Source organism: Silurus meridionalis, chromosome 26 (genome assembly GCF_014805685.1).
Source record: "Silurus meridionalis isolate SWU-2019-XX chromosome 26, ASM1480568v1, whole genome shotgun sequence".
Lineage (NCBI taxonomy): Eukaryota > Metazoa > Chordata > Actinopteri > Siluriformes > Siluridae > Silurus > Silurus meridionalis.
In genome coordinates, this window is record NC_060909.1 from 5,348,990 (window position 1) to 5,421,078 (window position 72,089).

Here is a 72,089-nt window from a genome sequence, read left to right on the forward strand (position 1 = left end):
GTGAATGCGCTTGTGTTTGCTCTAGAACTATTCCACAGCTTCTATACACACCACAGCCAAGCATCTAACAGTCTGTCACATGGGGAATTTATAAATGGAAAGATTGTTCTCGTACTGTACACTCCGTGGTGGATTTGTGATTGTATGCATTCTTTATTATTTCTTTCGGAATTTATGGAGGTAGAACAATGAAGCAGTCCTGCCACTGTCCAGTGGACATGAAGTTGAAGTTGAAGCCATTTCATTAATATATATCAAATAAAGCACAAATGACATCAATAGCATTTTATGTGTTTCAAGGTCTCAGACTGAATCTTTATTCACACACACACCCACCCACACACAAAACAACCGCACCACCACCACCACCCCCCATGGGACTGCTCTATTGCTTTTGGTTTATCACTGTCCAGTGTGCAGTTGGCCACAGTAATTAGAAAAGCTTGGACATACATTTGCAGTGTTCTGCTTAGGGTCGGATCACCAATAACAGCATTTATTGTTTTCTAATCAGGGGCCCTTCGGCCGCTCCGATCACTCTGTAAATAATGGAGATGTCAATACTCTCAGGCCCGTGACTCACCCGAACCACCGCACCCGCTTGCCATAAAAGACCCTCATTAATCACTCTGTACGTTTGAAAAGAGTTAAAACTGTCACTCTTTGAAAACCCGCTCTGCTGACCCCTTCACCGTTTGCCAACCATGCTCAACCAGCCCAACCTGCACACACACACACACACACACACACACACACACACACACACTCTCTCTCTTTCCTCATCAACGGTCAAGCAGTCCAAATCTTCTTGTGTAACAAGGGCACTCAATTGATTAGCACATTCACAGCCCAGGACTGGCCCAGGAATTACTCGACTAATTTTGCACTCAGCTATTTGCCAAAGCCCAAACAACCTCATCATGCATGAGCTCGAGACCAAAGCAGGCTAAACCCTGTGACCTAACGACACACTCGGTCTAATTTATCACTTGCAAACAGACATGGTTATTTCTCAAAGCCAGATCGTGTTTCGTGGATTTGATGATGCCGTTTATCAGACATTGGCAGGTGATTGGGGAAGTGTTAATCATTTGGCAAGAGACTATTTGGCGCAAGAAGACATTTGTTACTAAACAGTACTTACAGATTTACCCTGTTAGTGGTTAACCCCACATATGTTCAATGTGTGATACATTTGGAATTGAGAAATGGAAAGAAGACACTTTGGGCTTTACTTTTTATCATTCAGAGCTGATAATGCTCAAAAAGATAATAAGTTATAGATACTGAAGTGATTTTTTTTTTTTTATCACAATGAGATATTTTTATGTCATATGAAATCAGTCCTGATACAGATATCTGATCCTTTTTTTTTTTTTTTTACAAATACAACAATGTAATGATCCCAATTTAATACAAAAAAATCACACTTTTGGTAGAACTCACTTTTGGTAAGGTCCATTAGGATATGAAAAGGTGAAAAGACAAGGGCCTTGAAATGTAACTGCAATTAATTGTTATTTGATAGCGCATCATCAACTAATAAATATATCCATTAACATACAATATACTGAGTTATATAAATTAGCATGGCTCGGTATTATTGGTTGAAGCTGAAAAAGAACAGCTCTGCAATATATCAGGGATAGACATCACAGTATACTGTGTAAAATGAGTTGTTTAAAAAAGCAGTGGGAACAGGTATGTTAAAACTCATTGAAAACATGTTTGGAAGAGGCTCAAAAACTGCCACTGCTAAACAAGACTCCTAAATCTCAGTGATGGGGTGCATGTTCTTCGGCCATATTTCTGTCATGGCAAATGTAGGGCGATGTCGGCTATGTTCTGCTGCTGTCCCAACGGTGGGCTCACTGCCGAGGCCGCTTTACTGCCTAATGCCTCAGATCCTGCCCTATGACTTATAGTGTGTCTGGGCATTTTAATGCTGCTGCTAACCCTCCAAAAATGTTCCCCTTAATTAGGCTCTGCACCACATGAAAGTCACTTTGTTTCTGTACAGGAAGTGATTTAATATTTTCCCTTGTCAAACTTTTTCTTCCTACTTCTGCCTGGTCCTAATGAGATTTAGAGCTTTATACGTATAAACTGTTGTTTAGATTGGTTTCCCTCCATTTGGCTAAGCTTTGAAAGAGTAGGTAGAGAAAAAAAAAGATGACGGACTCTGTCGGCGACCTCTCTGTACGTCTAACGTAAGGCCTGTAATTAGTTATTTCTCCACATCATGAAACTATTAGCTATCTGCCTATGGGACATCAGCAGCTTTACGCATCGAGACGTCCACCATCATCTTGCTCTCAGGGATTTGTACAACGTGGCTGCTTTTTGTCAAATCGTAATTCCATTTGATATAAAATGGCATAAATTACTGACGTAAACCAGGGCAGCTTTATTTTCAAGAAATGTTGTTATGAGAGCTTTTTGAATGAGGACTACCTTCTAGGTTTTTCAATAAAAATTGAAATACAGCGGGCAGGCATGCTTAATGGTGGCTGAAAGCAAATGGAAGTCATGCTATCGTGTTCCTCAAGGCGATTTCACTACTGTGGTGCTTTAACTCTTACAAATAAACCATTATTGTCATTTATTTTTCAGCATAAATCTGGAAGAAAAGCACGGACTTGGGCTACATTTCATCTTAAATAAATAACAGATTGGAATTAACAGACATGAAATTAAAAAATACACAAAATTCTCTATTAGCAGCTTAGTTCAGTAGTCAGACTGCTGGTCTGAGAGTGCTCTAGAATGCTTGCACCTTAAAAAAATCCCACAATGCACCACAAAAACCAGGAAGCATTGACGCTCATTACATTCCCTAACTTGAGACAATGATATATAAAACCTTATATAAAACATATAAAACCTATAAAAAAAACTTTATAAGCCTCTTATTTAAAAAGAATTGGTGGAGGAACTCTGATCAAATTTTGTCTATTAAAACATTAGTTGTATTATTATTGTCATCACTCTCATTTAATTGCTAACATTGTGATTTTTAACTTTATTTCACATAAAATTTGCTTTGTCTTATGAAGAGTTTTAAGTGTTTCATACATTATTTTAATATCCACAAGCTACTCTGCGATTCAGCTTGCAATACTATGACAGAAACCTGTCCGATTAAGCTAAAAAAATGATATTAAATACATATAAAATGCAAATATTTTATATGGTTCGTTTTTTAACATTGACTGATGAAGAAAATTAGAACTTCTTCAGTCATGCTGTCAAAATCAACATAATCGTCACCAATACTGAACTAAGGTTTCGTACCAATTCCTGAAATTGTGTACCCAATATACTGATTCATGATGATTCATAAACTAGGGTCCATGTTATTAGCAGGCTGACATTAACAAATAATCATTTCTGTACAAAATTCTAAACTAATCTTTAATTTTCAATTTATGTTTTTTCCAGTTATAATTTTTTTCAGTTATTTACAAAATATCCCGAAAAAACATTTGCCAAATACGAAATGTGGTCCAATTGTCTGTTAAACTGTGAAAGTAAACTGTGAATCACCCTCAACATACTGTATGCAATTAATTCAATAAGTTAGAAAATTCCCTATTATTTCTTTTCTTTTCTTTTCTTTTTTTTTAATAAAAGAAAGAATCAACCTAGAGCCCAACACCGAAGTGTTTTCCTCACCTCTGTGTTTTATGAGTTGAATTAAGTGTTAGGTTTAGTAAATAAGCAGGCCTTTCAATTATCACTTTGCTTAATGAAACATTTATCTCGTTCATTGATAAAGATCTCACCTATCCCATCTCTTTCTCTCTCCCACTCTGTCCTGTTGTGGCAGCAACAACATGCTTTCTCAAACGCTGCCACGCATACCAATAAAACACATGCGCCCGCTCCATGCTGATGTCTAATAGCGTCAGGAAGGCGAAAAAACAAGCCATTTCCTCTCCCCTCACCAACTCCCCCCCAACCCGCCATCCCGCCCCTCCCCATCGCCCTGGAGATGAACACACAAATGGTGACGGCTGAAGCAGAAAACCATTTCTCAAGTTAAATGCCATGTGGCTATGTAGTACGCCATTCGCTTCAAAATGAAGCGCCACTCACCCCATTGCTGTCAAACAACAAAGAGGCCATGAGAATGTGGGGTCATCGAGCGTAGCCAATGTTGCAAAACCCGGGTTTGCAGTTCTGGGCTATGCTCTTAAATCGTCCAAGCATGCTTACAACACAATTATCATGAGAAGATCATAGTGTGGTAACAGCAGTGCGTCTTTATTTACAGTGTGTAGCATCTGGGTGCTATCGAACGTTCGCTGGGTTTGTCTTTGTGTACTGTAGTTAAACATGATATAATAGTATGTAATGCTCCTGAATGATGGCCAGTTTGGATTTGTGATTAACGGCATTCCCGTATAACCTTTGCACGTAATGAAAGCTTACCTCAGAACATCCGGCACTCTCGTCTCTTTAACTAAGCACCCTTCACCTCTGTAGGGGTGTTTTGGTGACCCTGTTCCAGCTCGGCTTCGGCTGGATCGATGGAGGCTTTCAGTCAGCCTTGCCATCCATTCCCTCTCGTTAATGACAGCCATAATTCACACGACTGGGAAATATATATATAAATATTCCACCTCCGAGCTGTGACCTTTCTGTCTCCTGGCTGACACCTTCCAGAGGAAAAGGTGTCAATTAATGACATTTAGAAATTTCATATTACTTTCAATAACTCTCCGATTTTTAAAGGGGTGGGCCGGCCACTCGTTGGGGGCAGAACAACTTTCATGAGGTAAGATGGGAGCCATTAATGTCACCCTCTGCTGTGCAATCATTTCAGACTCAGGTCGGTCTTAAATCTTACTGATCTTCTTGATTGCCATGGGGCGATTAATTCCTCATCACATTTTTTCAGAATTTACATCATAATGTCCATTAGGTTAACATTTATTTGAGTTTGTAAAAAAGCCAGTGACATAAGGAATAATGGAAAGCCTCTACTGGACCAAAAAAATCTATAAAGAGTTCCATACAACCAAAATTAAATGGAATATTACAAAGATAACTATCATTTTTTCAATGCAAATACAATTGGTAAAAAGTTTTCCCCTAATATATGTATATACAACTTTGTAAGACCATGTTCCTCTATGAGCTTGACCATATAAGCTGTAGTAGTGCTCAGGTTTTAACCTGTCCCTTCTGTGACAGGCATGCTTGGTCTGAATTGCCAGAGCTGCATCCCAAAGGATCTCAAAACATGGTGCAATCTTGCACGGATCAGCTGCACATTACCGTGCCATCATCTTGTTCACATGCGGGAGCGGTGACACAAAGCCTGGTGATACTCTCTCAAAGCCCCCACCTCTTGTTCCCTCCTCTCTCCCCTTGCTCTCTCTGTCAATCTCTCCTCTCCCTGCTGCTCTTTCCATTCCACTCAAATGCTAGATCTGTTCCGTATCAGTGCCACTGGGCCTGCGGTTGAATATCAGACCCATTCAAATCAGGGGGTAAATAGCTAGTGGGTGACATAACCTTTCTTGTAGAGCCCGCCTGCACCGTATACAAATAATTGAAGCCCTTGACCCTGTCTCGCCGCATACAGCTGTAAGTACAAACCTGACATTTTGATACCGCTCCTGGGCCCTTTTCGCCCATTTGTTATTTTTCTATTTCAATAATCCATGACGGGCAGTGGGAAAAAGAGAGGGAAGACGGAGGGGAAAAGCGTGAATGATTAAGACTGTCAAGCTCAAATAATGTCTTTCAATAGCAGGCTATAAATCTGTTTTTTTTTTTGGTGGCATTTCAAAACCTGACGCATGATGCGTGTGTGCTTAGTTTCCGCTCGAATGTCTCGTATTTTTTATTTTTATATTATATCATATCACCGAACACTTATCTATGTACCAACTCGCAGAAAAATAAATAAATAAGTGAACAAATAAATAAATAAAAACAAATAAATAAGTAAATAAATCAGTGAAATCTCTTCCTGATATAGCTTCGGGCTGCTTTTTGAGAGTTTATAACAATGTGGCGATTACACACCGTGATAGGTGATTTCGAACATTAGGAGATTGAAAAGTCAATGCGTCCTATTTCTAGAATGTGCTGTGGTGAGCACATACTAACAGAGGGGGTCATTTGAGACTGACAGCTATCGATGGTTCTTGCTCGTCTAAGGAGCTGCAGAGAACCGTTAACATGTCCTGAGGAAGGATGCACTTGTTTCTTCGCCATTGACTGGTTTCGGTTCAGTCGATGGTTATCACTTACTATATTCACCCATTATAATATCAGGCCTAAGCGCCTTTCTCTCCTCTTCCTATTTGCCAGTCCTTCGTCTTCAGCGTTCGTGTTTTAATCATTGGCCCATGTTGGCTCACTGTCGCATCCTGGAATTTATACCCTATCAGCTGCATTTGCATACTGCCTAATATGGACATTTCCAATCGAGGGTGTCACTGATATCCTGCATGTTTCATGGCTATTATACTGCACAATACACAGATAAGAGAAATGAAGTTAATTCCTGACCTTAAGCCTCGCTCAATTCGACTTCAAATCATTTTTAATTTCATTCTGATCTGCATTATAGCCCTGATGCGGCTGGTGTTAATCACTTATATATCTGTGCATAATGCTCGGGGTAACGAAGACCTCTTTCGTGCAAATGTATATTATTTAGAATAAATATGGACGTTGTTTCCCTGCTTCAAATCTATTCCATTTCCATCATAACTTTTCAGAGAAGTGTGGGAATTTGTGGTTCGCAGATTGTTAGCATATTTCATGACTACCCCGGGCAATAACATCCTTCGTTTTTTTTTTTTTTTTCACCTCCCATGCTTCCTCTCCATCTTTAATTCTGCCCTGTTGTGATAAACAGCTGCCATCAGTGTGAAATATTAATGGCACGGGGCGATTCTGGGTGTTGAGGAGCGTCGTTCATTTGCCTTTTAATCTACTGGCAGAAAAATGAAAACGGCTCTCTCGCCCACTCTCTTAGCGTCAAAGACCTCCCAAAGTCATTCACTTTCTCATTGACAGCTGTACTATAGGGCATCTTAGAGAAGATGGACTCACGTGTCGATCCTGGTTAGCAAGGCTGAGAGGCTAAACACTTCTCAAAAGCAGGCAGAAACAAGGCTCTAGACGTTCTTATGAAACACAAACACAAATTTAACCTTTTAGCTTCTCCGGCATCCCCCAGAAAACAAAACGAATGCCATTTCGAAGGTCTCTGAGTGTTTGTTCGGGAAAAGTTTTGCACTGTTTTGACTGGCAGTAATAAATGTAAATTGTAGAGTCTGGAATGTTCTCCTCATGCTAATTGTCTCATGCTTTTTTGTGCTCTTTGTCTCGAATGAGTCGTCGAGTTGAGAGAGAATACATATGCGGCTGCTGAAAGCGGAAGATCCATGATTAATGCCATTGCATTTATAATTCTGCTTAATAACATTACTATAATTATTACATTAATCATCACACACCATTGACAGCATTAATGTTTCTCCAAATGTGATCATGCTCACGCAGATATTAAAGTGCAACGATATTTTATTCAAAGCCACCGATAAAGATGTCTCACTCTCTCTAGATACCTGTCCGGGAGAAGAGAAAAAAGAGAGATTTATAACTCTGTTTAAACCCAAAAGAAAATAGTTAAGACTCTCTCTGTCTTTCTGTCTACACCATAATAAGGGTATCTAATTAATATTTATGGTATAATTGCCTTTTTCTTTTTTTTGCCTCGAAAAGGAATAACAAGGCCAAAATACTGTTGTTGGTAATTAAGACAAATGCATTAATTATTAAAGATGCAAACATGTCAAGCAAGCATAACTAATTATTTGAGCGTGTTAACAGTTGTTTAATGTTAGCAGCCGATGAATTATTTAGTGCATGCATGCCATATTTGCGCTGTTTGAAATGAGAAGCGATAAGGGGGGCGAGAAAAGTTACGATCTCGAAAGCGAAAATGAGCCGAGCCACTTTTACACATGGCACGGACTTCACCTATAAATACATATTTCTTTTTTTCTGAGTTCGTAAATGTGTATTTGTTTAGCACGTTCATCGCTAGCACATGCGATGCCTTTGCTTTGTCGCACGCCTGCCGGAGAGCTGTGAGACGGCAGGGGTAAACAAAAGTGACAGCAAACAATTTATTTTGTTACGTCTTAATTGTCACCTGATGCGCTCACAATCTGGAGCCCTGTCGGAAAAAAAAAGGACAAAAAAGTGGATCAGCTTTCCAACGTGTGAGAGGGAAGACTGGGGTGCGGGCACAGAGATCAGATATATATTATGCTTTAGTTTCCAGCTTATTGGACATCAGATAAAATGTGTGCGGGTTTCTAAGAAGTCCGGACCTTGTGCATGGCATTTCAACTACTCCGGGGTTTTCAGACTGCTTGCTTGAATAGTTATAGGCTATTCGATAGGTGTTTTTCTTAGATAGGTCTCATAGATTGACAAGAAACAGAAGAGGCAAAAAAAAAAAAACCTTTTTGAATCACAGACACTCAAAGGCTTTATTTTCAAGAATGAGGTACATCTTAATGTTTTCTTAGCTACTCACTATTACAACTGACTGCTACATTATCATTGTATATTTATTCAGATGATTTGAATCAAATCAACCTACATTAGAGACTGAATCCAGTATACACGTGCAGCTGAGCAGGTGAGGGTTAACTAGCAGCCGTATGCAACCAAAGGCTAAAAACATTAGCCTTCAAAATGTATGGAGTAAGATGCTCTTCCTTCATACAATATGCATTGCACATTAGATATACTTTAGACATTTCGCATTACATTTTCCACTACAACTGATGAATTATGCTAAGATGATTTAATAAGAAATGTACGCAAATGATGGGATTGGTTCTGTTTGGATATCACATGTACACTATATGGACAAAAAATAAGATTTGTGTGCACTTTCTGAACATCCCATTCAACAATTAGGCCTTATGTGCTGTTATAATAAACTCTTTTTGGCAGATGTTCCTCTATATTCTGAAGATTTGTGTTCAATCAGCCACAGGGGCCTGGTGAAATCCATCCTGAAGATGTTCAATAGGGTTTAGTTTAGAGCTCTATACCAGGCCACTCAAGATCTTTCTTTTCCAACCACGTACACCATATCGTCATTAAGCTCACTTTGTGAAAATGGGAATTGCCATTCTAGAACAGGTTTGGGTGTCAAAGTTCAAGTGAAGGAGGACATTTTATTCTACCACATACAAAGACATTATATATAATTGTATGCCTGGAACTGGAAAAGTCAGTTGTCGCAATACTTTGTCCATATAGTGTATGAAGTTAATAGAAAAACTCAAATCCAACCCACAAACTTTATTAGAGAAATGTTCATACAATGTGTAAAGTAATGTTTATAGATTATCTTTCAGTCCTATTTTTTTTTTTTTGCCACACAAAAACATATAAGGCAAAATAAAATACTACGACCACACCCACTAATATTATTAATAATAATAATAATAATAATAATAATAATAATAGCAAAAAACTACACATATGCATTAATATAATTTTTCAGTAAACAAAATTTCCTTTTCACTTATTTCAAAGGCTGTATATGACTTGCAAGTTCAGCACATCTCAGCTTTTTTGTGGGTTTAAGGCATCAGAAAAACAAAATATTCCCATCAAAATGTATCCCTGCGAAAATATTTAAGCCGCTCCATCTACAAACGGAGGTGCAACAACATTTGTTCTCCTAAACACTCTCATTGGATTGGGGGAAATGCCTATTAGCTCATAGCCTTATCTAAAATGGTTATGGAGACGGCCACAACACAAATGGAACACGTCGGACACAATGGCTTAAGCTCTTGAATCCATCTCTATAAAGCGTAATCTTCTAAGATTAGGGGGAAATTGGAAGAGAATGTGATGCAAGTTTCTGCAACACAGTCCATATGCAGCTTTAAGTACATTTGCTGCCTGGAATCAATGTTTCCAATGACCCATTGATTAGGCAGCAGAGAAGTGATCTCATTGTGTCTGTACTCAACAATCCTTGATCTGGTCTTGCTCAGTTCAATAGCCTATAGGTTAATGATCTTACACACACACACACACACACACACACACACACACACCCTGACACTGCAAACAAGTTTTGGGAAATGCCGCACACACCTTGGATAATCAATTGTAGTTCGGAGAGTGAACAAAACTTTCGAAATTAGAGGAAATCTTCGAGATGTGACTAAAGTTCTGGACAGTGCCGGATTCGTGCTGATACAACTGGAATATCCGAAATGAAAGTGTAGGAATTATGGGAAAAAAAGAAGGAGATGGAAAGCATTATAGATAAAGGTCACAGGAAATTAGTAATAAAAGGCTCTATCCGGGTGAAAAGCTGCCTTGAGATACTATGTGACTTACTGTAGGAAAAGTTTTGACACTCAAAAACTAGTATTTACAGCTCATCAGCGTTTCCTTTAAACGGTTTGAAAATCATCTACACCTTGATATTACTCTGTTTTTATCATATCATAATTCTGAGACAATTAGAATGTACAATATTGAACTGCAGCCAAACAAAACCATATTATTATGTACAATCAAATGCTGATTGGTTTTATATAGTTCTGCTCAGCACTTTCCTATTAAGCTTTGAATCTCATTAAATAACTAATAAATGGTAATGAACTCAGATGAGAAGATATTTTGCTACTATAACTACAATATAATCATATATGGCTTTCAGTATTTTTTGTTCTCCAAATATATCCGCTAAGAGCTAAATTACAAGACATTTTTTTTATATGAACTTGTTCCTTAACAAGGTATTTTACTTTTTATTTTCATTTCATTAAACAATAATAAAATACATTAAACCATATAAGCTTCTGAATGACCTTATGAGTCGACAAGCTGACCTTCAGTCCCCGGTTACACTGGAATCTTAATTAAGCACATTGCCTAGCGCTTGTTAATGTCAGTAATATGTTTTATTAATGCAATATGATGTTTGCTTTCTGCTGCACTAAGTACTTTCTAATATGCCAGAATGTTTATACATTGTAAAACCCAGCAGGTTCAGCAGACCTTTACTGTACATGTTTTATGCATTTACTTTTTATTAATCTCATAAAGAATATGTAGAACATATAAAAAAGTAAAAGGAGTATATACTTTGTGGATATTGTTTAGACATGGTCTTGAATGATGAGGACTAGCAGTTAAAACTTAATAAAACCAAGCTTTCGTGTCTCTCTTTTTTTATACATACAATGTATTCCCTCACCGTCCATTTTAATAGGAACATGTATACTTGCACATTCAAGCAGTTATTTAATTTTTCAATCCTCCATCTATAAATAGAACTGGACATTGCTTAGACATTGTTACATATGTTACATCCATCAATTGGTCATCTTGAATGATGATTGAGTTTTTGTGTCCGTTTTTGAAACGCCATCTAATCAATGAATCGTGCAGACTCGGGTCAGGTGCAGTTTTCAAACACAAAATGTGATTTCTGTGACAACCTCTGATTGTGGTAGGAGGTTGTTGGTACCGGATGAAAAACTATTGAGTAAGTTGTAGCTCTGTGTAGACTCAAATAGGTCTCCTGGTGGTCTAGTCGTTAGGAAGCGGTGCTCTTACCGCTGCGGCCCGGGTTCGATTCCCGGTCAGGAAACCGACCCCGGCCACTCTTAGTGCCGGTCCCAAGCCCGGATAAATGGGGAGGGTAGCGTTAGGAAGGGCATCCAGGGTAAAAACATGTGCCAAATCAAACATGCGGATGATCTGCTGTGGTGACCCCTAATTGGAAAAGCTGAAAGAAAGTTTATAAGTTATAACTTAAATAATCACTCTAAACAAGTGTGATTGGCAGAAAAGCATCTCAGAATCCAAAACACATCCAAATTTCAGGTGGGTGCACAAAAAAAAAAAAAAAAACAATCAGAAGACCACATCAGGTTCCACTGCTGTCAGATATGAACCAGAATATGAGGCTATCATGGGCACAGACTCACCCAAACTGGACAGGTGAAGACTGAAATAAGGACAGGTGATTTTTTTTCTAGTTTTTTTCTTTTTTTTTTTTACTGTCGACTGCCTATCTGGTGTGTGTGTGTGTGTTTGTGTGTATAGTGTATGCCAGGGTCTTACCAATTCACACAGAAACTGTAGACCTGCTATCCCACATTGCTCCAACACCAAAACCTTTGATAAATTAATTAAAACCAAAGATTTACACAAGAAAAAAGTGTACATGACTCATTATCAACAAAATGCCAGACAGAACCTCACAGTACTGAAGCCAAAAATGCTAGAATCACTTTTCCTAAAGGTTCAGCGTAGGTTATTTGTAGGGCCTGTAAGAAGCCTTTATAAATTCAAAGATCCCCTCTAGGACAATTGCATGTCTCCGTAAATGGACAACCTTTTGAATCATAGCTTGAACTTTGTTTTTTATTTTCTAGAAGTGTTGTGACTCTAACAGTGCAGAAACACAATACATGCCCTTTGCTGCAGTTGGATGAATTATGTTGATTTTCTTCTTGGCATTCACTGTTTCATCCTGATGGTGAAGATATATTAACAACAAGGCAGGAGTTTCAGGAAAGGTCTTCCATCCAAACTTCACTAGTACACCATTGTATACCACCATGAAACTGCAGGTGAACCCAAAGAACATTCACATGAAGACAAATACACTTCAACACATTTCTGCCCTATACACTATACATTTCAACCACCCAGACAACCTTTTCCCTCAAACCCCAAACTTCAGTATCTTGAGAGCAGCTTATGAGAGATTTCAAAACGGCCTGCAGGTTGTGTATGTACTGTATAGGAAAGTGTGTAGGTGTGAGAGTTAACTCCCCCTCCTCCCTCTGTCTCTCTGGGTATGATTAATGGGCTGATCCTAGCCTGGAGGGAGTTGACAGTTGCTTTCATTTTCTTATATATATTTTTCCCCTCCTTGCCAAGGTCATGGGGGAGTAGGGCCTCTCCAAGCACCCCTCACCACCACCACCACCTTCTCTAACCAGCACCAACACAACACTCATCTCACCCCTGCCCCCACCACCACCAACCCCCCACCCTGGTTCTTCACTGCCTCCCCCTCTCTTACTCTTCTGATAGTCCCATGAATCATCCCGTCTTCCCATCGAACCTCCTGACACCTCCTTCCCAACTCTCCCGCCCTGACTTCCGCCATCCTTCTTCATTCCTGCTAACAATTTGGTAATGAAATATTGATTTTTAGTTAGATTCAAATAGATGTTATTAAGTTTGCATTGATAAATCGCACCCCATTCCGACATTGTAAGCGCCACAGCCAAAAGAGGAGGACACAAGACTGGACAACACCTGGGGACTTGCTGACTGCGATAAGGGTGGAAGGATTTGGAGCTAGGGAACAGTGTTGGCAAAGACAGAAGCCTACATCACTCCATGTACCAATCAGCATTAGTGATAAGTCGTTCATGAACGATTAGTTCATTTTAAACAAACCGTTAATGTGACTCCGTAAAACGAGTAGTCTCAATGAGTGATTCGGTCATTTTCTACTAAATGCGCACAGCAAAGCATCACAAAATTCCCATAAGTTATGTACAGGAAACAGAATTGAGTAGTTTACCTCTCAACTCTTTTAGTCTGTGTGGTTCATTCTTTTTTCACATATTTAGTGCATTACTTGGGATACAGAATTGAGTAGTTCATCTCGAGTCCTCTGGTCTGAGACATTAGTTCTTTTGTCATGTGACTCACATAGACATAATGCAGTTATATGTCCATATATTAATTATTTAACTGTAGTCAATTATAATAGTCAATATGCCTTATTGAAAATTTCACCTTTTATTTTTTTTTTTCTGATCAAATGAATGAAATGAACTAAATGGCAAAAAAGATTAGTTTATTTTGGTGAACGAGATTCAAAGTACCACTAAAATGATTCGATCTTCCCACCACTAATTACCATCATAGGCTAAAATGTATGCTACATAAAGGCGACACAACAAACAGAATTCTGCATGGTTGAAAGTACAACAATGGTCACCATATACATTTTATGGTTGCACAATATGAGGCTAATACCTTTTGCTACCTATAATAGTTACCTATTAACAATATAATTGCAGGAGTTGACAGAACTTTCGTCATTCTAACTATGATTTACAAGATTTTAGTTTGGCCTATAGGTGCCGTTAGTTCACTTCCATGGTTAGAAAGCCAGATAATTAAACCAGCAACAAATCCCACTTTGTGGAAATGAGGTCCAGATGTCATGTATTTTTGACTCCTTTTTGTACAAAATACAATTTTCTATATATATATATATATATATATATATATATATATATATATATATATATATATATATATATATATATAATTATCAAAAATTCCAATACAAATTAGGAATAGAAATTACAATATTAGAAACCGAATGGTAAAAAAAACATGTTCCAGGTGCTGGGGGTTTTGCAGTGAATCCAAGCACTAGTCCTCCGTGTTCTCCTGGTTGAGTTGCCTGTGACATTCAACAGTCTTTAGAAATAAGGATTTGGTTGAGTGATTTTGTTTGCAGTATCTAATATCTAGTTATTCTGTTTTGCCATTTCTCAAGAGGACAGGTAGACATCTTTTTTTTCAAGGTTTGGATTTTCAGGCCATGTTCAGGGAAATCCACAGCAGGCAGAGTTTCCTTTATAGGCCATGCTGTTTATTTTAGCTTCTGTCAATCCTTTAAATGTAGCTGACAAAGAGAGGCATGTTAAAAAAAGTGACATTTCCTCAGCGCAACCCACTCATAGGCAGCTTCCGTTTTTTTACTGTTTTAACATGGTAATTGCTCTGTGTATTTACTCTCCCCGGGTTTTAAACACATGCCTTCATGCCAGTGCTCCCCCTCTGCTCCACATCTCTCTCTCTCTCTCTCTCTCTCTCTCTCTCTCTCTCTCTCTCGGTGTCTCTCTCTTTCCTCGCCTCTCCATGCCTCTCAAAACAGTACTAGCCAGGCAGCAGCAGATCCCTCTAGCTAAGTGAACATGATGCGTGCCATGGAAAAAAAAAAGACAATATGAATGTGGTATTAAAAAGGCAGATCTGACAAGATGGACATTCTGAGCTGTGGGGCTACGCCTGGGACCCCAGGGTGCATATGAGGTGTCCTTTCCGAGGAAGGGTATTTACATTTTTCTACAGCGTCCCAGTGACAGGGACACAATTTCCTGTCCCGTCTGGCGCAGTTTGACGTGAGCCTGGACTGAAATGCAATCTTGGTTCTTCCCAAGAGTATTGCAGAAACCTTGGACTTCGGTTCAGTAATCTTCTTTTTTTTATCACCCACTCCCATTTTTGCCTGGAAAGAATGACCAGCTAAGGATTTGTTGCTTAACACCAATGGTCCATCACCAGGCGTTCACTGATTAGGAAATACTCGTTGTAAAAGGAAAAAAATGAGGCCCAAGAAATTTAGTGGAGCAATATGTTCATGGGGACCAGAGTATAAGAAAGTATGTTGGTGTGTATTAGGGTTCAGAGATTTCTCAGGAGACTACAGCTTGGTAGAGGACATGAGTTGTTCTGTCACAGTGATTAATGTGTGGACGCCACAGACCCATTCACCCTACAGACAGGCTTCACACACTCCCACACTGGCATGCACGTATTTGACATGTTTACGACCATGCGTGGCCCAAGTCAACATGTTGGACTTGCACATGACGTTCGATATCAATGTGCTTAAATAAGCATTTTTCGCCCGCAAAAATTACCTCACAGACACCTGCATAAATGTAAAATATTGCGTTGAGTTCAGTTTATATTCTGCCAGAAGCTTTTAAAAGACTTAGCGTCACTTAGCCACTTAGCTTAGCTTACCACTTAGCTTCAGGGTTGTGTATTTCCCAGAGAACAAACAGGACTTGACTCAAGAGTAAAAGTTACAGGTTACAGGTGACTAAAAACACAGTTCAATCACGGTTAACGGTGTAGAGTTCAAAGCTGCTTAGTTTCTTGAATTTCTGATTAGAAGCTTTTGAGTTTAAATCATACCACTGCTAAGCTGCCACTCTCAGACCTTTAAGCAAGGGCATCTGCGAAATGCCATAAATATACTGTAATTTAAATGTAGGAAACTCGAAATATTGATGATTTTTTTTATACCAATCAGAACTGTGTCCGCATACATGTATGTAGAACAAACATTTGTGACTATATAGAGAACATTTGACACCTGACCAAGAGTTGTATGTGTTTTTTTAACGTCCCATTCCACATTTAGTCTCCATTTGCTGTTATAATAACCTCTACTCTTCTGAGAAGAGTTTCCACTAGATTTTGAAGTGTGCTTGTGGAGATTATTGACCAATCATTCACAATGGCTTTAGTAATGTAAGGTACTGATTGATGTAGGTGAGGTGAGGAGGCCTGGGGTGCAGTCAGCATTCCAATTAATCCCAAATATGTTCAGTAGGGTTGAGGTCAGAGCTCTGTAGCAGGCCATTCAAGATCTTCCAGTCTAATCCATGTAATTTCAACTCTTATATTTATGTAGCTGGCTTTGTGCACAGTGGCATTTTCATGCTAGAACAGTTTTGCCTCTTCTAGTACAAGAAAAGGGAAATAATAATACTACTAAATCCAAAGAGATCCTATAGAATTGTGTGCCTTCAACTTTGTGATAACAATTAGGGGAAAAAAACATTTGGCTAAAAAAGCCAGGTGTTTTTGACATATAGTGCAGTGTGCTTCACTGCATCATGTTCACCAATAAATATCCGGGTGTATGTGCTCTGTACGAAAGCTTGTGCTTTAATGACCATGCAGTCAGATCAGCTTTCACTGCCTTTTCTGTTTAAATTATTGTGGTGATTTTTCTCGAGACATTTTATCAGATTTCTTGTACACGCAAGATTATCACATCATTTTCTGCTACCAGTAATCATTAAGTATGTCTAAAATACTGTCATTTTATGTCCCTTGTTCAATGCCATGACAACATAGACTAGGCTTACACCCTATTGTATCATGTGATGTGGTATGGAATGTTTTTATCTGGTCTTTTTTATCAGTATGATGCATTACCTGTTTAAAACATTCAACCTTGATTTCTGTCCTGACCTGGTTCTGCACCCTTACTTCACAGGCAAGTCAAGTTCAAATCCTGACACAGCTAGACCACTGGAACAAGGCCTTGTCTCATGGCGCATGTAGATAACCCATGTTATTAGCTTCCTGATGGTCAATCAATAAAGCACTTCCATTGCTGTGGCGATGAACTAAGTCTGGAAGACAGATAAGTATCTCTCGTGTCCTGTCGCTGTAATTGGTAGCCTCTCAATCCGGCCTTGTTTGACAAGAGCTTTGCATATTGAAAAACAGCAAGTACAGAGCAGCTCTGCATCTGCAAGCATTAATGCCAACCACAACGAAATCTCATTTTAGGTGTTTATCCCTAACACAGGCTGAGAATGTTCCAAACGGGGTGTGTTAAATGTTTACATACAATTTAAAGCTCCTGTCAGAAATAGCCAAAAAGTGGTATAACCCATTAAATAGCAGTTTACCAAGAGAAAGGGTTTCAGACAGTTGTATGGTTGCAATTTGTCATCCATTTGCATACAAACAGCTTTAAATGTTTACACCCTTAATTAAGCTTAAATTTAAGGATAATTTAACAGCTTTATAAATACAAACAATGGAAAAAAAGCCCTTTCTGAGATGCAGATGTAAGTCAACAATGTAATCGTAGGGCTGGTTTGCTTTTGTTTTTTTTTTTTTTTTTTTTTAATTGCCCAATCTTAAACAAGTCCATGCAAAAACCCACAAATTAAACCATGCACATTAGTGAACAATATGAAAAACTTAGCCATCCAACATTTGAATTGAATCCAATGGTTCATTTGTAAACTGCACACTTGTAAATATCATCTGTTGATTCATTTAAACAATATTTCTATATATTTTCTATATATTTCTGTATATAGTGCATTATTTAATTGTCTGTTTTACTTATATTTTGTTACATTATTTCTGTACTTTTCCTGCAATGGAAGCTCCTGTCACCAAGTCAAATTCCTTTTGTGTGTAAACATTCTTGTTAATTAAGCTATTTCTGATTCTGAACAGTTGCCCATAATCAACATGAAACCTGTTAATTGTGCGTTATTGAATGCTTGTATTACTATTTTGGTAGAGGAATTAGCTAATCTGAACACAAACATTATTAAAAATAATGTTGCATTATGTAAACCATATAAACTGCCACCACCAGACTAACATATATCATTTGAAAATACCATGTTTAGTTTAAAACAATAGTGAACAGTAACAAATTAAATGTAATTGTTTTGGACATGTGTACTTTCCTGAAATATTTCCATTTGGGGAGACTTTTACTTGAACTTCACTACAATTCAAAGTCAAATATTTTACTTGTCACTTAACTACATTTTTTGCTTAATCAGACCTTCCTTTTTTATTTATGATTGGATAAAACTGGAACTGGTCAAGCAGGCAGCAAGCCACCAATCAGAGTAAAGCCACAACACCCGTGGCCTTATTTGCTAAATATTTTTTTAAATATATTTTAAAAGAAACGTTTGGGTGTGTGGATGTGACAAATAAAATTGTATTTAATTTGATTATTAATAATATTAATAGATATCAGGTTCCCTGGTGGTCTAGTGGTTAGGATGCGGTGCTCTCACTGCTGCGGCCCGGGTTCGATCCCCGGTCAGGGAACCAACCCCAGCCACTTTCAGTGCCGGTCCCAAAGCCCGGATAAATGGGGAGGGTTGCGTTAGGAAGGGCATCCAGCATAAAAACGTGCCAAATCAAACGTGCGGAGGATCCGCTGTGGCAACCCCTAATGGGAGAAGCCGAAAGAAAGTTTTTTTTAATAATATTAATAGATATCAATCATTGTTTGACCAATTAATAGTAAGAGTAACAGAGTCTTTTCACATAAAGCAATCCAGCACGATTTGCAGAAGGTGCTTGACACGCTTAAAAAAGAAGACTTCCAGGACAAATTCTGGAAGAGGCAGGAATGCTGGGAGCGCTGTTTCGCTGTGCAGGAGGACTATTTTGAAGGTGATAGTGTGTAAATGTAGATAAATAAAATATTTTCTAGTAAATAGAGTGAGTCTCCAAACTTTTTAATACTACCTTGTACTGTGTATATATAGAAAGTAAAGAAGAACATTTTATTGGCTATTAAGCTAGAAATGTTCTTAGTAGTGCAAAAACACCTTAAATGCTACATTTTCATATTTGAAAATCTGTAATATACTGTATATATATCACCTCATGACAGCTGTAACCTGTTTAAATACCATCAACATGATGCTTGTTGGCTGTAATATGTTTTACTGTTGACCCTTATTGCTGTGCTTTGCAATTTCCTTCACAGATCTAGCTAGGTATTGCATCAATCCTGAGCTTGGGTTACTGTCTAAGTGGAGTTTCTTGTGTTCTACCTTTCTGTTTAGAGTTTCTTCAGTTTTCTCCTGCCTCCCAGAAAATGTTAGTATAAAACCATGCCATGTTTCTGGATGTGAGAAGGTGTGGAGTGTGTGCGTGAAGGACCGGTGTCACGTCCTAGCTAATCCGCCTCTTAAACCCGATGTTCCTTGAACTACATGACAGAATGAAACAGGTATCAATGAATATATTAATTTAGTACATTGCTAAAAATTTGTGGACACATCAATATCCCACTCATTGTGTTTGTTGAACATCACTTCAGAGAATGTATTCAATTTTTTCGATGTTACAAAGACTTTCACTTCAAAAAAAAAATTATTTCTCTGCAATTTTAGAGCATGGATGATCTGATATAGATTTGCTCATTCAACCACAAGAGCCTTGCTGAGTCAGTCTAAGAGTCATGGGGTGCAGTCAGTGTTCCAGTTCACTCCAGAGTTGGTCAGTAGGGTCAGAGCTGTGTAGTTTTTCTAATCCAAACTTGCCAAATCAGGTCTATATGAAGAAGCTCAGATTTGTGCACAGAGACATTGTCATGTTGAGATGTGTTTGGGTGTGTCAGTTACAGTGAAGTGAAAATGTAATGCTACAGCATACAAAGATATTCTATAAAAATTTGTAGCAAATCATATGAAAGCTTACAATGTGAAGTGGTTGATGATTGAGTGTCCACAATCTTTTGAGCACACAAAGAAGAGCGATTGTGTGCACACGATTACAGAGGATTTTTTTTTATTATATGAGTGTCAAACCTGCTACTTAGAACTACTAAAGTCTTTTTTTATGCATGTGAAACTTTAATGCTGTCAAACTCCCTGAGTTTCCCAGCTGCACCGATTTTATGATTTCCATCCGGTGGCTTTACACTTCCGGGGTGATCATTAAGTTTATTATTTCGTTTTATTCTGCCACCGGATCTGATCATGTCCCTTTGAGAGCAGTGAAATAAAAGGGAGGTAAAATGAGATTTATGTCAACCGTCACCAGTAGTTTCTGGCACGGAAAGACACTTTTTAAATCTTTTCATTCAAACTATAGGTACAGTATGTGCAGAAACGCTTCTGCACACAGGTCCGGGATCTACATCTTCATCTTTTTTTATTGTTTTATCATTGTTATGCCATACGATATGTACACAAGATATAAAAATTCTGTAGCTAATACGTTTGGTGATAATGCATTCAATTATAAGGTTTTTTGATGGACTTTACACATTAATCAAAAAAAGAAAGAAAGAAACACCTATAGGCTTTGACACACACACACACACACACACACACACACACACACACACACACACACACACACACACACCATCCAGTTGCTTGGGGAAAAAAAAAAAAAACTAAAAATGCTGCATGGATAAAATATGAGCACTCCGTATTAGCTGCAGATCCAGATGCGTGCTAAATGGAGATGTTTATGGGCAGCAGATTGGAGCACTGAGGCGGGGAAGAGAGTCCCAGTCGCATAGTTCTCGGTGGAGCGATACTCTGTGCACATTCCCCCGTGGTGCTGGATGGATTTGGAGCGCTGATGAGGACGATGATGGTGTTGCCATGTGGAGCATCGTCCCATCTGTCTCTCCTCTTTTTTTTCTCCTCCCCACTCACTCTTCCACTCTGGTGTCGTTTCCTCCTTCTCACTTTATTATATACCGCATTCATGTTAGGAAGCGATGATTGAGTTCTCACAGGAAAGAGCCGGGAATTGTGTTTTGCTTTAGTCTGCTTGAGGATTGGCAGCGGTAAGGACATTGTGTCTGTAGGGAATAAGAGAAGGAGAGAGTTTGACAGTGGCAGAACATGTTCTGGGCTACGTATTATTTTTTTTTAAATCAGGCGCTGAGGGAGTGCCGCAAGGAGGCAGGCTGTCAGAGTTGGATCAGCGGGCCACGCAAACTTTTTTGCCGCAGGGTGAGATCTCAGATCAGTGCTGACCGTATAGCCAGAGGTCCTGCGACTGCTGAACATGAGAGGAACATTAGCACAGACAGTAAACTAAGAATGTCATGCAAACACTGACAAATCAAATATTTTAGTTTTAGTTTGGAAACTTTTACGTGTAGTGCATGATTTTGTTTTTTTTTGTACGAGATTTGTTGTCATTTATTGATTTCCCTAAGTGATCTTTAAACATAAATATCAGTTGTTTTCCTGCACCATTTTTAAAATTCATTTAATTTCTTGATTTTATTTTTACTTGACATTTTTTATTTTAAGTACCCCGATGAAGTGGAAGCTTAGAGGTTAAGGCTCTTTGTTACTGATTCTAAGGCTGGCAGTTGCCTGGTATTGCCAAGCTGCCACTTTTGGGTCCTTGAGTGTGGCCCTGAACTCTATATCCAGGTGCTCTGTATCATGACCCCGGCTTCCTAAAAATTGCTATGTAAAGAAAATTATTTATTAGGAATAATGTTATGTGACAAACAAAGGCTCTTCTTCTTTTGAAATTCATTATATAGACAAATGTTTAGGACACCTGACAATAAGATGTAGGCTTTATGAACATGCCAATTAACACTTATTTAACATTTTCTATTACCATAACCTCCACTGAGATGAGAGGCCTGGAGTGCAGTCAGTATACAATTTTAAAACAGTTCCACTTGTTGGTGAACTACACTACCCATCACCCCCAGCATGCCACATGTCTCACTAATCACATTCACCTGTGTCTGATTAGCAACATATTTTTAAGTTTCCGGTCTTTGAACGTCTTGCTGGCATGCTTTTGTTTTAGCTGTTATTTGGTGGTAAGTGTGCAAAAGAATTGCTCAGTCATGTGGTTTAAATTGTTGGTCTTTTTTCCCCCAGTTGTAATTTGTTTGTACCTCCCATAATAAATTATCTGCAAGTGCAGGTAATTTGTATTGTATGCAAATATATCATTCACCTTCTTCACAATCCCTGTCCCTTTTTTTTTTAGGATTCTTGTTAGTTTTATGTATTTAATCCCACAGTTTCATCTTTTTTTAAATGATCATTTTAAGGTCATGGTTTTAATTTAAAGACAATTTAAATTATTTAATGATTTAATCAATTTAATGATAAAGTTCAGCAGTATTGAGAAAAAATGCTTGATTGAAAAATGCAAAGATAATTGAATTCTGTAAACATTGCAATTTTGAGTCTTAAAAAAAAAGTTTTATTTGTTTTATATGCATAATCACATTAATTCTGTTCTCATTAATCACACACGTCACGCATATTCCAAATGTGTCCTTTGCCAGTTTGTCGTCATTTGTGTAAATGCATACACACTTGCATTAAAACCTTTATGTAATTGCTCAAATAATCTCCATTGCATTACATAACTGATTCTGTCTCGGCTATTAAACCACTAAATGCTTGTCTGAAGCACTCGGAGCTGAGATGGAGCTTATCTACAGCTCCAGGTAGATAAGAGTTATGTCCAACTTTCTCAACACTAAGTTACCACCATTTTGTTCAGTCAAAATAAATAATCTCTCCAGAGTATATCGCTTTTTTGGGGGGGGGTCTGTTAAATCATGTATTAACATGTAGCAGACATATACTTCATCGTACTGGAAGGAAATAGCATCAAGGCTTTTGCAAAAAAGAAAGAAAGGAAAAAAATGAGCAATTACAGCTATTAAGAAAGCAAAGCATGCCAATAAGCCATTATTCAACTTCCACTTCCACATTTTTCAAAGGCATAAATCTTAAGCTCAAATGAAAAACATCTTGTTTTTGCTCTGCGCCAAAGATTTTTGAGAGACAACTCCTTAATCAAAATACGGCTCCATCACTTTTTTGTGTGTGTGTGTGTGTCTTTTCCCTTCCTCTGTTGGGGATTTTCTTAATGATCGTGCTCTTGGTCTTCATCAGGGTTGCTTACAAGGATGTGCTATCCTCTCCTTCAACCTCCCCCTCCTTCGTTTGTCATCAGAGACATGCTTCTTTGATTTTTATGGAAAATGAGGCCCATGATATTAATCTGGCATGCTCTTTCCTCAAAGACATGAGAACAAATGTGAAAAGCACAGACTATATCTTGAACAAAAAAAATATATATAATATTTTGTCTGTACAACACCAATTACACATAGACTTAAACAATGTCATATCATTTGCTGTCTTGGTTCAAGTGGATTTCCATAAATTCTGCATCCTGTGTGTGTGTGTGTGTGTGTGTGTGTGTGTGTGTGTGTTGTGTTGGCTAACACTATTCAGAGACTTTCATAGAGGCAATATACACTTTGTGGTGAAGCTAAACACTCGTGTTTCAACATTTGACCAATTCCACAAATTAAATCTTTCTATTTTATTTACGATTTAAGTATATTTTTTTCCCCAGAGAGAGATTTTTTCTTGCTCTGAATTGCCAACCTCTCATTAGATCTTACCGCTCTGTTTTCTTTTTCACTTATTAATACCATCCGAAACTGAACAGGGTTTCTGTACATCCTGAACATTAATATCATTTATCACAGCGCTCGAAAAACGGCTCCAGGGACTTAAACACTGTTTTTTTGCCGTTTTCTGTATCCACGTATTTGATTTGAGGTTTCGTTGTGAATATTTGACCCTTTGATCTGTCATCGTGTAAGCGGATAATCGTAATCACACGCTTGATTGGTAAGAAAGAAAGGCTACTTTTCGTTGTGCATTTTTCATTGCAAATTGAAGTATTTTTCATGATTCAAACTGTAGAAACTCTGCCGCTTTCGGTGGACATGAACAACATGCTGGGCTGAACTTTATATTACAAATGAATGAAAATGGAAATCATAGTGTGGTAGAATGATGATAATAATGATTATGTAATACGGATTTATGCTGCTCTATAAAGAAACACTATCACTTTACAAATGGTAAAAATCATTTCCTTTATGTAAATGTTGTGGGTTAATAACCCAAACGATTTGATCAATGGTCAGCTTTGCTTTATGTGGCAGCTAGAAATTTTATTGCAACAAGATATTATATTAATGGTATTTTATATAAGGTAAAACATTTTTTTTTACATTTCCATGGCCTTAATTCAGATGTGAACTCTGTGTAATATAGCATCAAATAGTGAACTCTTTCAACATTGGGTCAAGGTGGAAAACATTGTTTTGCTATATCTTTTTGTTTGTTTTAGACAACTGCTAATTGCTATGTATGAGCTTGTTCTCCTTATTACACAACACCTGCCAAAATCTTTCCTTTAGGTGCAAGAAGCCAACTGCTGTTTATATACAACAGGGTACCAAGTAAATAGTTGTGGTATTGTATGATTAAGTCAGGTGTGGCAGAGAAGAATGTGAAGGTGGTGCAGGAAGTGTGCAGTAGAAACGACAGTGAAGGTGGAACTGCATCAAGGATCGACTCTGAGCCCTTTCCTGTCTGCAGTAGTGATGGACGAGGTCTGACAGGAGTCTCCATGGATCATGATGTTTGCGGATAATATTGTGATCTGTGGTGAGAGTATGGAGCAGGCTGAGAAGAGCCTGGAGAGGTGGAGGAAAACACTGTAGAGAAGGGGAATGAAAGTCAGTAGGAGTAAGATGAAGTGTGTGAATGAGAGGGAGGGCAGTGAAGTGGTATGGTTGCAGGGAGAAGAGGTGGTGAAGGTGGATAGGTTTAAGTACCTGGGGTCAACAGTGCAAAGTAATGAAGAGTGTGTTAGAGAAGTGAAGAAAAGAGTGCAGGCAGGGTGGAGTGGGTGGAGAAGAGTTATAGGAGTGATTTGTAATTAAAGGGTATTTTTTGGTTTGTGTTATCAACTTAATCCCATCTCCCTTATCTCACATTGTTACTTTTAGGTTTTTTTTGTGTTTTTACATCTTATAAAGCCCCAACCCAATTAATGCACTAGTCATACATTTGCATTTACGGTATTTAGCATACTCCCTTATCCAGAGCACCATTCAAAAGTGTTTAGAAGGTTCCAGTGGTGTGAAGTATTTGAGTAAATGTACTTTGTTACTGCACTTATGTAATTTTTTGACTACTTTCAGGTATTGCTGAGTATTAAATACATAAGCAACTTTGATTATGATTCACTGTATGTACTTTTTACTCCACTATATTTTATTTGACAATGACTGTTACAAATTACATTTTGCACCTTAACACTCAACACTTCCCTACCTAAACCTACAGACTGTGAGTGGCTTTTTAGCACTGCAGGCCTCATTTTTAGTCCAAAAAGAACTTGAATAAATTCCAAAAACTTTGAGAACCAGCTTTTGTTGAAGTTGAATAAAAATATTTACAACACTGGTTCAATGGGTTGCTGAGTACACCATCAGACTAAAACTCTGTTAGGAGGAATTATATCACACTTTTTTTAAATGCATAAAAACAAACAGGAAAATGTAAGAACCTTTTTTTAAGTTGTTTAAATGTTGTTTTCTTAATTGTTTCAGGAAGAAGAAGGTCGTTTGAAGATTGGGACATCTAGGGAAAGTTTATTCCATCACCAGGACAGAAGAGAGTCTTGATGTATACTTACATCTTACCCTGAGAGATGGTGGGACCAGTTAAGCAGTGCTAGAAGATCTGAGAGGAGCATGCTGCAGTGCAAGGAGGTATAAGAGCTGTGAGGTAAGAGGGTACTGGACCATTTTTGGCTATGTAGGCAAGCATCAGTGTTGTAAATCTGATGCATGCAGATACTGCAAGCCAGTGGAGGGAGCTGCAGTGGGTTGGTGTGTGAGAACTTGGGCAGGTTGAAAACAAGTCATGCAGCTGCTGCATTTTGGATCATTTGCAGACGAGGAGTCATGTTCAGAGGTAGACCTGCCAACAAAGAATAGCAGTAGTCCAGTTTTAAAATGACAAGAGACTGAACAAGCACCTGAGCAGCCTGTGTGGATAAAAATGGCCGAATCTTTTTTGGGAGATGTTAAAGATAGACAAAAGTCAAAAAAGATATATTAGAGCTTTTTTCTTTCATGGACCGTGGGTACTGCAAAATAAATAAATATATATGAATGTTATGGTTTTTTTTTCCTTTTCAATATATAAATTCTGATTTATTTATGTCCAATCAAATGCTTAATAAAAGTCATGTCTCGCCCCCACAAACAACCCAAGGGCCTTCCTTTATAGTAAAATCTACTTAGCAGACACAGATAGACCAGCTCGCTGAAACTTGCTCAAACATGTTTTATATAAAAAAAAAAAAATCATAAGCTGCAATGTTCTAAGCAATACCCAGCAGTTACTATGCAGCTAATGTGTGTGTGTGTGTGAGCATTTGGAGATACTTCGATGTGTTAGTGCATGTGTTTAGGTTGTTCACATAGCTCTGCCTCAAGTTAAATGCCAGTCTTTTTTCTTTTCCTGGCACCGCCGCATTGCTGCGGGCTGCTAACAAATGACCCACAGCTTGGTAAGAATCTGAGATGGAAGGCTGTGGTCTAGAACACCAAATATGGCAGCGTGTGAAGAAAATTTAGGGAGAAATTCCATGTAGTCATATGAACTACATTGGCATTTAGCAGATGCCCTTATCCAGAGCGACTTACAATTATCACATTTATACAAGTGAGCAGCGGAGGGGTAAGGGGCCTCACTCAGGGTGGATGAAGCATGGCATCTCGGTGGTGCTGGGATTTGAACTCACAACCTTCCAATTAGAAGTTAGACTTTCTCTGTGCGTAGTTTTGGTGCAAGGTGATATTAAAGCATATTTCATATTTCAGCTGTTGTGGGATTCAGTAAAGCACTTCAAATGAATATGTCCATCTTACACTTTTTGATCAAGACTTAATTGTTGGTCTTGAAATTGGCAATCGTTGAACTAGCATACTGTATTTGGTGAATAAAAGTATCATAAGGAAGTATTTGTGGGAATTATTAAAAAGCTCTGGTATTTTTATCAATAAAACTCAGAGATAACCCCTGGTCACTGGATAAATGCTCACTTGCACATGTCGAGAAATAGACCGGCTGTGATGTGATGTGATGTGATGGGAATCTGTATGCCACCCTGCTGTCCAGTGTCATGAATCATGTCCATCATTCCTGTTTCTCTCTCTCATTTGGGGTTGTACTGAAGGGGCTTCTCTGTCATTACAGGCTAATGAGCCATGCTGGAGGATACACTTTCAGCTGCTACATGATGAGGCCTTACTGACACTTACTGACACCCTTTTCAGACACTCACACACCCGTATTGCACATGATCACATATTGAACTGCGAGGTGAGAGTGAGCGAGTTAGTGAGTGAGTGAGTGTGTGTGTGTGTGTGTGTGTGTGTGTGTGTGTGTGTGTGTGTGTGTGTGTGTGTGCGCTCATGGACTGTCTCTTATTTTGTCCATCAATCACATCATTAGTCAATGCAGACAGAGCTGTCAGGCTGAGCTGGCAGGAGGTCCAGCAGACAGGTGTTAGCGTGTTAGCATCTCACCCTCCACCCGCATCTGCATTCAGCCAGCTGTTCTACAGACTTCACTGCCCACATCGTCTAGCACGGTACGGCAGCAGAGAAAGAAAAGCCAAACGTGGCAGTGTCTGACCAAGTTGAGTGTTACCAAATTACTCCATAATATTTGAAAAATATCCTATCATGACACTTACAAACCTCTTCACAATAAATGTCATGAAGCATGAAATAGATTTTTTTTTTATAATGTAAAAAGACAAATTTTATATCGTGTGGCATTATTTATGTGCCTCTGCTAAAATGAACCAATAAAACAGCAGCAGGAAAATTTGAGTCCTATTGTGTGAATGTCTCTATTCCCCTTAATAGTCTACAGTACAAATGAGAGTTTTCATGGAAATTATGTAAAATCTTTTTTACACACAAGGCAACATCATTTAAGTACTTAACAGCTTTGATTTTGATTGAATCAAGCTGGTTTAAACAATTTTCTGAATAAAAATGTGTGAGTGGGGATGAATCCCACCTACTTTTTTCTTGTTTTTCTTCCATTTTTTTTTTTTTTTTTTGTGAGTTCAAGAACCATGTATCAGAAATACTGTACATTTATATGTAGCAAAAATTGTGGACTCCTAACCATAAGATTTGTATGTGCTTTTTAAACATTTAAACCACTTTTAGTGCCCATATGCTGTTATAATAACCTCAACTAGTTCCACTAGATTTTGGAGTGTGCTTGTGGAGATTTGTGCTCATTCAACCACAAGGGTGTTAGTGAAGTCAGGTACTGATGCAGGTGAGGTGAGGAGGCCTGGGGTGCAGTGTCAGTGTTCCAATTCATTCAAAAGGTGTTCAATAGTGTTAAGGTCAGAACTCTCTAGCAGGCCACTCAAGATCTTCTACTCCAACTCATGTAAACCATATTTTCATGGAGCCGGCTTTGTGCACATGCTAGAACAGGTTTGAGTCAAGTGAAGGGAAAAATGTAATGCTACCACATCCAGAGGCATCCTGCAAAATTGCTTCCAACAGTGTGGTAACCACATATACAGTAGATGGAAAATTCAGGTGTCCGAATACTATTGTCCATATAATGCTTTCATAAGATGTCCGGCATTTTGACTGTTCTTGTAACCTACACGAAAACTAGCCGATGAATTCTCAAATCTGATTGGACACTATGTTTTGAATTATTCTCTGCACAGCAGCAGCTGCACGGCAAATCACAGATTCACATTAATATTCTCAGTTTTCATATGGTTTTGTTTCTGTAGTAACAGTTAATTATTATGGGCTATGGTGGACTATACTGTTTCATAAATGTGTGAAGTTTTAGTACAAAACAGCTGTTTAATTGAATCCAGCTGCCGGCAGATTATTTTTCCATTTGCAATCTATTTTATTTTATCGTTTGTATTATGCTCATAAAGTGGCTGAAAACTTAGCTTAGTCTTTTAAATAACATTATGATGTTTATATTTGTGGCTTTAGGTGCGATGGAAAATCCATTGATATCTGGAATAATGGAGAATGCAAGCTTACAATAGGATTATTAATTATGATATTTGAGTTTATTAAATAATATTTAATATATATCTAATAGAGAGAAATATTACACAATTTGCCTGTATTTTAAATATTCATACATACAGTACACTAATGAAAATCAAATTTAACAATATACAGTGTGTATGTATATATATATATATATATATATATATATAGGGAAAGTGATTTATATACCTGCATTATATGGAACTATACTATTTGAAGGAATACAATCGAATAGGATGTTTTTGGATGCAGTAGCATTGTTTTCACCTCACTTGAACTAGTAGCATGACAATGCCCTTGTGTACAAAGCCAACTCCAGAACCATATGCTGACTGCACCCAAGGCTTTCTCTTGTTACCTACATCAGTACTTGACTTTACTAACACCCACAACCACACTCTGGAAGAGTCGAGGTTATAACGGACTAAATGTTTATTCAGATGTTCTAAGAAAGCTCGTTTGAATCTTATGGTCAGGTGTCCACAAATCTTTTTGCATATAGTGTATAAATGCATTAAGATGTACTTTTTAAATAAATTGCAACATCCATATAAAACTAGCAAATTGCTTACATAATTGTGATAATGTCTAAAAATGAAAGTGCATTAAGAGACATGTTTAGGAACCAAGAAGAAAAAAGCATACTAAAGATGCTAAAATTAGTGCTCAGATGGGAGATGTAGATAGCAAGTTGTCAAAGTAATGTACATCACAAACAAGGACGTTAGCAGCTGAGAGAGGGCACATATTTTTGCCTTTTCTGGAATGGGATTTTGAAAAGCAGAAGGAAAAAAAAAAAAAATCTCTGCCCCAATTTCAGCTTAACGGTTCACTTTAATTATGTCTGTTAGAACACAGCTGTAAATCTGAGAACTTTGGCCATGACAACATCTGGCATGGCTCACCACGGAATCAACCGGCTCTCCAATCAACTGAGAGAGAGAGAGAGAGAGTGAGAGAGAGAGAGAGTGAGAGAGTGATGGAGGAGACAGAAAGCATAGCGGTTGGGGCATCAGAACACTGGCGTTGATTAGAGGAGCGGATGATTTAAGCTTGAGTGGTGACACTTCCAGTTTTCCCAGGAAATAGGTTACGAATGATTGAATAGATAATCAGGACATGGTACGATTTGTTTTGTTGGCAGTCTTCCTTTCCTGCTGCAATGGCTGCTCAAACCCTGAAGGCAAACAGACACACACACTCGCTTTCTTTCAGTTCAACCTTTAGCCAGTGATCTCTATTACTCATGGATGGGCTATGTAAAGGCAAGTGTGCATATTGTGAGAGATTGTGTCCTACACCAGCAACATGACTGGAGAGCAAGAGGTCAGACTGCTGGCACTAGCTCACTGGCACAAGGGCATTTTCAGATTATTACACTTGGTGCGATGCAGGAAGCATCTGAAATCATTCCTGGTGGTCTTTTCGCCTAACTCAAAGCCTAAAAACAGGATGTAGTCCAATTTTTATCCATCTCCCCCCCTGCCTGTATTCCTTGAACTTTTTTCATGCTTTCCAAATGAGATTTATCAGCCTAATAGGTTTATAAATAATGTTGAATGTTGAGAGCCTTTCAAAATAACGAGAAGGAGAGCACGGTCCTGCCAGAGCTCCTGCACCTGGCCTTCCACGGAGCGCTCACATCGGTTAAACATTTCCTTCTTTATTAAGCAGTCTTTAGGGTGTAGACACCGTGTCTCCAGCATCCTGCGCTTTAGGCTCTTTTAGATTTCCTCCAGTCTCGTTTTGTGTGCGTTCTTTTTTTTCTCTTTTAATGTCCTATAGTCTCAGATTTTCCACTATTTGATTTGCCCCACTCGTTTTAAAGACTGTAGTATTAAAATATCAGTTGCTCACAAGCCCTCTTACTCTTTATCAAGCCGATCTTAACGGCAGCTTATGCTTATGGTCTTTAAAATAAATGTATATTTTTGAAAGGAAAATCTCAAGATTCTGTGATGAAGTACACCTACTTCTAAAAAGATTTTATTTATATATATATATATATATATATATATATATATATATATATATATATATATATATATATATATATATATATATATATATATATATGTATGAGAGAGAGAGAGAGAGAGAGAGAGAGAGAGAGAGAGAGAGAGAGAGAGAGAGAGAGTATACACAGACCAAAAGTTTGGACACACCTTCTCATTCAAAGAGTTTTCTTTATTTTCATGACTATGAAAATTGTAGATTCACACTGAAGGCATCAAAACTATGAATTAACACGTGGAATTATATATGGAATTATATACATAATAAAAAAGTGTGAAACAACTGAAAAATGTCATATTCTAGGTTCTTCAAAGTAGCCACCTTTTGCTTTGATTACTGCTTTGCACACTCTTGGCATTCTCTTGATGAGCTTCAAGAGGTAGTCACCTGAAATGGTCTTCCAACAGTCTTGAAGGAGTTCCCCGAGAGATGCTTGGCACTTGTTGGCCCTTTTGCCTTCACTCTGCGGTCCAGCTCACCCCTAAACCATCTCGATTGGGTTCAGGGCCGGTGACTGTGGAGGTCAGGTCATCTGGCGCAGCACCCCATCACTCTCCTTCTTGGTCAAATAGCCCTTGATGCCTTCAGTGTGACTCTACAATTTTCATAGTCATGAAAATAAAGAAAACTCTTTGAATGAGAAGGTGTGTCCAAACTTTTGGTCTGTACTGTGTGTGCATATATATATATATATATATATATATATATATATATATATATATATATATATATATATATATATATATATATATATATATATATATATATATACTGTGTGTGTACATTAATCGACCAGGCATAACATTGACATCATAACATTATGACCAGTAAATTAATAACGTTGATTACTTCTTCGTTTTGGCACCTGTTAGTGATTCTGAAATATTAGGCAGCAAGTAAACATTTTGTCTTCATAGTTGATGTGTTTAAGAAGTGGGGAAAAAAAGTGTGAGGTGAATTAAACAAATACATGTTTAGATTATACATATAAAAAGTAAATGTTTGATTATGATTTATCAGCAGTATTTGTGCAAAAAAATGAGGGTGTTTGGGAGTGTGTGTGTGTATGTGTGTGTGTCTTGCCACTGAGAGCAATATAGTCCATGGCTTGTAGGAAGAGACCATTACAAAGTCTGGCTATGGGGCTCTTAATATCATTGACTGTCATGGACTATGCTGGATGCACATGAATTGGTTCATAAATGTGTGAAGTTTATCTATCTATCTATCTGTCTGTCTGTCTGTCTGTCTGTCTGTCTGTCTGTCTGTCTGTCTGGCCAGCCGTCCGTCCGTCCGTCCGTCTTTTATATCATCATCATCATCATTATTAGTAGTAGTAGTATTAATAGTAGCAGTAGTTTTGGATGACAACAGGAAATAACTCGTTTTGTTAATGTTCCACAAAAATGTTTTATTCAATAACTGGAAAACAAATATCACATTGTTTTTTAAAAACAGCAATAATAATAATAATAATAATAATAATAATAATAATAATAATAATAATAATGATGATGATGATAATAATTTTATTATTGTACTGTGACTGAAATAAAATGAAATAAAACACTTTAAGGTGTTTTTCTATTGAAATACAATCAACTCTCATCATATTATATTTCTTACTTCCTTCCTTTCTATGTTTAGATTTAACTGAATGCTATCGACCAAAGATAATGATTCACACATTTAGTTTTGTAGGTGTAGTCATCCATGCAGATCTGTCAGATCCATGCTTGACCCTTACCCTTCTACTCCTCTTTAACTTACATCATCATTACATTAAGTCTGATCAGGAAGCATGACCTGTGCAAACGCTTTATTCTGTGCTCTAGTAATTATTCTATGTGGATTTACCAGGGGAATAGCATGGATTATTTTCCTGCCAGTTTACCCAGTGATGTCCCCTGGCACAAACACCTCGCACTTCTTATTGTTCTCAGAGTTCTCATAGCAAAACTACCAAACATTGTGTAAACTTATCATGCTAACATCGAGGATTAGCTACTATCATGACCATCAAATGTCCAACAGTGTTAAGTAAACTCCAGATGCACACGCATACAAGTTTGATGAATGATGCAAGCTTTCCAAATGCCTTACTGATACGCTAAACTGCAACCGATTTGTAATTTGCCAAAAGTCTTTCTTGGAGATAATATCCTCCTTGAAATCCAACTGCCTCACTGAAAATGCACTACAATTGGAGTTTTTTTCGGTGAGTGAAATATGGGATGTTGAAGACCCCATGTTTGCACCACAGTCAGAGCTAAACCATTATATTTTTTTAAATATATTTGGAATATAAAAGGAACTCTAAACCCTAAATCAATCAATCAGTAAAATTGCTGACTTAGCTGTCTCATACTCTCAATGATGCTACATTGACACATTCAAAAATGTTATTTCCTCATTAACAGAAATATAAAGTGATCAATAGACATTTTTACCTTTATCAATGGGCGATGCAACTAGCATTCTTTAAATCAGGATCACATAATAAAATAACTCCTACACTTACTAATACTTCTCTTTTACACTTCTGACAAATCCAGCACCATTGACGAAGACTGATGAGAATGATAAGCTGCTTGTACACTGATAGAAAAGGCAGGGTTTTTACTAATTACATATACAAATCCCATTTATGGCATTTGATGTCTGTCAGATGCCATAAATATAAAAGAATGTTAAAGTCAGTGTTAATTCGATGTTAAATTCAAATTGATTCAAATCATTGACTGATTTATGTCGATTTGTTAAGGAGAAAATAACTTCAGGGCCTGTCTTCTAAAGGCCATAATTTCATGATGTCATCATCCATACTGGCATAATACAGCACTATTGTACCATTTCATTTCATTGTAATGTCCATGTCATGCTACTTTGCCACAATGCTGCACTGTCACACACATAATCACAAAATAACTTCAATTATATCTAACTACTTATAATAATTTTTTATAAAAACAGTGTAAGCACATATATACATACACACCAAAACACTCTTTTCCATACTAGTCCTCTCCACAGTATACATTATAGTCTCGATCATCTATCTTCATTTGAGCAGAGGGTTAAAAACCAAAACTAATGATTGCTACCAGAGAGAGGATGAGGAGAGCGTCAGTGGTGAAAAGTAGTGCTGCCACCCGCATCCAAGGCTGCCATTATTCACTCACTCCAAAAGGCCTGGAGACACTTGTAAACATTATTAAAAATAATATCTTAATCCTTCCTCTCTTGGACTTGGCAGTGTCACTTAGCTTTACTTTTCTTTAACCTGTTCTTTCTGCTATTTATATTATATATACAAAACTATTGGGACGATTGACCTTTCCAGCCATATCTGGTTCTTCCCCACACTGTTAGCACACATTTTAAGGCAAACAAATATAAAGGATGTCTTTGGATGTGGTACAATGAAATGTTCCCTTCACTTAAACTAGGTGATCCAAACCTGTTCCAGCATATGCAAAAAAAAAAAACAGCTCAATAAAGATATATGTTAGTATAGAAGATCTTGAATGGCCTGTAATACAGCCCCGACCTCAGCCCTACTAAAACCATTAGGATGATTTGAAATGCAGTAATGACTGCCCCCAGACCTCCTCACCCTACATTAGTATCTGACTTTATTCATTCCCTTGTGGTTAAATGAGTGGACATTATTATAACAGCACTTATATACGGACTAAATGTGGAATTGGATGTTTCAGAAGCACACATATGGTCATTTGTCTTCAAAACTTTGTCCATATAGTGTATGATGATTATGGTAAAACATCATTATATAATTAATCAAACATTTCAAAAATTGAATTTAATCTTATTAAATGTAATTATTTCAGTATGATCTTACTGCATGTTGATGTTTGGGGATGGAAATAAATATGTCCCTATCACAGGAAGAGATATCACATCAGGAGATTCAACTTGTAGTGTGTGTAGCCAGAAAGACATTAAGTAATCTGATCAAATAAGCATCTGAACAAAACTTCAGTCTATGTTATGTATTCATGTTAGATTTCTAATAATATACAACATAAAGATTTGCTTTTTAGAAATTAATTTGTACTGAGCTATTTCAAATAATAAAAAAACAGCTCTCAACACTGCTTCACACTCTGCAAGCATTTTCTTTTTAACTCTATCACTGCAAATATCACATGAATAGCACTAACATAAATCAGTGCACCGCTACAAATATACAGTAAGTGCATAATATAATGCTTTATTTAAAGTTTGTTTTTCCATCTTCAGACACAAGTCGCCATCTTTGATTAGATTCATATACAAGATAGATAGATAGATAGATAGATGGATAGATGGATAGATAGATGGATAGATAGATGGATAGATAGATGGATGGATGAATGTTATTTAGGGTTTCTTTAAAGGGCCATTTAAAAGGATCCATGTTGTCATGTCCCAAGACTACCCCCAACTTTTATTTTATGTTTCTCCCATATTGTATTACAAAATAGTAAATTTTGTGCACCCTTTTTTTTTTCCAGCCCATAGTAAGTGCACACTTTAAGTCTTCCCCAGATGACAGACAGGCTGTCAAGAAACTCTGCAGGAACACAACAGTCGAAAGAACGCTCGACATGCTCATGCATTTAGTAGCAAGTACTACAGCTTCAAATCTTGCTTCATAATACAGTAAATCGTTATTCCAACTCGCAATCAGACTTCAATTACTGATTACCTGACTGATTATGTTTATAAATGTATTTGCCATGTTTGTTAGTGACATTCTACTTGCACAATGATACAATCAAGCTCTGACTAATTGTCTGTAATTTGAAACATTATAGTGAGATATAAGAATTAACCTCTGTCTTAATACTCAATAAGTACAGATTGAATTATGTGTTCAATTAATTGTGTTATTGCTATATGCCTGTGTGCAGATACACACAAACACACACACACAGCATGGCTATCATAACAACAAAGCAAAGTAGCTTTGCCAATGTGGCCAGAAAATTATAAATAGAAATATGTCATAAATGAGGAAAGAAACAGAAGGAGCTGCTGATAGATGCTGCCAAATGATATAAAGGCACCTGCTTATAAATTCTAAAATATAAACACTTGAGACAGAGATTGTGTGTATGTGTGTGTGTGTGTGTCTGTGTGTGTGTGTGTGTGCGCATGTGTGCTTGTGTTCCCAGTTACACTACTGTCCTGCTCTGAAGAAGGCATCACCACTTTTTTCACTTCCTTTAATGACAAGTGAGAATGTGTGCAGGGTCAGTCCTGCATCTTGATTACACTGTTGATACTCCCTGGGGGTTCCACCCATTGATCCACGCATCTAGTCTACCTTGTTCCACTATCCGTTCGTGGCACTCTACAACTGCTCATGATCGAGAAACGTGTCATCCACATAAATTATGACCAGCTCTATGTTTAATAATTTTATAAATGAACTGCAGGGGCCACTGGCTGAGGGATTGTGTGCATCTGAAATGCCGTGTGGGTGTTTGTGTGGGTGTGCGTCCGGATGATTGTGGCCGTCTCGCACTCTGATTATTCCGACCGTGTTGTCATGTGTAATGAAGCGGGGGGTCCTATCATTAATCAAAGGGACCAATCGGATAACTAATTCAAGCAATAGAACTGAACAACAAGACCCAGTGGGAAGTAGGCAAACCGGCACTGGCTCGGCCAGATGGAGAGAGAGAGAGAGAGAGAGAGAGAGAAAGGAGGGATCAATATCTCTCTTTAGGGCAGAGGCAGTTCAAAATCAGTTTCTAATTTGGCATATTAAAGCCATAATGGCAGTTGTGGGGCTGAGGGACAGGCGAGGTTAATTAGCCTGCTGCACTCCCAGACTGGAGTGGAGTCGCACGCGTGCTCCCGCTTTAATTAACACTGATGGTGTGTGTGTGGATTGGTGGTGGTGGGGGTGTAGGGTCAAAAAAATGCTCAATTTGCTCTCCTAAAACAATACACATTTTGCAAGCCTAGACAGGATGTATCCCAAAGATAAGGGGCCCTCAGAGAGAGAAAGAAAGAGAGAGAGAGAGATGGACGAACTTCCCAAAGTCCACGTTAGTCCCCAGAATAACTGTGAGGTCAGGTGGAGTGTATTTGTTTTTTCTCCTGCATATTGATCCCTCGTTATCATTTACACAATAAACATTCAAATTCTACATAAAAAATACCACTTTACCATTGCACAATGGCCGCTGTATTAGTAGCCATAGAATTAAATGAATGAATGAATGAATGAATAAAAATGTGAACAGAACTGGAAATGTACAACAGAAGTACACTATATGGTCAAATGTTAAGGGACACCAGACTTTTCCAGCTATATGTGGATCTTTCTCAAACAGTTACCACCAATTTGAAGGCTCACAATTTGTATCAGATTAAAATTTCACTTTAACTAGGACATCTAAACCTGTATCAGCATGGCAATGCAGCTGTGCACAAAGCCAGCTCCATGAAGATATGGTTTACATTGGTTGAATTGGTCTGCTATAGAGATCTGACCTAAACACAATAAAACACCTTTGAGATTACTGAAATATTCATGAAATCAGTTGAAGATGCATTTAAGATGATTACTATTACCAATAATTGGTTTAAGGCATTTATTGGCAACAAATAATCTGATAAACCCCTAAAAGCCCCTGACCAGTACTCCAAAGCCTCCAAAACCAAAATACCACACTTTTCCAGTTTAAGGCTTTAGGACATAAGCAGAAGTAATCACAATGGTAACATATGCTCACATATTTTTTTGTGTCAGATTGTGTAACCAGCATTTCTACTTGATTTTTAACGCTGGTTTAACGAGTATGATCAGCAACTTGCCTTGTTTAAGCTCTGTTCTAACCCGCCTAAAGGCTCCAGTCAGTTTGTCATAAAGTTTCTTTTTAGACTACAACAGCAGATGCCAAAAAAAAGTGGCACAACAGTAAGCTGCTGAGGGGAAAACAGATGCTGACTTCTGAAAATCTTTGCTGTTAGTTTATTGTGACTCCTAGATGCCAAAAGTTTGTGGACACCTAATCTTCTAACCTATAGTGGGCCTTCCACCAAACTTTAGAAGCATAGAATTGATTAGAATGTCTTTTTTTTCCTTCACTGGATCTAACATGTTCCAGGATCTCTACCTGTCTCTGTGCACAAAATGAGGTTTGGGTATAAAAACATGTTCTTGCACTTAGTCTTGACCTCAAGCCCTTTAAATGAATTGAAATGCTGAGTGCACCATATTTTTTCTCACCAATCATCAGTGCCTGACCTTATTAATGTTCTTGAATGAGAAAATCTACAGTCACATTTTAAACCTTAGTGGAAAGTGGAGTATTCAAAAGGGAAAAGATAATTGCTTCAAAATGAAAAACAAATTGTACCGAATAATAGGACAAATGTTAGATAACAGGTTAGCCAGGGAACAGCATGATATTATACATAAACCTTTAAAATCATTAAAATCTTTAAAATCATCATTACACAATAATGAGTGTGTGATCTGAATAAGTATAAAATCTATACTGAACAAAATTATAAACACAACAGTTTTGTTTTTGCCCCCCATTTTTCGTGAGCTGAACTTAAAGATCTAAGACTTTTTCTATGTACACAAAATACCTATTTCTCTCAAATACTGTTCACAAATCTGTCTAAATCTGTGTTAGTGAGCACTTCTCCTTTGCCGAGATAATCAATCCACCTCACAGGTGTAGCATATCAAGATGCTGATTAGACAGCACGGTTATTGCACAGGTATGCCTCCACAATAAAAGGCCACTCTAAAATTGTGCAGTTTTACTGTATTGGAGGGGGTCAGGGGAGGGTCCAAAAACCATTCAGTATCTGTTGTGACCACCATTTGCCTCACACATCTTGCCCTGTACAGTGAAAACCGGGATTCATCCATGAAGAGAGAACACCTCTCCAAAGTGCCGGACACCATCAAATGTAAGCATTTGCACCCTTAAGTCAGTTACAATGACGAATTGCAGTCAAGTTGAGACCCTGATGAGGACAACCAGCATGAGCTTCCCTGAGACGTTTTTTGACAGTTTGAGCGGAAATTCTTTGGTTATACAAACCGATTGTTGCAGAAGTGTCTGGGTGGCTGGTCTCAGACAATTTTGGAGGTAAAGATGCTGGATGTGTAGGTCCTGGGCTGGTGTGGTATGTTGTTGTGAGGCCAGTTGGATGTACTGCCAAATTCTTTAAAACGTGTTTGGAGACGGCTTATGGTAGAGAAATGAACATTCAATTCACGGGCAACAGCTCTGGTGGACATTCCTGCAGTCCGCATGCCAATTGCACGCTCCTTCAAAACTTGTGACATCTGTTGCATTGTGCTGTGTGATAAAACTGCACATTTTAGAGTGCCATTTTATTGTGGCCAGCCTAAGGCACACCTGTGAGGTGGATTGATTATCTCAGCAAAGGAGAAGTGCTTACTAACACAGATTTAGACAGATTTGTAAACAACATTTAAGAGAAATAGGCCTTTTGTGTACATAGAAAAAGTCTTAGATCTTTGAGTTCAGCTCATGAAAAATGGGGGCAAAAACAAAATTGTTGCGTTTATAAATTTGTTCAGTGTACGAATGAAATGAGCAAAGCACTATTGCAAATCTACCTTGCCATCTCTGTACGTCTTGAAGCAACCAGAGCTTGCCAAAAGTAACATCAACTAAGATATTACTTTTCTTTTAACTTTTCTGTTACACATAGAACCATCTTATTAGAAGCTGTGGGTGATTTTCCTGACAATAAAATAAGTCCACCTTTTTTATACCATCATTATGATGCCAGGGCAAAAGAAACCATCAATATTATTTAGAAGAGCAGTATAACGAGTGCTGCATGACAGACAGGTATCTTATGCAGTAAGAATGAATGGCATTACTAAAGCAAGAAACCCAATGAACACAATTCAACAAGTCTCCTTTCACTGCAGCCAGTATGCACCAGGCACTTACATCTTCTCTAGCAGAAGCAACACTAAGAAAACGTGACCCAGATTTTTCCTGGGAATTTCCCAGGCATTTTTGCATTACAGTTTTCCTGGGAATTTGAAATCAAGGCAAATCATGTGTTTTTGGGCAAATTCTGCTGGTTAGAAAATACAAAAGTATAAATCATTTATGAAAAAGCTTAACAATTTTGACCTGTTTTGGCCAACCTTTTGGACAGCTTATCTGGACAATGCCCATCTTATACAGTAAATATCCTTATAAGTATATCTGTGACCAAATAAATTTAATTTCTTCATTGTGTAATGAAAAAAAAGTTATTAAATCATCCAGTGGTGGATAAAGAACACAAAACATGTAGTTGAGTTAAAGATACACTCCTTTAAATATTCACTTGAGTAAAAGTACAACTGTATTTGCTATCAAATGTACTTAAGTATCCAAAGTACTATGATTTATTATGGCTATAATGTTCCTTTTATCTTTTTTGTCACAACACTCTTGCTCAATCAACTTTATGTGAAAAGACAGTGCTAAGAGTAACATTAGAATGTTACTCGTAGAACGCCAGTCTTTTAATAGAATGATATTAATTAGTCAAACACTGACTGATATCTATAAATTATCTATAAAATAATTTTGATCCCAAAACCTTCTTCTCATCTACTTAAAATAATTGTGCAAATAAGGCCACTGGTGCTGTGGCAAGTTTCTTCCATCATTTATTCATTCATTTAGAGAGCGATATGTTCTGTTTGCTGTGATGTGATGGCTGAAATTTGTTCAGATAGAAACTCTAACCTAAAGCAGCACACCTGTGAAATGAAGAGAATAGACTATTGGGAATAATTTAATACATAATCATGGACTATTAGAATGTAAGTCAGTGATTCTTATAGAATTAATTTGGATAAAACTGGAAGTGAACAAGCCATCGGGGCCGGCAAGGTCTTCTCTGCTCTCCTGCCCACCTCCAGATACAAATAATTTTAAGATATATACAAATACAGGTGTTCTCTCTGCTGCATACTTCCTATAAAGGGCTGAGTTCATGATGGCACCAAGGTGGGCCTAAATCTGGAATAGCATGTTAAACAGGCACAAATGGGTGTGATTGGTCACATATAGTGACACAATTTTTACTTCCATTAGTATTCCATGGGAATGAATATCAGAATATAATGTTATTTTCAGCTTTGGTCATGTTCTTTAAAGCAGCTAATAATGGAATCACCACTGAATCATTTGTGTTTTTGGCTTTAATTAAAAACACATGGTTAATTAGACTTTTAACATTTATTTAAAGTATTTTAGTCACAGCATGATGTGAAAGGAAAAGGTTTATATGACTGTGGTGAGACCTGTGATGATGTACAATTTACAGACAGTGACATTGAGTAAAAGACAGGTGGTGGAGCTGGAGGTAGCAGAGCTGAAGATGCTGAGATTTTCGCTAGGAGTGATGATAATGGACAGGATTTAAAACGTTTTTTTTTTTTAGAGGGCATGTAGGACGTTTTGGAGACAAGGTGAGGGAGGCTTGATTGAGATGGTTTGGACATGTGCAGAGGAGGGACATGGGGTATATCAGTAGGAGAATGCTGAAGATGGAGCCACCAGGAAAGAGGAAAAGAGGAAGACCAAGGAGGAGGTTTAGAAATGTGGTGAGGGAAGACATGCAGGTGGTTGGGGTGAAAGAGGCAGATGTAGAGGACAGGGGGTATGGAGACGGATAATCCGCTGTGGCGACCCCTAATGGGAGAAGTCAAAAGAAGAAGAAGAAGAAGAAGAAGTCGGAGCATGTATGGGTTATATGTAGGGATTCACCGAAATGAAAATTCTTTGCCGAAACCGAAAACCGAAAAAGAGGAAAGCAAGGCCAAAACCGAAACACCAAAAGAAATTATGGCAATTATTATTACCATTGCATTTATGGCTATGGGTGTGTACTAACCTTACTAAAATCAAGGCATTTTAATTGCATGAATTAATATAAAAGTTTCAAAGAGTAAATCAAATACAAATTCTAAAAATATTTATTTATAGCACATTGCAACAATGCACAGGATATAAGAAATTAAAATTTAGTCTTAAATGTTTAACTTAAATGCACTCGTGTACATTAAATAATAATGTACAGGCCCTCTGGCCTGCTGAAAGGTTGTAAAATTAAATATGTTCTTGCATAAAAACAAAGTGCATCCAATGCTTGTTAAAGATACAATACAACACTATCACTGGGAAACTTCCTGCCTTTTCAAAAACGTCCACCACAGACGGAGTGCGCGTGCTCGGAGGGGTTTTGCTTTTCTGTGCCCTGTTCCTTTCATATTCAGCATAGCGATCGGGATGTTTGGATTTCAGGTGATAAATTAAACCCGACGTGGAGAAAGTCTTTGCAGACGCACCCCCTCTTAAAATTTCGGCATTACATGTTTTGCAAATCGCTATCCGTGGGTCTTTCTCAGATATACTGAAATACGTCGACACCGCAGACATGTTGTTTCAGAGATGCACGTGCGGGCCGCGGTTTCTGTTTGCGTCATCACAACAAACTGTTTCGGCGTGTTGTTTCGGTGATCAAAGTCTTTCGGCCGAAAACCGAAAATGCACTTTTGGGCCATTTTCGGCCGAACATTTTCGGTGGCCGAATATTCGGTGCATCCCTAGTTATATGTATTTGTGTGTGTGTGTGTGTGTGTGTGTGTGTGTGTGTGTGTGTGTGTGTGTGTGTGTGTGTGTTTGTGTGTGTGTGAGAAAGAATTATTTATGTGATTTGTGACAAGGCTCTTCTCTTTGCTGATGCAATCAGCTGTTCATTTTCTTTCAAAGAAGAACCAAGAACACACAAGAAGGATGCAGTGGTGTCCCAGGCGCAAACACAGGATGTGTCCCAAATGTAAAGAGGATGTGCCTCAAACAGAAAGGATGCACCAGGTATACAATCTTTCTTTTACTGCTGTAATATTGAATACTACATCCCCTGATTGAATACACTGTCAGTCTTGAATATAAAGAAAAAAGTGTGTGTGTGAGAGAGAGAGAGAGAGAGAGAGAGAGAGAGAGAGAGAGATGAAAACCCTCATTATTTGTAGGAATTTGTGAATCGTCTGTCACATATCAGCAGTCTTTCTGCCTTTTATAAAACCCACCTGATAGCCAATTATTTCAACTGCTTTTCCTGCAGTATTTTCATAAATATGTAATTCTTATAAGCTAGTACTACACATAAAGCTTACCACGCTGGGCCCCTTCAACTATAGCTCTAATTATGCCTAATTTTTCATTGATGGGGCTGCATGAGCATGTGAGGAGAGAAGGAAATGAGTGTGAGAGAGAAAGAGAGTGTGAGAGAGAGAGAGAGAGAGAGAGAGAGAGAGAGAGAGAGAAAGAGAGAGAGAGGTGTATGTAGTGGTTGATGATTCCCAATTATTTCATTTATTCTCATTATAGTCGCTGTCAGTTTGTTTCCTTAACGGATTCAGGGTCAGTGGCTGAACAGGCCCAGCTTCTCTGTCTCTTACATACACACACACACACACACACACACACACACACACACACACACACACACACACACACACACACACACGCTCACAGGCCCAAATATCCAATATGCCTCTATCGTTAAAGACACATAATCCTGAGGAGACGTAATGAGATGGAGGTGGACTACATGCTGAAGAGAGAAAAAAGAGAAAGCGAGGGATAAAAGCAAGTGGAAATGCTTTCCATGGATGATACGAAGATGGCAAAATTCCAGCCATTACCTAACATCATAATCTGCAGGGATAGATGCATGCATTTAATCTGTTTATAAGACCAACTTTTATCCAATAGCTTGTCTGTCAAACCGAATTGTCCTATTAGTGAACTTCCACAAACTTAAACTTCTATTTGCTTGTAAAAATCGAAAAAGAAGACCAAACAACATCTCTGGCAGCTTTTGAGCCACACATACTTCAGATATACTGTAGAGCAAACTTTTGTGGTTTAAACTCTGAAATGCACTCCTGCCACCACTCAGCTCCAGGGTGCTTGGTTCAGGTTATTGTCCGTGTGGAGTTTTGCAGGATTTCCCTCCTGGTTCTCCAGTTTTCTCCTACCTTTATCAGGTTTAGACTAGGTGTGAAGGAGTGTGTGAATGTGCATGGTGCTCTGATCTGTGTTTCCTGCATACTGTATAATCTGGATTTTACCATGACCCTGATTAGGTCAAATAAGACTAGGTTCCAGTGCAATTATCTTTATTCTGTAGCACCCCAGAGTCAGAGACTAACTCTATATAAAATAAATATGTTGCAATGATAGTAGTTATAAGGGGCCTCAAAAAGTGCAGGATTTGGACATGTGCTCAGATCTCATCTTGCATTCAAGAGTCCGGTTTGAAATCGCAGGATCCGTTTCAGTGAGAATTTGTGATACATCATATCAAAATGCATATCTGAAATGAAAAAATCAAATTTATATTCTATTTAATTCAGAATATTTGAAATAAATGGAATATAGACACAGAACATAGAAATATTTTCATAGTGCTTCTGCTGCATAGTTCACAGTGCTTCTTCTGAGAGCTATGTATCCAACTAGAGCTAAGTTGGATACAAAACCTAGCCCAGGGACACCCTGGAGTCCATTGCATGCTGAAACACACACACACACACACACACTCGGATACTTTTTTACACCTAGAGGCAATCTAGAGTAGCCACAAAACCAGGAAAACTGGAAAGCAACTCATTTGGACATTCAAACTCCACACAGACAGTAATCCGAGCTCCTCCGGATTGATTTGTGGGGTAAAAGAATAAGGGGGGAAATGCTACATTTTGTGTCTTCAAACATCATACGGCTTCATGTGAGAACACAAAAAAACAGCCAAAACAAATTCAAGAATGGCAATATTGTAATCTTACAGGAAAATACAGGAAAAAATGCATATATGAACCTCAAATAGCTTTCTATGATACATACACCAATCTGATCTGTGTATATGTTTAATATCCGACAGTGTGTAGGCGGATGTTTCTCTGTTGGCCCAGCTTATTGTGAATCAGTATGTACAGTGTGTACAGTAAACAGCTAAATTAGCATTGCTCAGCTTCCTGCAGAAAAGAAAGCAGCCTTCGCTCATTCACACAGCTTCAGTGTGTTGGCAGAGATGGCAGCTCCTGTGCTCATCAACATTAAACCTAATTAATAAAGCCTGCAGCACTAATCAAGAACAAAACCAGAAAAGAGCCTGAGCTCACCCGTCCTGACATCCTCGACAGATTCTCACCCTGTGTGTGGACAGGCCGGCATGATATGAGGTCTCTGAGTCTGTTAATTTTGTATCTGAGTGTGTATCCATCAGTATATGTCTCTGTCTATGTGTGTGTGTGTGTGTGTGTGTGTGTGTGTGTGTGTGTGTGTGTGTGTGTGTGTGTGTGTGTGTGAGATATCCCTGGTCCCCTCTCTGTCTGTTGGGTATTGACATCCTTGACAGCACGTTGATTATCAGACCCACAGAAAGTGCATTCCTGTCGGCCATCAGGTGTGTGTGCGAGAAAGACAACTCTCCCCATAGAGTGATGAGACTATCCTTAGGTAAAAAAAAAAAAGAGAGAGAAAGAGCGAAAGAGAAGGAGGTTAAGGGGTTGTCATGGCCATCAAGATCATGACAATAAGCTGTCTGGTGTGAAAGAGACAGGCAGGTCTGAGATCAGGATCAGATTAACAATCACACTGACCTCCAGCAGGGCTTCAACTAGCACCGAGCTCGCTGATACCCATCACACTGAGAACCCACATCATTATATAGAGTGCGGTTCACATCAGGCCCTTAGCAATAATGACACATATTCAGGCCTCATTTTATGTTAATTATGTCATTACAGTTTAAAGCTCCATTTTAAGCATGCCACTGCAGTGCAATGATTGGGGAAAAAATTGCCTTTGTATATCCTAAAAATATCACCAAAAAAAACTACTGACAGATGAACACAATACTCTTCTATTTCTTTTTCTCTTTTTCCCTTCCTGTTCTTCACCTGTCCACTTCCACACCTGCTAAATCAGTGGCGCTAATAGCATCACTCTCAATCAGAGCGTGTCTGTTGCTGTGACGATTCAGTGCTGAGCTGATGATCACCTGCGAGAAAACGAGAGCTGTGTGCTTTACCACAATGTGTTCATTAAGCGCTAGGAGTGACGGAGTGGGCCAGAGAAGAGAGAGAGAGAGAGAGAGAGAGAGGCTCAAGTGCTCTCAGATGGTCTCTGAGTTGCCTGAGAAGAAGACAAGAAGCCATCGTGTAGGCCATCTCTTCCATTCAACATTCCCTTTTCTTTTTGTTCGTCTGTTCAAAGCTTGTATATTCAATTGCACAAGTATGTGAAGTGATTTTTGAATAGATTTCAAGACATAAAAGTGATGTAACCATGGTGATTGGCTGGTTGATAGGAAGAGGGTGGAAACAAACAGTGTAATTGTTCTATTATCACTGCATGTATGTAAGTCTCCATCCCTCCATCCATGAGCCTCACTTCGTCCTCAACTTCCTCTTAATGCTAAAAGGAATCAGTCGATATTCTTTCTCTCTCTCTCTCTCTCTCTCTCTCTCTCTCTGAGCAGAACCTCCAGATGAGTGATTGCCTGGGCTGAAAGTACATGTTTCTCAAGGACCTCTGATGGGCGGCGATAATAAAAATAATGTCACTGCTCGAGGAAGTGTTTTCCTGGCCCCTCCCCTGTCATAATCACAGCACTCCCTCAGCCCATTATCTCAGTCAGGACCACTGCTGGAGAGAACAGGGCACTGCATGTTCTATGTATCAGACATAGGCATAATTCTCCGCAGTACTTTCACTGTAACACATCACATGCAGTGATGACTTTTTTAGCTACTTGTTTCTAATGTATGTGTGAAACTGATCATTATTTTGGCCTGGTAAAAATATAACTGCACAATATTATCATTAAGGATCAAAAACAACTTTTTGAACTCACACAGGGTTTGCCTACAAATGCTGGTTTATTAGAACACAGACAAGCCTGATAGTGGCCCAAACCCAAATTAAACAGTATGGACAGGCACCCAAAAACAGTACACTAGAGTATGGCATACCTGTTAACTGTACAAAACTAGGTGAAAAGAAGAATCAATCAAAACTAAATACATAAATTGTCATAGGCAGAAAACAGAACTTCCGAATAGCACAATGTCCAAGTTAATTAAAGGGATTAGTGCGAGTGGAAACAGATGTACATGATTAGTAATTGAGTAAGGATTAGTTACTGTAAACAGGACCTGGGTCATGTCACGTGGTCTGTAGGTTGTTAGCTAACTGAAGATCTTGTGAAATGGATTTATAGATTTATATAAAATAAATTATTCTTCTTCATTTTCTTTTTTCGGCTGCTTCCATTAGGGGTTGCCACAGCAGATCATCTGTCTCCATACCCCCCTGTCTTCTACATCTGCCTCTTTCAAAACAACTACCTGCTTGTCTTCCCTTTACCACATCCATAAACCTCCTTTTTGGTCATCTCTTTTCATCCTTCCTGGTGGCTCCACCCTCAGCATTTTCCTACCGATATACCCTATGTCCCTCCTCTGCACATGTCCAAACCATCTCAATCGGGCCTCTCTCACTTTGTCCCCAAAACGTCCTACATGCGCTGTTCCTCTAATAAATTCCTCCAGCTCCACCTCCTGTCTTTTAGTCAATGCCACTGTCTCTAAACCATACAACATTTCCTGCCATGCGAAAATTCAAATGTTGTAAAAATTAAAAACATAAAACACAGTCGGGCATGCAACTATGGGAAAATAATTAAAGGGTTATGGTCATTGCATGAAAGTGATTACATTCACATGTCACTTTCCAAAGTGTTTTATTTCTCTTAAACAGCAGTTTGATATTATATGATATTATGATATTATGAATTACAGTCTAGTCTTTAAATTGTAGCAAAAATTATTAAGTCCTTCTGAGCAATCAGAATTGAGCATATATAAAAAAAAAAGCACATGCAGCATGAAGTTTGTGGACACATTTATTGCTGCCCCGTGTGGCTACAAGGGCCTTCTGAGAAAAATAATTGAGCACTTATAATCTCATACAGCATTGTAGGTGTAACGTTGAAAAAATATAATGTAGCTGACATAGTTGAATTCCTGGTCAACTCTTGTATTAGGTCACAGTGAGTAGTCAGATTTTAAGGAATTATACAATATGTCAGAATTCCTGTGAGGAATAATTGTACCTCTGAGGACTGAGTTGAAAGCGGCAGCGCTGGTAGCACAACACAGCAAACAGCAATCAGACATCACAATGAAATGAAATTACTACCAGAAGTTTTGTCAGTAATCTGATCATCTATCATCTAACAAACAAAAGGTTACAGGAGGTGTTTGGCAAGGAGCAGTGGCGCTAATCAACAAGCTTCACAGATGTACAACTGGCTTTCACAGATGTTAATATCCAGGTGTATCCGCCATTAAAGCCTATCAGTCAACATCACAAATGCCATAGAGCAAAATGAAAGGAAAGTAGTTAATTAGGCAAAAGCCGGCCTGTTTTCGTCCTTTTTAGAACGCTAAATAGCCTGCAGTTTTCTAGTCTGCACTGACAGAAATGTCAGATAATTACATTGCACATTTTACACATGTGGTTTTACACACTTCACATTTGGACTGCTTACATGTGTACAGTATAATGCATGTATTGTTAACTAGCATTTTTTTGTTTTTGTTTTTCAATTGTCATTTTTCACATTATCATTTCTACTGCATGTAATAGTATTGCTATTATTGCACTTATCTTTTTTTTTGATTTGATAATATTCCAGTGAAACAGGTTTCATGCAGTTTGATTTGTTGTAAATCATCATTTAGGGTGTGTTATTGTGTGTGAATGTCTTAGTGTCCTTCAAGCAGAAGGGTTCATAGTATGTACCGATGTAGCTCTTAAACGAACTACCGCTACAGTGAGTTGGTCAACAGTGGATGCAGAAGCAGGTCAGTTTTAGAAGGAGGACATAGAAAGAGAGAGAGAGAGAGAGAGAGAGAGAGAGCGAGCGAGCAGTGTAGCTGAGCAGGCCTCCAGGCCTGTGGAGGATTGAGCTGGCAGAAGGAGGCTTGCTGCAGAGCCTTGAGGGACTGAACAGCAAATGCGCCAGCTCGCCTTTGGCAGTTCTAAGGTCAAACGTCCCACTGAGGCTGTTTCACAGAGGGCAAAGTTCTTAAATACTGTTTTACAGCCAGACTATGCTACTGTATCTCAAACACCAACCCAATTCGCCCCAAGACACACCTCCAGCATCTACATATGTCTCACTGTCTCCTTTTAAACTGAGACATACAGAATCTACTTTAACCCAGCCATTAGGGTTGCACAAGCCAGTGCACTCTTGGTGCTGGTCCCAAACCCGGATAAATGGGTAGGGTTGCGTTAGGAAACGCATCCAGGGTAAAACATGTGCCAAATCGAGGAAAATTAACGATAGAGAAGGTTGGATGGTGTGGAGATGGTGAAGCAGGAAGTGGATAGGATTAGTAAGGAAAAGTGATCATTAGTAAAGGTGATCAGTCACACCATGAAGTTATGGGAAAAAGTAGTGGAAGCCAGGCTGAGAGCAGAGGTGACCATCTGTGAGCAACAGTATGGTTTTATGCCGAGGAAGAGCACCACAGACACATTATTTGCTTTGAGAATGTTGATGATTAAGTATAGAGAAGGTCAGAAGGAGTTGCATTGTGTGTTTGTGAATTTAGAGAAAACTTACGACAGGGTGCAGAGTGAGGGATTGTTTTACTGTATGAGGAAGTCAGGTTTGTCAGAGAAGTATGTAAGGTTGGTGCAGAACATGTATGAAGATAGTGTGACAGCAGTTAAGTGTGCAGTAGGAACCACAGATTGGTTCAAGGTGAAGGTTGGACTGCATCAAGGATCGGTTCTGAGGCCTTTCCTGTTTGAAGTGGTGATGGACAGGTTGACGGACGAGGTCAGACAGGAGTCTCCATGGACTATGATGTTTGCGGATGATATTGTTATTTGTGGTGCGAGTAGGGAGCAGTTTGAGATGAGCCTGGAGAGTTAAGGTATGTGCTGGAGAAAAGGGGAATGAAAGATAGTAGAAGTAAGACAAAGTACATGTGTGTGAAAAAGAGAGAGGGCAGTGGAGAAGGTGGAGGAGTTCAGGTACCTGGGGTCAACAGTGCAAAGTAATGGAGAGTGTGTTAGAGAAGTGAAGAAAAGAGTGCAGGCAGGGTGGAGTGGGTGGAGAAGAGTGATAGCAGGAGTGATTTGTGATAGAAGAATATCTGCGAGAGTAAAAGGGAAAGTTTATAGGAATGTGGTGAGACCTGTGATGTTGTATGGTTTAGAGACAGTGGCATTGAGTAAAAGACAGGAGGTGGAGCTGGAGGTAACAGAGCTGAAGATGTTGAGGTTTCCATTGGACGTGACGAGGATGGACAAGATTAGAAACAAACATTTCCTTTAATTTTCCAGCACAGATGCTATAGGATGCTTAAATTGTATATGGTGAGACAGAAAAATTCTAGCAAAGAAGTTAGCTATGACGTTTAACTAACAATAATTGAGTAGTAATACAAGAATCAACATAAAAAAAGCTTGATGAGGTTTATAAGAGAAAATGATTTGCCACATTATTTGAAAACATACTATTAATAATAAGCATGTGTTGCATCAGTTATGAAAGTAGCTTCAGGTTAGTTACAGTATGCTGCTTGTAGTTTAGCTAACTATTCATAGCAAGATATCATTCTAGACACATCCTTGTGAGGGGAATGGATTTTTTTCTTTGCAATATGGTTTGAGATAGCTTATGCCTACATGTTTTACGGTGCCATATTTCATCATAGAATGTTTCTTAAACCTTTGGCAATAACCAAATTTTCTGGTACACCAGACCTGCAGTAGTGCCTGTCTCTGTGCCTGTACACCAGTTGAACAAATACATTGCTCAAAATTCATGCTGAACAGCAAATAGGGCTCCTGAATACAAATTATATCCTTGAAATGACTAAATACTTCTCCAATGTCCATTTATTCCAAGATTATAGATAATTTCGCTTCTCTCAGTCGAGCAGGATATTTTGCTAAAAGCTCCTGTAATTAGAGCGAACTATTTAAAGGACAAATATGCGGTATTGCTAAATAGAAAATTGCTTTTTATGATCTGCCAGTCAGATGTGTGAATGGGTTCATACAGTCATGCTGAGCAGAACTAGAGAAATCAGTATGACTGTATAGAATTTACATTCAAATTGAGAGTCTACATGAATGTTCATGTAATGTCATTGCTCAGATTTTTTATTATGTCGTCCTATTATTTTATTCTCATCTTATTTTCATAGTGTGTTCAGAAGAAGAAGACTTGCTTCAGAGATAGAAGGCTTAAACCTGAGAAACAACCCTTGTGCTAGGAAAATGATTACCTAATTCATGAGATTGAACTAAATCTGTGCTCAGGAAACAAACACTTGAAGCTGTATATAGTTACCCCACATTATAGCAGTCATTGCAATAAAAACAGACTTTTAACACAAAAAAAAGTGTCTCAGGTTTATACAATAGCCTGTGACAAACAGAAGCAGGCGAACACAAACATTTTAGTTATTTGCATTTTTTCAATTATGCATAAGACACAGATATGCACATTAAAACCATGAAACTCAAGCGCTCATTAAATTTACATAGAATGGCATCTAAACAGTGTGGGCTGCTCATGTGGGCCGCTTTAATGGACTCTGATAAAACCGCATTAAAAATCGAGTGCCGGGTATCAGTGTTCGCAGAATCGCGCGTTATCTCGCACCATCACCCTTCTAAAGCCAAATTAATATAATTGACTTTTAATTAATCCCCTTGATATTTGCTTCAGCACATCTTAGCAACAGGTGTTCTGTTTTGGAGCCCCTGCATTATTAAAGACCTATTAAAACAGTGGGTGATTAAGGTGGCCGTGTCTCTGCTCGTGTGTCAAATCATAATAGTTAAAAAAATAACCTGTTTTTTAAAAATGTTTTGTTTCTTGAGCTTCACCCCAGTGGTCTAATAGAGATACAGTTACAATGGCAGCTTCACAACTGACTAGATTTATCTTTGATATTACTACAAAACATGTTGGAATATCAAATAAATACCAAATGTTGTGTTTTTGTAAATGATTTATACCACTTTAACACTGATGAATTCTAAAATCACCTAAGTATCAGAATAAACAATAACCACAGTTGTGCCAACAGTCTGCAAATGCAAATGATGGAAAATGGTTTATTCAAATATATTCACTCTAATATTGAATCATTTCTATATAGACAATGCAATAATAAAAACTTGCATTGCAGACACGTGCATTAATTGTTTTATAAGCATTTCATAAAATAGAATTTATTTTATCATTCTTAGAAGGAGTCTCCAGTGTCAGTGCTTTGTAATGTTCTTTAAACACGTGAGTCCTATCGATAAATGACAATCGATATCGATAAATTTGTCCAGTTTTTGTCAAAAGAAAAAGAGGGTTTCGGGGAGGAACAACTGTTTATAGCTGCTGTAACATAAGCAATAAACCCAGCCATTAGGGTTGCACAAGCCAGTGAACTCTTAGTGCCAGTCCCAAGCTTAGACAAATAGGGATGGTTGAGTTAGGAAGGGAATCCTGGGTAAAACATGTGCCAAATCAAATGCAAATCACAAACCTGAATTCCATACCAGATTGGTCAAGGCCCAGGTTATCGGTTTAATTTGGCGACTACAGAGACTGCAGAAAAAAGAGAAGCGTAGGAGTGTGGAGGTTAGGGTTGGCACTATGACTCATAAAGAGAGAGAGTTAGTTGATATGATGGAGCGGAGAATGGTAGGCATGTTGTGTGTTCAAGAGACTAAGTTTAAATGGAGTAAGGCCAGGAACATTGGAGGTGGCAGAGTTGAAGGTGCGGCAATGTTTACTGGGAGTGATGAGGATGGACTGGATTAGAAATACATTTATTAAAGGGAGGGAGTATGCAGGTAGGACATTTTGGAGACTAGGTAAGACAGCTGCCAGGCAGGAGGAAAAGAAGGCCAAGGAAAAGGTTCATGAATGTAGTGAGGGAAGACATGCAGGTGGTTGGTTTGAAAGAGGCAGGTGTAGAGGACGGAGTGATTTGTAGATAGATGATCCACTGTGGTGACCCCTAACGTAATGCAGCTGAAAAAAATATGTAACATAAGCAATATTAGGAACTTGCCTCATGTAAAAAAGTATGTATCTATGACATGACATTTAGTAATAAATGAAAGACTGTAATTATTGGCAAATTGCTGAGAATAGTTGGAATAAAATACTAGCTGTTAGAAGATAATAGATAGTGTCATGGTAGCGACTTTAATTTTGGCACCTTTTACTTGTGCTTAATGGAAAAAGTAAAACATCAGTATCATTAATTACCAACATAAAGTGCTAGTTTTCACAGAGAGGAATTTCTTTTCAAACCACAAATGAATTGCACAAATATACTTTCAACTACGAATTGCAATTGTAATTTGCAAAAAAATTGGAAAATGTAAAATAACTACTGCATTGGTAAATATAGTGTCAAGGATTGTAATGTATTGATTTAAGTCACGTCACCTGCAAGTAACACTGGTTGGTAACTTAAACACAGTTTTTTTTTAAAAGCCTCATGCTTACTTTGTGTACAGACTTAATTGTGTGTTTACGAGGTGTAGTCATTAGTTTGTAAATGCCTGCTCTGGTCTGTGCATCAAGAAAAAGTTGTGTTAATCCATCTTTTCAGAAATTTCAAATATATATATATATAAAAGGTATGGTTGTTGATACCTTTTTTTTTTGTACAAATCTCCTGGGACTTTTCTAAATATTACCTATATATTTTTTAATCCATAACTGTCCATCTTTTTTTGCCCTTGTTTATTGTTGCTAGAGATACCTTTAATATGCCATAGTAAATGTATAGTATGTTTTTTGGGGGGTTTGTTTGCCTTCCTTTTTCCTTCATGCTTAAATTTCCCCCATTGCAAGTGCTGTTTTCATTCATTGGTGTGTTATTGAGAATTGCTGGACAAATTAGGAATCTGGACATCGCAGTTGAAACAGGGCTTCCAGGATTGAAACACGGTCACAAGAGAGAGATAGAGAGAGGAAAGGTGGAAGGTGTTAGATGTGTTTTGTAATTGTAAAAACCTGTTTGTATGCAAGAGTTTTCGTAGTTTAAATCCTCTGTGCTTAGTATTGACTTCTCTTTTGTATATTCCCCTTCTTATTGTACACCACTACCTGCTAACCTTCTGCCTATTCCGGAGCCTCTACATTACCTCCCATAGTATTTTTCTGTATAGACACATCAGGGTTAGACGCAAGTGCCACCCACTGTATTTTTGAATATGAAATTAGCTTGTATATAGGAAGGGAAGTTAGCTACTACTGGGTCAAATTTCTTTCTCACAATACCATTACAAAAACATGTTACACCCCTTACCTTATACATTAAAGGGGAACATAATATATTTGTAAAAAAATATATATATTATTAATTTATTTATTTTTAGCTTAAGTTTCTGTTTATTTTTACCCATGTATAATACAAAAATACAAAATAATAAACACAATTATATATACAATAAGAAAAAAAATGGAAGAAACAAAGAGAAAGTTTCAAGAAGGGTGTTCTTTGTCTTTCACACTATTTTGGATAAACTCTGGAGACTCTATGCATGAATGTTAAAGGTATAACAGCAGCTTATGTAAAAAGAATACAGCAGTTAAGATATATTAATCCCTACAAAGTGTTTAAAATCTGTCTGACACATATCTAAGAAAGCAAACATTTCCTTGATTCACTAGTGCCTCACTGAAACCTGCTGTCAACATTCACACACATTGGCTGACATAGATGCATGCATTCTGCCATATTGATAGGTGTTGATATGCAATGTGTAAGGGTTTCTTTCGAAAAGAGGCATGCAAATAAACACCATAATGAACAAATAAAGAAATGTTCAAGAACAAGTTTGTACTCTGGCAGGTGACTGTGGTGATGGAGGGATGATACAAACTCAGAAATACAGCAAGACAGAGTGAAAGAAAAGATGGGAAAAAAACAAGTCTGCGATGTGATGGGCATGGTTCAGCCTCTGCGCCGACAGTTTTGTCAATAGCCCCAGGACGCCCAGCTGCCTGGCTCTGATTGACAGCTAGCAGGTGGCAGCCGAATGGAGACGTCAGCCCGGCTGCTGATCACACTCACGTTGACACTAACGATGAACGAGCACGCTGATGCGGCTACCCAAGGTGATCTCTTGTTTTATGAGCGAAAGACGCCCGCGGAGGCGCTAGCACCAGAGCCTCTGTGTATCCAGTTGCACCACGGGGGTTTGGGCTAGCAATGCCATCCCTTATATGAAGGCAATGAGAAGAGAAAGAAAGGGAGAGCAAAAGCACGTGGGGAGTTGTTTGGTTCTTGAGGAGAGAAGCGGTTACTCAGGTGATCTTGTTATGCAATGCCGAATTCCGACGCACGAGGTGGAAGGATTGGATGATATCGAGAGTGAAGGTTAGCCTCTTTGCTTATTGGTAAGGAGATTAGCAGCGCTTTGAATTTGTTAATTGAGTTATCGGATGCTAATTCCTTGGTTTTGTAGGTTTAATTGCCTTCCTGATACCACATTCTAATGAAAGACTGATAAATGTTTCTACGCGAACCAACCTAAGCCTTTACTTTCATTCCCTTCTTCCCTTCCTCTTGCATCACATCACGTGCAACCGCCTCGCATGGATTACACCGAATCAGGATGATGAGAGCTTTAGAAGGAAGGAAGGGTTTTGAATCGCTCCTTTGAGTAAGAAATTGCACTGTTAAATTGTTCTTCTGCCACGCTTTAGCTTAAAGATTCATTAAAGTCTAACCAAACAACAACTGGAGGGTTTTCTTTTTTTTTCATTTTTAATCCTTTCTGGGAATCTTTGTTTTGATACCTCAGATGAGAAGTGTTTTTTCTGTTAATGACAGTAATTTGAACCGGAAACGTCTGCCTCTACTAGATGTGTTAACTTGTGTATAAATGAGTGCATAATTACATATTAATTATCGGTACTTAAGAAAGTGTTCATGTTACATCTGTTTTAATTACCCTGGGTAATCACATGATAGCGCACTTGCTTCACACTGTATGCAAATTGGAAACCAGAGCCTTTTTTTTTTTTTCTTTTTTTTTTCCAAGCAAGTGTTTAATGTGAAGCTCAATGGAGTCTGTGATAACTGTAATGCACATGAAATCTCATTTTAGAGTGGTTTGCTCCTAGCTAATATCCAACCGTATGCAATATGTTTTTTTCCAACATTATAAGAGGGTCTTAAGGCAGCAAAATAAAGCAAGCTGCCTTCCAAGACCCCAAAGCAAAATCTTTAAATCCACACAAAACTTGCACATTTTCAATTTTCATTTATTGCCTTTTCTTTCAAAGGAATGTGAGTGTGAGGGCTGCAGTTCCAACACAGACTTCAAAATAGTTAAATTCATAACATGATAAAGGTTGTCTGTATTTTTTTCTTTCAATAGTTTTCTTGCACATTCTGCTCATTTTCAGATCCCTCTACCTTTTTCTAGTTACAGCGATCACACACAATGAAAGGTCATGTCAATTAGAGGCCTGCTCTGTCTTACAGGAAGTTGCTCTGGCTATCGCACCTTTTTTATTCCTACACTAGGAGACCTGAAAAAATCCTCGACGCTGCTTTGTCACCAAGCACAGTTACACACACTCACATTCCTCCAAGAACGAAAAACGCATATATTAAATTTTACATACAATCGTATGTTTTTTCACACGATTATGCAAGTCATATGTTATCACGTCATAAACATGTAATTGAACACATTTTAATTAAGCATGCCCTGAAATTGCAACAGGTGACATTATCGAATATAGAAAAATAAATTCAACATGTAAAAAATTATGTATTTTGTACATGTAAAAAATGTGTGTAAAAATTAAGAGGAAAAAAAATAGTTAAAAATAAATAAGTAGAAACATTTTGAAACAAAAACTCACATAGAAAAATGGCAACCATATAAATCCATGGACCCAAATGGAAACCATATAAATGACAGTTAATAAGAATTTTAAATAATCTTTCAAAATACTTTTAAGAATTACATGAAAAAAATGAACGATATAATAATTATCCAAAAATATTAATTTTATGTAATTATATGTATATTATGAAAATAAAGGCACCATGAACAAACATAAAACGTGAATATAACATGAATCACAGGTAAAAAATCATAGAGTAAAAACCACATGCGAAAAATAATAATCTGCAAGAATGATAATGAAAAATTAAAAGATTAATGATGTCATAATCACATTGTATCTGTAAGAATGACATGAATGTAAAATAAAAAAAACTATGTAAAAAATCGTTTATGAAAATAAATGGATTTGTGAAAAAAATCTTATACAGTATAAATCTGTGTCAAAATCATAAGCATAAATGTTTAAAAAAAAAAAAAAACAGATCATATAGAAGAATTGCATGCAAAAAAGAATAGATTATTATGAAACAAAAAGTTTGAAAATAACAAGTGGAAATTAAAATGGTAACATTTTGTCTTTGAAACATTTAACATTTAGAAAAATCTTGCAATCTGCAGTTTAAGTTTGTAAGAGTTTGAAAGTCATTACTCATGTAGTTTTCTCTCTGAGCTTAGATGCCATCTCCCCCTTTCTCAAAGTTGCAGTTTTGATCTTTTTATTTACACATTTGGGACATTAATAAAATTCAGGATTAGTCAGAGTGGACTAGAGCAGGCCTTTAGCACAATCTATAGCAGGTTTCAGATCAATCTAACCTCCACCAAAGCTTACTCATGAGTCACCAGGACCTGAAAAGAACTACCATCATTTCCATTGATGTTCCTGCCTCTGGATAACTGATGAGAAAACTCATGTTTAAGCAAAAAAGTGCAGCATCTACACCCACGTGTACACTTAAAAAGACAGCTTTGCAGCTACACATCAATAAAAAAAGGATGTACTAAAAGCACATTTGAAATTCGTAGCAGTGTGGGGCCTCGCTGGAAAAAGTCAGGACCCTGCACCGTTAAAGTCAGCGTTGTATAAATCAGTGCTGCTGCTTGTTTACCCACAGGCCCAGTAAAACATCTGGGTGAGTGCTGGAGCACATTTTTTAATGTTCTTAGTCAATCCATACTCATAACCTGAGTTTTGATTGATATGGCTGGTGTTATTGGAATAACAGCACACTACAACACTGTGGAATTCTCAAATCTGATCGTCTAGAAAGAGGATCAGTATTTTTGTAATGAAATAGACATGTAGCATTAAAATGCACACAATTATGTATATAAACAACTGCATGTTTACATGGATTAGTATATGATCATAATCTTAAAATGATCATAAACAAAAACAAATTAAATGCAAAAACTTGTTTGAATTGACATTTACGCTAATTGCTAATTCACAGGGATATGTATGGTAAATATTGTATACAAGCTATTTCTAATTAACAGACTTTTAAAGTAAAAAAAAGAAAAACATGATTGTTGATATGGGGAAACTTTTTGTAAGAATACTTCACATTTATGATAGAAGTCTCCAGTGTCAGTGCTTTGCAGCAGTCAGTAGGTTTTTCCACCACAAGAAAGTCTTCAATCTAAGAATTAACTGCTTTCTGGTGTCTATGTAACCTGACAATCTACTGTACAACCTACATTCCATAAAAAAAAAATAAAAAAAAAACCAACAACAGAAGCTCAGATAGAACAACACCAATGTTAATGTTCACTATAACATACATTGATTCCAACTTGTCTTGTGGATGGTCCACACTAACCAGTGTAACTATAAATGGGCAGAAAGCATGATCCTAAATTTATACATAAAAATTGTACAAAAAGGATTGAAACTGTTTGGATCACCTTGTTGTGGTGAAAATAATCAATGTCAGGGCTGAGTTTCTTTGCTTTGTTTGGTGTACACTACACTGTCATTTATAAATTTCATGTAATAGCATGTCGTGTCGTTTGATTAACTTTGGATTTAGCCTTATGTATACAGAGAGAGAGAGAGAGAGAGAGAGACAGAAAAAGAGATGAGAGAAACATTTTAGAAGGGTGCAGATTGCATTAGCAGTGTAGAGTAGACTACAGTAATCATTTTTACTAGAAGGTTCTCACTAGAATGGCAAATCGATGTATGTGTGCATCCTCAAAGTCAGAGATTTAGAAACCTTACATACACTGTATTTATTTCACATAATGTACGTCTACATCTGGTTAAATAAAAGCAAACACATCCTCCATTTTCGTACATAAAAGGAAATCAAGCTTACGTGACAGAACAGGAGTAATTGATCTTTATACAACCATCAGCCTGTGTTTGTCAAACGGCTGAAAAATACCTTCATCACTCCCATTCCCTCTCTCTTTCTCGCTCTCGCGCTCGCTCTCTGGTCAATATCCCATCAGACAGATGACAGGTGGAATTGTCTGTTGACTCTTAAAGTGATTGCAGCCCTTCAGCATTGTCCACACACACACTGAGCAGAGCCTTAACGATGGACACCTGCACAGTCTCAGGCCCGCTGGTCGATGAAGGAAAAAAAAAAAAAGAAAAAGAAAAAAAAATGAGCAGGGTGTTAACAATACAGCAACACTATCAGCATATTTCCTTCACTTTTCTGTTTGATATCCTGACAACAAGAGTCACTACTTAATCCAAACATTCACCCTGATGCATGCTTGTCACCGGTGCTGGGACACATGGGAATGGATGGATGGCGTCTTTATTGAGCTTTGTTTCTTCAGCTAGCGTGGAATGCTGGCGTATTAATGGAGTATAATTATATAGCTCAGACTGTGCTGTTCCCCTGTGCAATATACAGTGTGCATGCCAGCGAAGTCACAAACTGCAGCATTCTACCCCATTACATCTGCAATGATTAGAGATGGGGGGGAGGAACATCTGGCATCTAAGCTGCGAGAGAAAGCAGCATTCTGCACTTTAATGGATATCTGCGGGCCAAACGGATCTGATATTTCATCTGGCAGATTTAACTCTATATGCACCAGCCAATGGGCTGTGGAAGAGAAAAATACTTCCCACTTCAGATTTGTCACACCAGTGACTCCTGATGTTTTATTGCTGCTTTAGCACTCGGGCAGGAGTAATAAAGATGTGTATAGGATCTATAAGACTATAATAGACTATAAGCTAATTCTGTTGTATATGCAATGCTTTCTGTAAAGCTGGGGTTTGGTGCAAAAGTTAGAACCCCCCCCATGGGTGAAAAATTAATTATACTTAAACAGCTCAAGGTTGCAAGTTAAATGTGGGTGGAACCAAGTAAATAGATAACACAGTACACAGAATACAGAATTTAGACGAAAGTTTGTGGACACCTGACCACAATATACGTGTGTTTTTTAGACATCCAGTTCCATATTTAGTCCTTATTTGCTGCGGAATAATATTATATAATAATATAACAAATTATATTAATAATTATTATTAATAATAATCTTCTAAAATCTTATATGTGCTCATTTAGCCACAAAGATTTTAGGAAGATCAGGGTACTGATGTAGTGTGAAGTGAAAAGGCTTGAGGTGCAGTCAGCGTTCCAATTCATTCCAAAGGTGTTCAAGTAGGGTTGAGGTCGGCGCTCGATAGCATTCCATTCGAGATCTTCTACTTCAACCCCTGTTAACTATATCGTCATAGAACTCTGCTTTGTCCAAATATGAATCCTGTAGTTTAACTAAAGGGAAAATGTAATGCTACCCCATCCTATATATCCTATACATCCTATACAAATGTTTTGCCTCCAACTTTGTGGTAAGAGTTTGACAAAGAACCAAATGTGGCTGAAAAAGTCAAGTGCCCAAATACTTTTCATGAACTTCTTAAATAGGCTGAGCTCCTGACTGGTCTAAAAGAATACTGGTTGTCTAAAGAAATAATTTAAGATACAAAATTGCTTGTTTGGCATACAAACTACTTACAAAAGATCTAACAATACAGTAGATTGACACATAATACATTAACTGCACTACTACTGTTAGTATTACTGTCAATGAATGTAGGCTCATTGTACATTGTATATAATGTGTAAATCATGTGGTCTTTGTTGTGGATTCTGACAATTGAACAAATTATATGTACAATATTTATCCTTTCTATAATACTTAAATACTTTTTATCCAATTTTATCATATATATCTTGTTATCTGTTATTAAATGTTTGCATCCTTCCTTACCTTGAACCCTAAAAAACATTAATTAAAACACACACACACACACACACACACACACACACACACACACAGCTGCAACTTTGACTGGATGTTCACAATATATCACTATGTTTTTGTAAGCAGTTAATTTCTTCTGTTCAACATAAAGAGATTCTAGACCTGGGTCTTTGTGGTGGAACACATAGAGGTGCTATAATATATAAGGATAAAATAGTAACAAAACCTTTTATACTACTGAATTATTTAAATCCATCAACTGAGCCAGATGACAGTCGCAGAGCATCCGTCTCAACACACACACACACACAAATTCTTACTTTCTGTATGTACCATCATATACTTTTCTCAGAATCCTTCAGTTAATAAACGTCAAAATAACTTTAGCGTCATTTGATAAACTCCAGCATTACACCAGCAGCAGACTTACTGTATATGTGATGTGTTCTACTGTTACTAAAACAAACCCCCCTCATAACACTCACAGCCACACGGGCACTAATTAAGGCCGTGCTGCTGAAACCCTACCTTTAAAAACGAAGGGTTTTAATGAATGCTAGTAGTAATTAAGCACTGTGGTAAAAGTGCCCTTCTCCTGCCGAGGGACTTTCAATAATGATGAGGAAACGTGGCTTCAGAAAATGGCCGTCTCTACGTTTGTGATTTCGGAGAAAATAAAAAAAGAGATTATAATTGGGCAACTGGAGGCTTAAATGATGGCCTTTGCCAAGTCGTGACAAAATAGGCGTAATTAGTAGCGTGTGGCCTCCACAGGAGACGACGGCGAACTGTTGTCTGAACATCCATACTGAACCAGAGCAGTCAAATAAGCAGAATCAAATCCTGATGAAGAGATTTATTCAGGAGAAACTCAGTTAACTAACCTGCATCAAGCAATTTAATGTTGGCACTGTGTAATTATTCTTCTATAAGCAGTGATTTAGACAAAATATTGTGCTGCAATAAAAAGACAAGGCAATGGCACAAGTTCAACTTTTAACACTTTATTTTAGCCAGAGGTTTACATTTTAATATTATTTGTATATTTATACATATATCTTATAAATTAATTATATTGTATATTATATATAATTTTTACTATTAAATGATATAAACAATAGTATGATAGTTTTATATTATAAATTGTCATCCTAAAATACAATGTACAATCACAATTTTATCCTGAACCATAAGCTGTTATAAGTAAATAAATATGTTTCGAGACTCAAACCTATTGAGATGGAACTGTAATGAATGAACATTTGGTGCCACCCAGATTAGAATGGGTTCCCTTTTGATTGTGGTTCCTTTTAAGGTTTTTCTCCTCACAACATGTCCAGGAGTTTTTCCTTGCCACAGTCACCACAGGCCTGCTCATTAGGAATATACTTACAATTATATCGAACAAACTTAAAGGCACACATTTTTTACACAACTTTATAACTCTTTATTTTGGTAAAGCTGCTTTAAAACAATGTACATTGTTAAAAGCGCTATACAAGCAAAAATAAAATAAAATTGAATTGAGATGCTGTGAAGACTCTATTGTGGAGAGGCGAACCATTCCAGAGCCTAGCTCCAACAACTGGAGGGTTCTGCCGCCTTTTATTTTTAATCATGTCTGGGGACAGTTAAGTGTAGACTATATGAGGACCTGTTGAATGGAAATGAGATTAGAAAGATAGATAGGTGCCAAACCATGTAGGCTCTTATACATGTATAAAGCACTTTATATTATCTGAAAGTGGGAACCAATAGTTTGATAGCACTGGAGGTATACACTCAAATTTTGAACAAGCTGAAAACTACATACAGATTAGTAGCCCCCAAGTAGAGCATATTACAATAATTGAGCCTTGAGGAAATAAAAGCATGTATCAGAGTTTCCAAATTAAAGTGACAGTTCAGTGCAGCCATTATTACAGTGAACACTGTATGCAGTGTAACAGCAGAAGAGTGAATGGCATTAAAGTGGCAGTGCATTTTTTGGTGAATAGTGGATGCTAGTCAGATACAGATATGGTTCAATAAGCTTATCCTATGACTGGCTTAAAGCATTATTGTACAGTTTATGGTCCAGATTTTGTAATTTATACTAGAACTTACTTCTGCCTTTAAAATTGAACAATGAATAAAAAATAATTAAGACTACATATTTATTCCTATTTCCAGCAAAATAACAACAAAGCAATTATCACTGCTGGAATCTTAAAAAAATAAATAAAAGTGATTGTACATGTTAGATCTTTTTTTTTTTTTATATAATTATGTTCATGTTCACTTTGATTTATCTTCAATTATTATTATCTTAACTGTGCTTCAGAAGTGAGCATAAATAAACCGTCTTTTCAGTTCCACACATGGTGAATATCTGTTTATAAAATCTATAAAAAATTCTTTGAAAAGACATTACATCCTTTATTACATCATGGCTTTGAAAATGACTGTCTCTTCCTATTAGCTGGTTTGACCCCCGAAATAAGAATTTGGGAAGAAATTGTTTCATGAAGATTCATAAAGACAGGATGAAACCATCACCTGTAGAAACGCTGATGATTAATGTATATGCTTCAGTGTTTATAAAGGAATTGAGATCACAATAGGGATCTTATTTTCCCCCTGTTATCATAATTGCCCATAAATTAATAAAATCTGACTGCGCGGCTTTATTAGCTCGGATACAGACCTCCCAACTTTGGAAAGGGAGTGGAGAAAAAATATGAAGGGTTATGCGGCGAACAATCTCTCGATAATTAACAGGAAAGATAAACAAAACATAAATTTGGATATTGCGTTTATTTGGACCACCACTCAAATATGTGTGAACCGCACTATTTTAATTAAATGATAAATCTAGGTGACACTCTGCCTCGGAGTTAATTATTCAGCGTTGTATAATAGAAATAAAGGCCATTAAAGATGCCACACACTGTATTTCTCCATTAATAGTAGAAAGAGCTTGCTCTGGAGACTTTCAGCTGTTCTTTTTTTCTTCCCTCTTTTCCTTCCTTTGTCCTACAGATTTTAGCAAGAGTGGGATACGGAAAGAAAAACGTGCCATTGTGTGAGTGTGTGTGTTTGGGGTGTGGGGGTTATGCATTAGCTGTATATGAGCTTTAAAGTTTAACGATCATAATTTTGCACGCTGATGACTTTTGCAGGGCTTAGTGTTACAGGTGGCGCTCGTTACTGTTTATGAAAGCCATTTGATTTCATTTAGTCGTGTTCACGGCCCACTTTGGGGCCACACGTCACCAGACTATTTTTCAGTTTCAGTGCCTGAGAACCTTATGGGCATCTGCGGCAGCCGGAGAAGAATTTCGGGGGTTTCGAAGGAATCTGAGTGAGTTGCTAAGTGTGTGCACTCCCGTGCGTAGGTAACGTTTAATTCGCTCAGGAGAAGGCGGATTATTCTCATAAAGCCGACGGCTGTGTGTTTATACTCGGGCGCAGGTTCTTTCATAATTGCATGGTACGGAATTGGAATGATAATTAAAGATTTTGCCACATCTAATGGTTGCATATTGCGGCAACACACAAGTTCGCTTTCTCTACTGTAAGCATTATATTGTGTGAATGCTTGATGGTGGTGGAGGTGGTGTGTGTGTGCGTGTCTGAGCGTGTGTGTGTGTGTGTTTTCTCATAAAGAGCCAATAAGACGATATAAAAATCAAGCAAGGCTGTATTTTCAGAGGTAGAGGTTTTATTGCGTAAAACACTGGGTAAAACTATACGGCTTCGAAGACATTAGAAGCGCTAAAGAACAGCAAAAAGAAACCAATCATAGCTGAAATAAAAACCCGGTACTTCATCATAGCTTGCTTTTTCTCCGTTTAGCTCCGTGATAATAAATAATAACTGAGAGAAATCCTTAAATACAATCTCTTCTACATGTTATGAGCATATGGCAGCAACAAAATCCTCTACACTCTTCACACCCTCCTAGACATATTCTTTATTTCAGAATGTCCGACAGCATGATGACCACGAGCACAGATTTTTTTATATAGAACAGTACAGAGAAAGGAAATGACGTCCCAAGAAGCACAATATTTTATTATAGATTTTAAATATACACATGGTTTTATTGGTGACTAGTTGAAAACCAGTTAAATAGTCTCAAGGAATTGAGGACATACAAATAACAAATGCCTGAAAAGACAGCGGAAAATGTTAGCACCTGACTATACAGAGTGAACAAACACTATACAAAGAAAATTAATCTTCCAGTGTTACGAACAATATTATTGCCTGTTTCTAACTTTGACTCTGATAATCCAAAAAACTCCATAAAAGTGCTGGGGAAGAAATGTTGTTTTTGAGCTTATTGTGGGTTTTTGTTCTGCGGTATATAAGCGCACACGTAACCACAAACACGAAAAAAAAAAACATACTGAAAAAAGAGCGAGCGAAAAAGAGTGACCAGGTGATTGACAAATTTAACCAGAAAAAAAAATGAGTGCACTAAAACTTCTAAAGCTCAATACATTGATAAAGTATTTATTCTATGTAAAACACATTGCCCTGGATAGAGCTTATATACAGTAAACAGTCATGTTGAATTGGTTGAATCGACTTGTGTTGAATAAGGCAGTGAGAACTAGAAACAGAAAAAGAAATAAAACCAAAAGCAAAACCTTAATGGTGCAAAGATGATAATTAGAGAATCTCTACAGGGAACAGTTACATATAGCTTCACTCAATCTCTACTTCGTCGTTACAGAAATGCTTACTCTTCCTTTTCTTTAACGTCCCTCTTTTTCTCGTCCTTTTTTTTCGATTCTTTTTTCATCTTAGCCCCGAGATGAAGCTCCACTGGAGCCTGGTCTGGGTTTTAGTTTTGTCTGCTGATTAGCGCAGTGTGTGTGTTGGGTATTTGCGAGTTTTCGTAAACTCCTTTCGGCAGATGTGAAGCAGCCTTAAGGCCCGGGGGTTTAAGTGTCGAGAGTTCCCTCGTAGAGCGGCGAGATATCGACTTTCTTAAAGTCGGGTTCATTTCTCTTTATCACAAAACATTAATATCCCTCCCCCCTCTGTCTTACCAGTTTGTGCCCATGCAATAAAGAAAGCCGCACGTTCTATTTACCTCCTTATCCCTGCTTGGTTTTAACTGAAGGAAGTGAAAGTTGATCCACTTTGGCTTGGTTTTGTCTAAGAGTCATTAATCTTGTTTATGCAGTTTTTTTAACAGGAATATTCAGAACAGATATATGAAGAAAACATTTTTTGGAAGAGTGTTAGGGGAGGGGCCAGAAACATAAAATGTTCATTAAAAATGTATAAAACATATCTTCTGAAGAATAACAATAGAAGAAATGCTTGGGTTGATCATGTAAACATGAAAATATCATTATCTATACATATCATATGTAGAGGAATACTTCTTCCATACTGCTTCACAAGCTAGGAAGTCTTCAAACGTTGCAGAGCGTCATTACTGCTTCATCAGATTTCCGAGTCTCACTCAGGACAGTATTGGATGCGACAAAAATGTTTAAAACAACATTCGACTTCTGGATAAAAATACACCGGATGTGTTACATGACGGCTGCTTCACCGGAGCTATGCACATCATGGCTTCTGTAATGATTAAACAGACACCTCTTTGTCCTCTAAGATAGAATAAAGTGAAGAAACGCACATTCAACATTTTACCCTCACCTTAAATGTGATACTTGAACAAATGACACACTGTAACTGCCCAAATAACACACTTTTGACTCTAATGGGGCCTGTAAATACATTTCATTGATTTTTTTCTTCTTCTGTTGGTGGTCATCTTGATTTTAGTGTAAGGGAGAGAGGGAAGATATGAAGAAGGGGGGTTTGCTGGGCAGTTCTGGGGGCCGACTCTAAATGACGAGTGTGTGTGTGTGTTGGGGCAATGGTGGAGGAGGTGAATTGATTTCCTCTGCAATGACAGCTCCAGTCAGACTGGCACCAAGGCCCCCACCTCCCGTCGTCTCCTCCCCATCATCACCACCCCCCAACCCCCCCTCGCTCTTTCCATCCACTGCCTCCATCCGCTCTCGTCAGTGGCGCTGGGCAAATGGCCACCGGTGGTGTCATGTTCGTGAAGGGTGTGCGCGCCAGCCCTCTTCCATCTCTCCTCCTTCTTTGACTATCACTGAATCGTTCACGTGGATCATTTTTCTGATAAAAGCATTATTTTCGGGACAAAAATCATTTTAAGTGACCGGATTCAAGTGACTGTCCTTTTTTTTTTTCTCTTCTTGTTCTTTATCTTTTTGACTAATCCTTTCTAATATCATTTCAGGTTACAACAGTAATGCTACAGATTGAGTTTCACACTGATCAGGCAATGATTTCTATGATTTATAATCATAGACCGCCTGTTCACTCTTTACGAGCACGCATCATATTCATAGAACACCTGATCACTACAAATGCCTGCTGTGGCTGAAACCAGGTTGGATACTAGATTTGTAGCAGTTCACTTTTCAGCTTTTCTATATCCATCATGGAAAAAAATAACTGTTCACCAGCTACTCGATGGGTATTGATGACACTGCGAGGCCTTACAGCTTCTCGGAATCCCTGGATGAAGTTTGGGCCATGTCACTCACAAAAGCGAATCCTTCCCCTGTTTCCCTCTGGCCAGTGAAAGGAACGTTTCCATCCTCAGGGTTGCAAGATGCATCAGACTCAATTCGTGAGCGTTTGAAGCGTCGATCCGGATACTGGCTGTTGTCGAAGGGCATGCGGTGGACACACAGTACATGGGTCTTTAGGTTGCCCTTCTGTGAGGCGCTATATGGGCAGTACCGACACTGGAAAGGCTTCTGACCTGCAGGATAGAGGGATACAGTTATCTTATAGGCTGTATATGTTATAAAACAATCAATAAAAAGGTTCATTCATTATAATTCAGAAAAATAATAATTCAGAAAAAAATTTGATGCATATGGAATCATAAGCCAACGGAAAATTTGATTTGATTGATCAGGCACTGATAAAAATGATACATTTATTTATTGATCTATGTATATTGCTTGCTTTTATTATTATTATTATTATTATTATTATTATTATTATTATTATTATTATTATTATTAATTTGCCAAGAATAAAATGAGGTGAATAAGAAGGTAATGTAAATATGAGCTGTCGTTAGTCAAAGCAGTATGAATAAGTAAGATACTGTAAAGTATACAGTAAAAGTAAATAAATAAATAAAGCTGAATACTGTAACATTACATAGCAATGAGTCTTACAATAAAATTAAGGCAAAATAATATTTTAACTATACTATAAAATATAGTAATTGTCTATAAATTGTATATTTATGCATATATTTTCTATATCAATGCATTGTTCTCATCTACTCAGAAAAGCATCTAAATGACATCTGAGACTGTTGTATAGAGAATTTGTGAGGGTCTGAACCCTCAAATTAAAAAAAAACTTAGTAGATGGTACATTGTGGGCTTTCAACTTTTTTTTTTTTATAACCAGCCATACAAAGCAGCCAGACTGAATGCAAATCTGTTTTATAACATTTCAACAGTAACTCTTTGGCTATGTGCTAGTGATAACGCTCCTAATGTAGGAGATCTCGTTCCAGTTTTTGGATTTCTGTTCTTTTTTTCTGTTTGTTTTTAAAGAAAACAATCTCAGCCACTCCAAGATATTGACTTTTCCTCACACTCCTGAAGTTTCTTTGCTGCACTGCATATTGGATCTGATCACCGCTGTGTTGTACACAAAAGCCCCTATTAGGCCACACAAGCTCGCATGAGAGATGCAGATTACGTGCCTATCATATCGGTGCTCTCTTATCGGCTCCGTCCACTTAAAGCAAAGCCAGACACTCTCGGCTGCGCACTACTTTAGGACATTAATAACAGTACATTTGCTCTCCATTTTTCTCAATTCAATTTGAAAAGCACTAAATCAAATTAACATGGGGTTTAAAATAGTAGCCGGCGAGGTCCACTGCATGTAAAGAGGCTGCATTAAAGGTGTGGCAGGAATGCATTGTGGATATCATCCACACACACACACACACACAGTGCTGTGTGGGGCTAAAAAAGACAGGATTTATAAGCGTTTTGAGTTTGGCTTTGGAGTCTCAGCAGCTTTCAAATACTACAATGTCTGCTCAGGCCGCAACACAAAGGGGATTGCTACAAGTTTGGGGGCTTTCGATGTTCCAGTTGTCTGAATTTTTCGATAAGCGAGCCGACGCCACACAATGCTGGCCCACTCTTATTCATGCGCCCTTTAATTTCACACTCCCTTACATTACGCCAAGTCCGAGAGGCAGAATTTCCTCATCCGATTTTACACTTAAAGAAAAAGCCAGTGTTGGCCCAACAAGTTCCCCCCTCCATTTTCACACACACACACACACACACACACACACACACACACACACACACACACACACACACACACACACACAAACCCTGACTTCCCAACCCCACCCCCCCACTCCGTCCCTTTACTCCCAAAGTGCTGGCAAAACACCGATTGAGCTCTCTGTTATTGTCAAAGCAGGGTCCGTCTAAGGTAAAGTGTGCATCCATTTTTAATCCAGTATGAATAAAAGATCCACACTGTGTAGGCAGCTTCAGTCTCCATCACTCTCTCTCTCTCTCTCTCTCTCTCTCTTTCCCTCTTTTAGTCTCTGGGGGATAAAGAAGAAATGGCAAAGCAGATTGTATTACTATTAATTATTATATTACTATTTATTATAATATTATTATTATTATTATTATTATTATTATTATTTTTATAGACAAAGATAAATATTGCTTTTGTAAAGATATTATAGCGTGCACTCTCAATGCACCGTCGGAAAATAAGCAAAATAATAAAGAGATTCATACCCATAGACAGAAAACATAAACACAGTGTATAAAGCAAATGCAAAATTCCAACAATTAAACTCTGATTAATATGAGACGTACCTAAAAGAAGTTTCTAAAATCCTCAAAAATATATTTGAACAAACAATTCATGAGTGCAAGTTAAGTTTTTTATTAAGTTAATAATAATAATTGTATAATGCAAAAACTGCACTGTAACTAAATGTGTCTTTGTTTTCCAATGTCCAGGGTTTCTATGGGCTAGTTTAAGGTCAGGTGTGTGTTTTTTTTCCTGCATGGGCTGGAAATTGTTTAAACCTGGCAACCCTGGTTAAGTTAGTAACCAGTCTTCTGTGGGAGAGATGGTAGAGGACAGTAACACACTTGATGTACTGTACAGGGGTACATCGATAACCACTGAACAGCAGTTGCTTGACTGTATGCTGGATGAAAGTATGTTGTTGACCATCAACCATTACGATCTCATTCTAAATATTCACTAGAAAGTAATTTATAGAATAAGTCATAAGTTATTGATGTGTTGATGTTCAAAAGCTTGTGCTGAACATGGAAACTCTTTCCAAATGTCACTTTTTACACTGCAAATATATGAACATGTGCTGAACTATCATCTGCAAGCATATGAGTATATTTCATGCTAAATGAGAAAGTGGTAGATGTTGATGTGCACTTCTAATTGGAAGGTTATGGGCTCAAATCCCAGCACCACCAAGCTGCCACTGCTGAGTTCTTGATCTTGGCCCTTTATTTCTCAATTGTATAACAAAGAAAAATATAAGTTGCTCTGGATTTAAATGTTATACACTTTTACGAATAATTTTTTTATTCCGAGCTACACTGAACCTTTGCACTTCACAATTTTTTTCCTGAGTGTATATTATGAAGTGCTAAGTGACATGAAGCAGGAGGGTAAACTTCATCACCATGACTATCCTCAATCTCAAACACAACATGCCTAGCACATGTGCTCACAGACTCTACACAAGTTCCAAACCAAAACTGAACACTGAACTTTATTGTCTTTCTTTTTAACAAAAAAAATAAGTTACTGACTAAGAGAGAGAGAGAAAGAAAAAGAGGCAGCATGCTCTCGTTTTCATGAGTGTGCTGTTATCAGGATTGCCTAATTAACCCCTGAAGGCCTTGTGTGGGGAGATCAGACGCTGGAGGAGGAGGAGGAAGAGGACGACGACGACGATGAGAAGGAGGGGAAATACACGATAACACCCACTTCCAACATATCACTCCGTTTCTCCATCCCCCATGCTTTCACTCTGTCTTGCTATTCATAAACGACTGAGTCGCCAACATTATGGTATTCCAACCTTTCTTTGGAGTTTAACTCATGCTTCGACCTCATTATAGGTTTTTTATTCGGTTTAGTCCCCAAATGCGCCCTCTTGTGGTGAGGTTGATGATTGCATTTGATTTGCACAGTCTTAGAAATACAAACGAGTGCGCACACACACACACACACACACACACACACACACACACAGGAGCACACATTCATAACTAGACAACACCCAAACAAGTAAACACGATGCACATGATACAGAGATACAACAAAACAAAACA

General features: G+C 37.9%; 1 protein-coding gene and 1 long non-coding RNA gene across 5 annotated transcripts in view; one reads left to right on the forward strand and one right to left on the reverse strand.

Moving 5' to 3' along the window:
* Window positions 1-22,170: 22,170 nt before the first annotated feature.
* LOC124379707 lies at window positions 22,171-47,748 on the forward strand. The gene is made up of 4 exons (XR_006924484.1): window positions 22,171-22,243; window positions 25,868-26,045; window positions 43,178-43,302; window positions 46,979-47,748. It is a non-coding gene; the product is annotated as an uncharacterized LOC124379707 (long non-coding RNA).
* Window positions 47,749-65,377: 17,629 nt separating this feature from the next.
* znf536 (zinc finger protein 536) overlaps window positions 65,378-72,089 on the reverse strand; it is a 180,871-nt gene continuing 174,159 nt past the window's right edge. For all 4 annotated transcript variants that reach the window (XM_046840201.1, XM_046840203.1, XM_046840204.1 and 1 more), the window contains one exon: window positions 65,378-68,467. In XM_046840201.1, the coding sequence (XP_046696157.1) occupies window positions 68,199-68,467 (269 nt within the window). In that variant the 3' untranslated portion in view covers window positions 65,378-68,198. The remainder of the gene's footprint in view (window positions 68,468-72,089) is intronic.